The sequence below is a fragment of the Anabrus simplex genome, chromosome 3 (genome assembly GCF_040414725.1).
Source record: "Anabrus simplex isolate iqAnaSimp1 chromosome 3, ASM4041472v1, whole genome shotgun sequence".
Classification (NCBI taxonomy): Eukaryota; Metazoa; Arthropoda; class Insecta; order Orthoptera; family Tettigoniidae; genus Anabrus; species Anabrus simplex.
The window spans coordinates 393,756,630-393,828,249 of record NC_090267.1 but is presented as its reverse complement, the minus strand read 5'-3'; the positions used below and the strand labels follow the sequence as shown (position 1 = coordinate 393,828,249).

The following is a 71,620-nucleotide window of genomic DNA, read 5'->3' as shown; positions in this document are numbered from 1 at the left end:
AAAATAGAGAAAATTACCGACACAATCAGAAAAAGACGGGCACGATTTTACGGTCATCTGAAAAGAATGGACGGAAGAAAGTTAACTAAAGAAATATTTCACTTTTTTGATTCAAACCCCAAAACCACAATTCCCTGGTTTAGAAATACCAAAGACCTTCAAATGCTACATATCTCAGCTGAAGACGCCCTTAACAGAGATCTCTTCCGCAAGAAAATATTGACGAACGGGCTAAACCGAGACGAGCAACCCAAGAGAAGACACGGTGTCCCTTGGACAGAGGAGCGTAAGCAGGCCCACTCACAAAGAATGAGGGAAATTTGGACTCTAAAGAAGGCCAAGTTCAGTGTCAAATGTAACAAGACTTAACGTGGTCCTTGATGGCCCCGGCGAATTATATATAATAATAATAATAATAATAATAATAATAATAATAATAATAATAATAATAATAATAATAATAATAATAATAATAATAATAATAATAATAATAATAATAATTGTACCGGTTGGTACACCCCGATCCCGCAAATTTAAATTGTGCGCCTAAAAAGTATCCCCTACTGGAGAAACTCTGAACTTTAAAATCTGTATTAAATCAAAGGTTTCTTGGAAGATGTCACTACTGTAAATTTTGAAGTGTTCTGAACTGTGTCTATTTCGATTTGTGTTTGTTTGCTCTGTAGCAAGAAGTGTGGATATTGTCTTCTAGATGTCACTACATAAAAACTATAACTGTGCACCATGGTGCGAAGTGAACGAACTGTTTTTGAAGAAATTTTGTATCCATAAGTTTGTTCTTTGTTAAATTTCTTTCTTTCATTTTTTGGGTTGGCAATATTGATCTCTGTTTCCGCCAGTTTTAAATTCAGCCAATCCTGAATTTTCTAAATTAATTTTCCACCAATCCTCGATTTCTTCTTCAGTTTTGACATGTAATCTTTAGCCGACCAATAAAAGGTAGTGGGCGGGACTCTTTTGTTCACGAAAGGTCTCGACTTTCCCCGAGCATATAAAACTGCTGAGGTTCATGGCTCGTCGCCACTCCATCGACAACTCGCTTAGTGTGTGATTATGTAGCAGGGGGCGGGAAGCGCCTTTTTCTTCGGGCAGCAGTTCATCAACAAGGTAATGGCCGTTTAAGAATTTTATTTCTTGCTAGCTCAGCAGTTTTAACCCGCGGGGGAAGGTTCGAATCCTTTTCAATGTAAACCTTACTATATTCATGTAAATTAACCGCAATTTGAGATAGAGAGTGCTTAACCCTCTCGAGCTCCCACTCATGTTGTTTTGAGGTGACTACGTTTTCAAAACCGATCTTCTTCTCTTCTTAATGTAATAAATTATTCTTCTACGAGTCACCTCCCTAGTATGGTATTAGAACCTGTATAACTGGCCGAGTGCCACCTAGGTTTTAAGAAGTGCCATGTAGGAGTGCAAGCTACGCCTCCAGTCAATTTGGTTTTGTGGGCCATTTAATTAACCCAAAGTTTTGTTTTCTTCATGTGAAGGCCCTGTAGGTTGGGTACAAGATACCCCTGTTTCACTGTATGTGTGCCTTGAGGGCAGTTAGGAGTGAAGTTTGTTGTGGCCTTTGATAAGCTTGTAAACTTAAGAGCGGGGCTGCTCTTTCCAAATTTGATCTCTGCGTGCTTCTAGGAGGCTTGACATTCTAATTAGGGGCAATTGCTCCTTGGTATGAAGGGGTTTTCTGCCCTTTGGTTGTGAGCTGTGGGCTCAAGGAATGTAAAACGGGGCTCGAAGCCCCGAAACTTGTAACGACTGTAATCTATAATTTCTTAATTTGTTGATTTGCTACTTGTTACTTGTTACACTTTTGTTATTTGTTGTCATTTGTTGATTTTGAAAAGAAAATATAACCTTTGTTAAAGTTTTAAATTAACTTTAATTTGGTAGTTGAGACCTATTCCAGCCTGCACTTTCGTTCACCTCTGCTGTTCCACAGATACCTCGGAACAGTAATAATATTCAGCTCGGTTGTTCATCCGTTAACTACTTTTACGGTTTCTGGTGTCCCGCAGGAATTCGTTACTGTATTGTCACTTCTGCCAATATGAGGCTGGTGTACTAGCGTTCCTTCGAGTACCATCAGATTAGCCAGGACTGAACAGCAAACTTTGGCTCTGGAAACCAGCTCTCTACCACGTTAGAACGTAGATGAAGCCAGGATAAGCAAAGGGCGTTGAGCTATAGGAATTTCATGCTATATCAGAAGTTAATTCAATGAGTGACTGCCTGTCTATTTAAAGATACACGGGATAAGATGAATATATCGTCGTTGCTTCTGCGAAAACTGTTATATGATAATATTTTTGGAGAAATATCGACCCACAGCACATACTTGTATATTATGAACAGCGAGAAGTCTTTAACACTTGTCGCAAATTATATTGACCTTTAGAGGGCAACGTCCGCCTCCGTTGTGTAGCGGTTAGTGTGATTACCTACCACCCTTGGAGGCCCGGGTTCAATTCACGGCTGTGCCACGAAATTTGAAAAGTGGTACGAGGGCTGGAACGAAATCAACTCAGCCTCGGGAGGTCAACTGAGTAGCGGGGGGATCGATTCTCACCTCAGCCTGGAAGTGGTTTTCTGTGGTTTTCCACTTCTCCTCCAGGCAAATGTCAGGATGGTACCTAACTTAAGGCCACGGCCGCTTCCTTCCCTCTTCCTTGTCTATCCCTTCCAATCTTCTCATCCCCCACCAAGGCCCCTGTTCAGCATAGCAGGTGAGGCCGCCTGGGCGAGGTACTGGTCATCCTCCCCAATTGTATCCCCGACCCAATGTCAAAGAATATATTTTGGTCGAACAATGAGGGATTTTGTGCCATTAGAATCATAGCAGAAGTGTTTCAAACTTCAGAAAACTGGGGTTTATTTACTGAAAAAGTATTAGAGTACTTACTGCGAATTACTTTTTTGAACTTCCTCAGTCAATGGCACTGTAATAAATAACAATGCCCGCCTCTGTGGTGTAGTGGTTAGTGTGATTAGCTGCTACCCCCCCACCGCCACCCCCCCACCGCCACCCCCCGGAGGCCCGGGTTCGATTCCCGGCTCTGCCACGAAATTTGAAAACTGGTACGAGGACTGGAACAGGGTCCACTCAGCCTCGGGAGGCCCACTGAGTACTATAGAGTGGGTTTCCATCCCCGCCTCAGCTATCCTGGAAATTATTTTCCGCGCTTTATCATTTATCCTCCAGGCAAATGCTGGGATGGTACCTAATTAAATGCCACGGCCGCTTCCTTCCCTCTTCCTTGTCTATACCTCCCTATCTTGTCTATACCTTCCAATCTTTCTATCCCCCGCCCTCCTGCCTAGTTGTATCTCCGGACCCAAAGTCTCACGCTTAGTCCGAGGGAACAACTAATCCAACGGTTAACGGATTAAGAAAGAAAGAAAGAAAGATGACAGAACCTCACCGGCCAAAGTTCTAAACTACGATATCTTGTTTGTACGGGAGTGGTAGAGATTTTTAAACGTAAGAACTTTCTAAACCACATCATCAAGTACATGGAACCCAGGTGGATAATGAAATGCAGTGTTTATTTGTTAAACACACAGTATTTAGAGGTTTTAAACCTATTAAAATAATAGCAAATCAGGTTTCTCTCACGTAGTTTACGTTGTGTATAACTGAAGTTAAATAACTAATCTAACAAGAACAGCACACGTTGTTTTCTAAACTGGTTTTAAATTGAAAAAGTGGGAGGCAGAAATCGAGTATGACATAATCTTCGAAGGAATATTGAGACACGCGCTCGTCATTTTCGACGAAATGTGTAGCGTATTCGCTTAGGCAAGTATCACATGCTGGAGGAATCGGATCTCGACGCATAAAAACCCGTTGTGCTATTTTAAAGGTTAGTGCTTTAATCTCGTTTTGAAAATATGAAATTTCCAGTTAGTAAATATATTACTGAATCGTACAAAATAATATGTTTTGTTAATGTCTATGACAAGAAAGGTGTCCGTTTATCAGTAATAAGCATGATATTCGAATCTGATTTATCGTCAACTCATCAACAGGTTTGCTGCCACTTTTTTCCTACGTTTAGCAGATTGTTATTATTTATTTATTTTTATTTTGCTAGTGGCTTTACGTCGCACCGACACAGATAGGTCTTATGGCGACGATGGGAGAGGAAAGGGCTAGGAGTGGGAAGGAAGCGGCCGTGGCTTAATTAAGGTACAGACTCAGAATTTGCCTGGTGTGAAAATGGGAAACAACGGAAAACCATCTTCAAGACTGCCGACAGTGGGGTTCGAACCAACTATCTCCCGAATACTGGATACTGGCCGCAGTTAAGCGACTGCAGCTATCGAGCTCAGTTTTATCAAATTCTTTTCAGTTTTGTGTTCACGTGTTCTTCCTAGTTCTCTCTTTAAATTATAACATAAATAGTTGAATACGTAAACTGATGTGTGCTTTCTAACATAAATAACACTGTCCTGAAACACAAACATGAACTTATAGCAACGAATTGTGAATACCGAAACAGAATCGCATGTAACATCGAACGTATGCGAAAAATAGACCGACGAGGATGGGATTCGAACCCACGCGTGCAGAGCACATTGGATTAGCAGTCCAACGCCTTAACCACTCGGCCACCTCGTCACATTACACAGTGAAATACTTCTATGTATCTTAATGATTATGGTTTTAAAAGTTGCTCTGCAGACATTTATCTTTGCAAGTCAGCTGCGTACAAATTCTTCATCACTGTTCTTTTCCGGTTACATAATATGATGAAGGCCAACCATTTCTACTTGTCATGATGAGCAGCGGATGTGTAAATAAATGTACTGTTCATCTTAAGAAATTGCCGTCATTCATTGTTTCCTTGTTATCGGATCTACCTGTTCGCTAACCTTGAGTACTGTATTTTATTTGTAGTAATTAACACCGCAAGAACTGAATTTGTTACGGCCGTCCTCTGTACGACCTCACGGCTACCTGGTTATCATGCTTGGTCAGAGGGGTCCCAGGTTTAATTCCCGGTTTGCTGAGAGATTTTAACCCACATTGGCTAATTCCTCTGGCTCGAGACTGGATGCTCGTGCCATACTCAGCATTACAATTTCTATCTTCACAAACTCGCAGGTCACCCATTGGTATCAACTGGAAAGACCTGCACCAGGCCTCCCCGGAGACCATGCGCCTTTATTATTATTATTATTATTATTATTATTATTATTATTATTATTATTATTATTATTATTATTATTGTATGCCTCTGTAGTGTAATGGTTAGTGTGATTAGCTGCCACCCCTGGAGGCCCGGGTTCGATTCCCGGCTCGGCCACAAAACTTGAAACGTGGTACGGGAAACGGGCCACTCAGCCTGGGGAGGCCAACTGAGTAGAGGGAGATCGATTCCCAACTCAGCAATCCTAGAAGTGGTTTTCCGTCGATTTCCGTGGTTTCCCACTTCTCCTACAGGTAAATGCCAGGATAGGATCTAACTTAAGGTCATGGCAGTTTCCTTCCCTCTTCCCTGTCTATCCCTTCCAAGCAGGCGAGGCCGCCTGGATATGTACTGGCTCTCCTTCCCAGTTGTATCCTCCGACCTAAAGTTTCACACTCCAGGACACTGTCCTTGAGGGGGGTAGAGGTGGGATCCCTCGCTGAGTCCGAGGGAAAAAACCAACCCTGGAGGGTAAACAGATTAAGAAAGAAAGAATAAATTATTATTCTCTCCCCAGTTCTGGCGATCCGGAACTAGGGGATGGTAGTATTCTATTCTATTTTATTCTATTCTAAGTAACATTTTATACTGAATGTAGACTTACTAATTGCGACCTTTATATTTGTACCGGGGGGTACACCTCAACGCCGCGCATTCAAAATCAGCGCCTAAATGTATTCCTCTATTGGTCAAACAGTGAAACTGAAACTACACCAACTTGGAAATTGAATCTGAAGATGTCACCACTGGGAAAATTAAGTAATCGTTTTGTTGTGAAGTTTCCAAAACTGACTGAATTTCTCCTTGTTTTGTTTGCTCTACATCAACTTTGAATATTTTTCTACAGATGGCACTACTAAAAGCTATGATCGTGCACTCTGGTGCAAGGTGAAAGAATTCATAATTTAAAGAAGTCTGGTACTTCTAGGTTTTCCATAACTGATCTATGTTCTTTTACTTTTGGGTTGTCAATACTTCCTTTTCTTTCCGCCAGTTTTGAATCCAGCCAATCACGAATTTTTGTAATGAATTTTCAACCAATCCCGAATTTCTTGTTCACTTTGAATCTGCCAATAAAAATTAAGAGGGTGTGTCCTGATTCGTCTTGAATGATCTCGAACCTTCCCTGAGGATTTATAAACTGCGGCTTTTCAAGTTTTCTGGCCAATTGATCGTCATCTTTCTGAGTGTGTGTGTTTAGCAGGAGGCGGGCGGCCTCTTTCGTCGGCAGCTAGAACATCTATAACGTAATGGCCACATAACTTAATTCTTTCTTGCTACCTCCGCAGTTTAATTCGAGGGGAAGGTCCGAGTCTTTAATTATGTAACTGTACTTTTCTAAAATGTAACTTTCCTTTTGGCTAATGCAAAATCTTCGGAAAGTCTTTAACTGTAAATCGGGGATAGAGAGTGAGTTACCGTCTCGAGCTCCCTTTCATCTTGGTTTGAGGTGACTACGTTTTCGTAACCTTTCGTTTCTGCAATGTATTAAAATTATTCCATGCGTGCTATCTTAGTAGTTTGGGAATAGCCCCTGTTTCATCGGCCGAGAGCCCTATAGGTTTTAATATTTTGGAGCACAGTCTTCCCCTCCATTCAAATTGTAGTCGGATCGTTTATTTAACCTGTTCTTTTTTACTAAGGCTCTGTAGGTTGGGTACTAGAAACCCCTGTGTAAAATTATTCTCTATTTTTAAATTGTGAGCACAGAGATTGTAAATTTTGATTTTATGTTGCCTTGAGTGGGCCGTAAGAAATTGATAGCCTGTTAGCTATTTTTTAAAGTTTTGTAACTGTAATGTGTGCCTCTGGGAGGCTAGATATTGTGATTTTGTGACCAAATGCTCTTAAATAAAGGGATTTCTGCCCTTAACTAAATAATACCACTTCCATTTGTAAAATCGTAAAACTAGGGGCTTGAAGCCCAGAATCTGTAAAAATCACTAATCTTGTACCTTCTTAGTCTTGTTTCAAGATTACTTTGTTCCTGCCATGTTGTTATTTGTTGAGTTGTTGTTTTTAAAGAAATATAACCTTCAGTTCAAATTTATTTGAACTTTGATATTGTAGACAGACCCATTCACCCCGGCACCTTCTTTAACTTCTTTCTGCTCCACGGGTAACCCCGAACAATATCATTTAAAATGTTTTCTTCAAGATAGGTCACTGAGCTTTGACGAATTCCTGTTTCTTATGATGAATACAGAATGAAATAGTCCATTCCCTTGGTTGAATGGTAAGTGTTGAGGCCTTTTCTTCAGAGGGTCCCGGGTTCGATTCCCGGCTGGGTTGGGGATTTAATGATTAGGAATTCTGGCTCGGGGAATGGGTATTTGTGTTTGTCCGAACACTTTCTTCTTCACATTCAGACAACACCGCAGAAACACGCAATAGTGATTACATCCCTCCAAACAAGGTTGGTGTCAGGAAGGGCATCCGATCGTAAAACACAGCTAAATCCACATGTGCGACACAGTTCGCAGCCACGGGCCCGCAGATGTGGGAGAAGTGGTAGAAGAGAATTAATTAGTTTCTTCCTTCTTCTTAGTCTGTTTACCCTCCAGGTTTGGTTTTTCCCTCCGACTCAGCGAGGGATCCCACCTCTATCGCCTCAAGGGCAGTGTCCTGGAGCTTCAGACCCTGGGACGGTCGAGACAACTGGGGAGGATGACCAGTACCTCGCCCAGGCGGCCTCCCCTGCTATGCTGAACAGGGGCCTTGTGGGGGAGATGCGAAGTTTGGAAGGGATAGACAAGGAAGAGGGAAGGAAGCAGCCGTTAGGTACCACCCCGGCATTTTCCTGGAAGAGAAGTGGAAAATCACGGAAGACCACTTCCAGGATGGCTGAGGAGGGAATCGAACCCTCCTCTACTCAGTTGACCTCCCGAAGCTGAGAGGACCCCGTTTCAGCCCTCGTACCACTTTTTCAAATTTCGTGTCAGAGCCGGGAAGCGAACCCGGGCCTCCGGGCGTGGCAGCTAATCACACTAACCACTACACCACAGAGGCGGACCAGTGGTATTTAAGGATGTTTAAATTGCGACAACTCCATGTCTTTGGCTTCTAGCAAGTTACCAGAAAACACGACACCCTCCCCATATTAAAACATGTTGTGACCTCAGTAATACAGAATTATTACAGTACTTCTTTGTTGTTTTTCCTACTGGTAACTTACTTTGCAAAATTCCGCTAACGCTCATGTGAGATACGGCTACTGTTAACGACCTCAAAGCGTCCGTTTTGCCCGCGCAGTTCTAAGACGACAGGTAAAGACAGCCCGTTTGTATTGGAATTTTCGAGCCTGTACCGTCTTAGACTTGTTTCGAAGAAAATATCAGCGGCTGATTTTTCCACGCTTTTACGAGCATCTTGGCGAGCGATTTGGGGCGTGTATGGGGTCTTCAGTTTTACCATCAGTTTTAATCATTTGTTCTAAATGTGTACTTCGTGAGTAGGATATAATGTCGGACTTAAACAACATACTTCGATCGTTTGTATTGGAATTAATCCAGCTATAGAGCCATTTTGTTACTTTAATTGATCTGTCTCTGTCTTATCCTTGGCTTTGACAATATGAAAGTGACTGAGGTATGAGCGATGTTAGTAATGCCATTCCTTCTGTAGACCGTTCCTGCTATGAATGATGTGAAAATGTTACTCATAGGGAAGGTTGGTGCATGCATTTCAGTGGGCATGGCAGACTGATATGTAATAACAACTCTGGTTCGGTGAGGAAAGCAACGGGAAATTACCTCACTCCTCATTTCACTACTACGCCCCTTCAGTGATGCCTAAGCCATTTATGACAGCTGATGGCGGAGTTGTTGAGGATCCAACCAGCCTTTGGGCCGAGGACTAAACAACATATCGTGTTGATCCATGTTCGTGAAAGATAAAATGCAAAGGGTTGACTGGTCATTTCCATAGGTCTGGAACTTACTCAGAACTATATTAGGCTATATGTAAAAAAGCCTTCTATTCACAGGTTGTAAAAATGAATTGGTTCGTCATAATCAAGATTGGATCGGTAAGACATATACTGTAGAAAACGTATGATCAACTTGCATTAGAAAAAGAAAGGAACTCCTTGGCTATTTTAAACAGACCGATGAAGGCCTTCCTTTAAACAGAAAACTTAGATACCTCGTACTCATAAAGAGCGCACGTTGTAGACTTCATGTTGAGCAGTGCAACAATTATAATTCGTTCGGCTGTTGCTAGCCTGGTGCAGGCGTTATCGGGCAGATTCTCCGAAGAGAGTGGACGGCATCAATCGTATATTGGAAAGTGCGTGTTGGTGTGTTGGAGGATAGTGATGTGTGTGGTGTATGTTGCAGGGACGTTGGTGATATCACAAACACACAGTCCCCAAACTAAAAAATAATAATAATTTAAAGATTAAAATCGGTCCGCCTCTGTGGTGTAGTGGTTAGTGTGATTAGCTGCCACGCCAGGAGGCCCGGGTTCGATTCTCTGCTCTGCCACGAAATTTGAAAAGAGGTACGAGGGCTGGAACGGGGTCCACTCAGCCCCGGGAGGACAACTGAGTAGAGGTGGGTTCGATTCCCACCTCAGCCATCTTGGAAGTGGTTTCCCGTGGTTTCCAACTTCTCCTCCAGACAAATACCGGGATGGTACCTAACTTAAGGCCACGGCCGCTTCCCTCCCTCTTCCTTGTCCATCCCCTCCAATCTTCCCAACCCCCACAAGCCCCTGTTCAGCATAGGAATTAAGGCCATCTGGGCGAGGAACTGGTCATTCTCCCCAGTTGTATCCTCCGACCCAGACTCTTAAGCTCCAGGACACTGCCCTTGAGGCCGTAGATGTGGGATCCCTCGCTGAGTCCGAGGGAAAAACCACCCCTGGAGGGTAAACAAATTAAGAAAGAAAGAAGAAAGATTAAAATCCCTCGATATGGTCGGGAATGAAACACGGGTCTTCAAAGACGGGCAGTGCAGTAGCCTAAATGTACTTATTGTTCTCAAGCCTTCACCTATACCTCCACTTACATCATCAATAAGGTCTACCGTATGCACCGGGCCGGCTTCTACTAGTGAAAATTTTTCAAATTTCTCTTCAAAAAGTAGGAAAACCGCCTGTGTGGTGTAGAGGTTAGTGTCATTAGCTGCCACCCCCGGAGACCCGGGTTCGATTCTCTGCTCTGCCACGAAATTTGAAAAGCGGTACGAGGGCTGGAACGGGGTCCACTCAGCCCCGGGAGGTCAACTGAGTAGAAAGGATGAGGGGGGGATTGCACCTCAGCCATCCACAATGTGGTTTTTCCGTGGTTTTCCAATTCTCGTGGCAAATGCCGGGATGGAATATAACTAAGGCCACGGCCGCTTCCTTCTCTTTTCCTTGTTTATCCCTTCCAATCTTCCCATCTCTCCGCAACAAGGCCCCAAGCATAGCAGGCGAGGTACAGGTCCTCCATCCCCGTTGTATCCCCAATCCAAAGTCTCACGCTCCAGGACACTGCCCATGAGGCGGTACAGGTGGGATCCTTCGTTGAGTCCGAGGGAAAAACCAACCCCAGAGGCTAAACGGATTAATAAATAAATAAATAAATAAATAAATAAATAAATATTTATGTTGCTTTGTCAAAAACAATGTTCTTTTAAGATTTTCATTTTGCACTAAACGACGCTTGCGCACACAAGAGACGAGATTCGAGATACGAGATGGCGGGTGTTGGTTCATTTTAAGCAACACATTGGACATTTTGAATTACGTAGGCTCCACAAAATGATCTGGAGGCTTCGTATAGCCCCGACGAAATAACAAGACAACATATTTTGGAAAAAATGTCAGATAAGACGTCTCTTAAGCGGCGATGATATGTTTAATGTGGAACAGAACAGTGAAAAACGTAATTGCTGAGCTTGGCTTTCTTGGAAAGATAAGGAGTTCATAGCGCAGGCAAAGTTTAAGACCGTAGTCATTTAAATACTACTATTAAACCAATAAACACCAAGACGAGGTGGCCGAGTGGTTAAGGCGTTGGACTGCTAATCCAATGTGCTCTGCACGCGTGGGTTCGAGTCCCATCCTCGTCGGTAATTTTGCGGAAGAGATTTAACAAAGTCTGGATTACCATGATTCTTTCTTAATCCGCTTTCTCTCCAGGATTGGATTTTCCCTCCGACTCAACGAGGAATCACACCTCTACCGCCTCAAGGGCAGTGTCCTGGAGCGTGAAACTTTGGATCGGGGGATAAAACTGGGTAGGAGGACCCGTACCTCTCCCAGGCGGCCTTACCTGCTGTGCTGAACAGGGGTCTTGTGGGGCGATGGGACGATCGAAAGGAATAGAGGAGGAATAGAGAAGGAAGAGGCCATGGCCTCAAGTTAGGTACCTTAGGGGCCGATGACCTTAGATGTTAAGCCATTTTAAACAACAAGCATCATCAAGTCAAGTACCACAGCGGCATTTGCCTGGAAGAGAACTGGGAAACCACGGAAAACAACTTCGAGAATGGCTGAGGAGGGAATCGAAGCCCCCTCTACTCAGTTGACCTCCCGAGGCTGAGTGGGCCCGTTCCAGCCCTCGTACCACTTTTCAAATTTTGTAACAGAGCCGGGAATTAAACCCGTGGCTCTGGGTGGGGGTGGGGGTTAGCAGCTAATCACACCCACCACTACACCACAGAGGTGGGCATTGCTATTTCTTACAATGCCATTGACTGAGGAAGTTCAACAAAGTAATTTGCAGTAGGTACTCTGTTTGAAACACTTCTGCTAAGATTCTAATGACACAAAATCACTCACTGTTCGACCAAAATTATTATTTCTTTGATCACTTTCGATTAGCATGTTTCTGCACCTCTGATTACTTCTGATCACTCCCAAGTAGTCCGGCTCCATAGCTAAATGGTTAGCGTGCTGGCCTTTGGTCACAGGTGTCCCGGGTTCGATTCCCGGCAGGGTCGGGAATTCTAACCATCATTGGTTAATTTCACTGGCACTGGGGCTGGGTGTATGTGTCGTCTTCATCATCATTTCATCCTCATCACGACGCGGAGGTCACCTACGGGTGTCAAATCGAAAGATCTGCACCTGGCGAGCCGAACATGTCCTCGGACACTCCCGGCACTAAAAGCCATACGCCATTTCATCTACTCCCAAGTAAAAGAAAATGGCCGTACCCACGCCATACTTTTTCTAAACGGATTGTAATGCAGTCAATATAATTATTGCATATCCCTAGATAGGTATACTACGGTACCCTGCAGGAGTTTTCGGTGCTTTCGCTGATTTGCGAGTGTAAAACGGGATAGGGGCCTGTGATAACCACCATGTGGGTCCAACCGGAGGGTTCAACACTCTCTTTAGTAGCTCTTCGTACGTGGCTTGAGTCCGTAACACCGTGTCTGTTTCGTAAGACGTTGCTGGGTTCATAAAAGCAGGCACTTTTTCCCGTTTCATGGCCTTTTTACTAATTATATGAAGTCAGCACTAATATGGATTAAACCCAGTTCTGCCGTCGGTTGCTCTTCCTGACGTCAACACTATGTACTCACTATTGTGTGTTTTGTGGTGGTTTGTAGTATGATGTTTTGCATACAAACATCATCATCATCATCATCTGTTTACCCTCCAGGTTCGGTTTTTCCCTCGGACTCAGCGAGGGATCCCACCTCTACCGCCTCAAGGGCAGTGTCCTGGAGCTTCAGACTCTTGGTCGGGGGATACAACTGGGGAGTATGACCAGTACCTCGCCCAGGCGGCCTCACCTGCTATGCTGAACAGGGGCCTTGTGGGGGGGATGGGAAGATTGGAAGGGATAGGCAAGGAACAGGGAAGGAAGCGGCCGTGGCCTTAAGTTAGGTACCATCCCGGCATTCGCCTGGAGGAGAAGTGGGAAACCACGGAAAACCACTTCCATGATGGCTGAGGTGGGAATCGAACCCACCTCTACTCAGTTGACCTCCCGAGGCTGAGTGAACCCCGTTCCAGCCCTCGTACAACTTTTCAAATTTCGTGGCAGAGCCGGGAATCGAACCCGGACCTCCGGGGGTGGCAGCTAATCACGCGAACCACTACACCACAGAGGCGGACGCATGCAAACATGAAGGTGTGTAATGAGATGATCACAAACACCCGGCTACGAAGCTAGGAATCAACCAAACACAGCTAAGGTCTCCAGCTCGGCCAAGAATCGAACAATGTGCCTTTTGAACAGAATACCATATATAAGCTTGGGCTACTGTATATCTTACCAATTTGTTTAATTTCCCTTTAACGCACACTTAGTTTCATTCTCTGCTATACAAAGGACCACAACTAGCCTGACCGAGCTCGATAGCTGCAGTCGCTTAAGTGCGGCCAGTATCCAGTATTCGGGAGATAGTAGGTTCGAACCCCACTGTCGGCAGCCCTGAAAATGGTTTTCCGTGGTTTCCCATTTTCACACCAGGCAAATGCTGGAGCTCTACCTTAATTAAGGCCACGGCCACTTCGTTTCCACTCCTAGCCCTTCTCTGTCCCATCGTCGCCATAAAAAAAAAAAAAAAATCTTTACCGGGCGAGTTGGCCGTGCGTGTAGAGGGCCGCGGCTGTGAGCTTGCATCCGGGAGATAGTAGGTTCGAATCCCACTATCGGCAGCCCTGAAGATGGTTTTCCGTGGTTTCGCATTTTCACACCAGGCAAATGCTGGGGCTGTACCTTAATTAAGGCCACGGCCGCTTCCTTCCAACTCCTAGGCCTTTCCTATCCCATCGTCGCCATAAGACCTATCTGTGTCGGTGCGACGTAAAGCCCCTAGCAAAAAAAAAAAAAAAAAAAAAATTCTAGGCTGAGATTAGAGGCGCGCGCTGTGAGACCCACAGACGACAGAGGTCATGTTAGTGAAGATGAGTTCTTACATAAAGCAGTATTTTGCACAATCTGCGCGCTCTAAGGACTTCTAGCCCAGAGTATTCGCTGGTCGGGGATAAAACTTGGCTGGGGAAGAGGACCACTAACTCGCCCAGGTGGCCTCACATGCTATGCTGAACACGGGCCTTGTGGAGGGATGGAAAGATTGAAAATCATGGGGAAGGAAGAGGGAAGGAAGCGGCCGTGGCTTTATTTTAGGTACCATCCCGGCATTTGCCTGGAGGAGAAGTGGGAAACCACGGAAAATCACTTCCAGGATGGCTGAGGTGGGAATCGAACCCACCTCTACTCAGTTGACCTTCCGAGGCTGAGTGGACCCCGTTCCAGCCCTCGTACTACTTTTCAAAATTTCGTGGCAGAGCCGGGAATCGAACCCGGGCCTCCGGGGGTGGGAGCTAATCACACTAAAAACTACACCACAGAGGCGGACATTTCTTTCTTTCTTTCTTTCTTTCTTTCTTTCATTTTTAGTCCGTTTATCCTCCAGGGTTGCTATTTCCCTCCGACTCAGCGAGGGATCTCACTTCTACCGCCTAAACGGAAGTGTCCTGTAGCGTGAGACTTTGCGTCGGGGGATTCAGCTGACTAGGAAAGATGCTACTGTGCATCAGTGGTAGAGTGTTGGCCTCCGGATCCCAAGATAGCGGGTTCAAAACCGGCAGAGGTAGTCGAATATTTGAATGGCGGAAAAAAGTCCATTCGACACTCCATGTCGTACGATGACAACATGTAAAAAAATCTTTGGTGACACATTTGGTGTTTGCCCGACAATATTAATTAAATCTCAGCCATAGTAGACGCCCAAGAGAGTTTCGGTTTACTCGATCTGCCATCTAGTGGGCCTAGAGAAAAGCGGAACGTCGAAATTGACGAGCAGACATCCAGATGGCGTCAAATTGAAATGTCTGCACACGGTAGCAGAGGCGACTATACAATTATTATTATTATTATTATTATTATTATTATTATTATTATTATTATTATTATTATTATTATTATTATTATTATTGTTACCGTGTTTTTGTGGTAGGTAGAGGTGAAAGAAGGTGCGGGTGTGAACGGGTCTCAAACTACGAAATTGAAGTTAATGTAAAATTTAACAAGGTTATATTTTCTTAGCAAAAAACAAGAAATAACAATAATGGTAGGAACAGAGTAGCAAAACCACTAATCGAGAATGTACAATTACAGGATTTGGGCTCCGAGAGCCAGACACACAATTCTGAGCAATTAGCCCAACTTTACGATATACAGAATTCAACAAAGGGGCAGAAGACCCCAATCAAGCCCAGGAGCACTTGCTCCAAATTACACAGTATAGCCTCCTCGAGGCATACAACACTCAGTTTTCAAAAAAGAGCCACTCGCTCTCAACTTTAAGCCTATCAAAGGCCACACCAAACTCAACCTTCAAGTTGTCCTCTAAGGACATATACACAGGGGTAACATACCCAACCTACTGAGGTCTATTAAGTGAGAAAAGGTTAATTACTTGACCTCTAAAATAACAATTGAGAGGAGGCGATCTGCACTCCTAATACACTTGTTTAAAACCCTAATCTGGCACTAGGCCGCTAATGCAAGGGCTAATCCCATACTAAAGAGGTGACTTAAGAAAGAAACAATTTACATTACTGTTACGGAAGAATCGGTTGAGAAAAATAAGTTCACCTCAGAACAATATGAGTGGGAGATCGAGAGGGTTAAGCACTCTCTATCCCAATATGTAGTTTTGAAAGAGAATAGAGGCTAAGAGTCTTTACATTTTAGGGAAAGTTACATGGTAGAGACGCTTCGGACCCGCCCCGAGAGTTAAACTGCTGAGCTAGCAAGAAAAGAAGTTATTAAAAGGCCATTACCTTGGTGTTGAACTGCTCCCCGAAGAAAGAGGCGCTTCCCGCCCCCTGCTATGTACTTTACACACTGAAAGATGGTACTGAAGTGGCCTCGAGACCCGAAAATCAGCAGTTTATATACTCTCGCGGAAAGTTCGAGGCGTTTTTGGAATGAGAACACCCTCCCACAAGGATTTTATTGGTTCACCAAGAAACCCCCTACACAATACGAAGAAGAAACATATTATTGGTTGAAAATTAATTCGAGAAATTCGGGATTGGCTAAATTCAAAACAAGGGGAAAGAAAGGGCTAATATTGCCAACTTAAACAATGACTGAAAGAAATTTAGCAAAGAACAAACTTTTGAAATTAAATTTTCTCAACAAAAACAGTTCTTTCACTCCGCACTAGGGTGCACCGTTGTAGTTCTTTAGTAGTGTCTTCTAGAAGAGAATGTTCACACTTCTTACTACAAGCAAAACAAAAATACATCGAAAACAACACAGTTCAGAAACTTCAAAATTTCCAAGTAGTGGCATCTTCAGGGTAACTTGAAAATTAACACATAAGACAAAGTTCAGACTTCTCCCAGTAGGGGAGTTTCAACTGGCGCAAGGTTTAAATAAGCGGCGTGGAGGTGTACCGCCCGGTACAATTATTATTATTATTATTATTATTATTATTATTATTATTATTATTATTATTATTATTATTATTATTAATATCATCACTGAGTAGAAAAACCAGTGCCTCCGTGGCTCAGACGGCAGCGCGTCGGCCTCTCACCGCTGGATACCGTGGTTCAAATCCCGGTCACAGCAGGTGAGATTTGTGCTGGACAAAGCGGAGGCGGGACAGGTTTTTCTCCGGATACTCCGGTTTTCCCCGTCATCTTTTTTCCAGCAGCACTCTCCATTATCATTTCATAGCATTTATCACTCATTAATAAATCACCGTGGGAGTGGCGACCCCAAAGTAATAACAGCCTATATATGTTTCATTCATTTCTTCCCTGACCCGGTCTATGACTGGAAAACAGGTTGTAGGTTTTCATTTTCATTTTCATTTTCATTTTCAGGAAGACCAGTATCTCGCCCAGTCGGCCTCATCTGCTGTGCTGAACAGGAGCCCTGTGGGGGGATGGGAAGATCGGAAGGGATAGACAAGAAAAAGGGAAGGAAACGGCCTTGGCCTTAAGTTAGGTACCATCCCCGCATTTGCCTCGAGGAGAAGTGGGAAACGACGGAAAACCCCTACGAGGATGGCTGAGGTGCAGATCGAACACCCTCTACTCAGTTGACTTTCGGAGGCTGAGTGGACCCCATTCCAGCCCTCGTACCACTTTTCTCATTCCTTGACAGAACTGGGGGTGGCAGCTAATCTCATTAGTGTAGATCTAACATCCTAAAGGGGTTAAGAGCCAAATATTAAGATATAATTTTATTGGGCCTGTTGACATATGTGCATATGCGGGCTCCGTCGTAGGTCAATTGTAAACAACACATTCATATGCCAACAGATGATATTTGAGATACCTCCACAATGTTTCATTGAGTTAATTTAATCGATAATGACCCGAATAGTACACACACAGAACTGTCCTTGGCAATGAATAGCAACACTTCACTAATTCGTTCTTCCGTAATCTTGACTGATAGGTATCAGATTTCACATCGCTTCGCATGCACAAGTCACTTCACACAGCAGCCTCATGCAGCCAGGTTCGAACGCATGTCAGTTGGTTAATACAACACACGACTGCTGTACTCTTGGCTCGATTCCGGAGCGCTACAGGCGGAGAAGTACTTCCTGAAGGCACATTGATTCATTTAATGTCCTACAAGATATGGTAAGACAATACGTAACACTTGGGACGAGGTGGCCGAGTGGTTAAGGCGTTGGACTGCTAATCCAATGTGCAGTGCACGCGTGGGTTCGAATCCCATCCTCGTCGACTGTTTTAATTTCGAATCTGGACTACACCACACTAATACCGGATGGGCAAAATAAAACTGCCCCGGGAAATGTTTACGATAGGACTGACGCGGGAGTGACTCTTGTACATGAAGACGGCAGAAGATGCTGGAAATAGCTTCATGAGGATCAAAAAGTCCTGACTCCACTGCACTCATAAGCCACCGTCGGGACTCTACACTTGAATGCATGGTTTCTTCATCTTCTTCTTTTTCTTCTTCCTCTTCTCCTACTTAATCTGCTTACCCCACAGGGTTGACTTTTCCCTCGGACTCAGCGAGGAATCCCACCTCTACCGCCTCAAGGGCGTGAGACTTGCGATCGGGGATACAACGGGGGAGGATGAACAGTACCCAGACAGCCTCATCTGCTATGCTGAACAGAGGGGTTGGGAAGTTTGGAAGGGGCAGATAAGGAAGCGGGAAGGAAGCTGCCGTGGTCGTAAGTTAGGTACAATCTCGGCATTTGCCTAGAGGAGAACTGGGAAACCACGGAAAACCACTTCCAGGATGGCTGAGGTGGGAATCTACTCAGTTCAACTCACGAGGGTGAGTGGACCTCCTTCCAGCCCTCATACCACTTTTCAAATTTTCGTGGCAGAGCCGGGAATCGAACCCGGGACTCGGGGGTGGGAGTGGGGTGGCAGCTAATCACGCTAACCACTACACCACAGAGGCGGACTTTAATGCATGCACAACAGTAAATGTTTAAGGATACAGATGCAGGTACTTTTTGACAATGTTTCGATACGACAATTTCTTAATTCCCACTTGACGGCGAAATGACGTTGAGATTTCGTCGGACTTCGTTCAAGGCTTTCCTTCACTCGAGCAATGTTTTCTGGTGTTCGAATTATTTTCAGATAGTCTTCTTCTTCTCATTCTTAATCCGTTTACCCTCCAGGCTTGGTTTTTCCCTCAGACTCAACAAGGGATCCCACCTCTATCGCCTCAAGACGGTGTCCTGGAGTGTGAGACATTTGGTCGGGGATACCACTGGTTAGGAGGACCGATACCTTGTCCAGGTAACCTCACCTGCTTTGCTGATCGGGGGCCTTGTTGGGGGGTGGGGAGATTGTAAGGAATATGCAATAAAGAGGGAAGGAGGAGAAGTGGGAAACCACGGAAAACCACTTGAAGGATATCTGAGGAGGGAATCGAACCCCTCTACCCAGTTGAACTCCCGAGGCAGAGTAGACCCCGTTCCAGTCCTCGTAAGTCTTTTCAAATTTCGTGGCAGAGCCAGGATTCGAACCCGGATCTCTAGAGGTGGCATTCAATTATTACACCTCAGAAGCAGACGTTAGGTGTCGTCGACGATGAAAAAAGAGACACTTCATCGTCCTTAATGATCTTTAACCCGACGGTTATCTACGAACAGATTGTTTATAGCAATAATTACATTTGGCACGGTTATTCTTGTTGAGATCATTATCAGATCCTTTTTCTAGAAGCAAATGAAATCTTGCTAAATGTACTGTTCTTTATATTCAAGTCTGATAAGAAGAGGAGTTCAGTCGTCAGTCGAGGTGGTCGAGTGGTTAAGGCGTTGGACTGCTGATCCAATGTGTTCTGGACGCGTGGGTTCGAATCCCTTCCTCGTCGATCATTTTATTCATCATCGGTTTTTTTTTTTTTTTGCTAGGGGCTTTACGTCGCACCGACACAGATAGGTCTTATGGCGACGATGGGATAGGAAAGGACTAGGAGTTGGAAGGAAGCGGCCGTGGCCTTAATTAAGGTACAGCCCCAGCATTTGCCTGGTGTGAAAATGGGAAACCACGGAAAACCATTTTCAGGGCTGCCGATAGTAGGATTCGAACCTACTATCTCCCGGATGCAAGCTCACAGCCGCGCGCCTCTACGCGCACGGCCAACTCGCCCGGTCATCATCGGTTTATGTCTCTCCTTCTTCTTATTCTGTTTACACTCCACGGTCGGTTTTTCCCTCGGACTCAGCGAGGGATCCCACCTCTACCGCCTCAAGGACAGTGTCCTGGAGTTTCAGACTTTTGGGTCGGGGATACAACTGGGGAGAATGACCAGTACCTAGCCCAGGCGGCCTCACCTGCTATGCTGAACGGGGGCCTTGTGGAGGGATGGGAGGATTGGATGAGATAGGCAAGGAAGAGGGACGGACGCGGCCGTGGCCTTAAGTAAGGCATTTGCCTGGAGGAGAAGTGGGAAACCATGGAAAACCACTTCCAGGATGGCTGAGGTGAGAATCGAACCCACCTCTTCTCAGTTGACCTCCCGAGGCTGAGTGGACCCCGTTGCAGCCCTCATATGTCTCTCCTAATAGACCTAAATAGGAAAAAGGCACCTGGAATTGATTACATTCCCTCTGAATGACTGACTGCCTTAGGAGAAACCAGCATGGCAAGGTTTATTCCATTTAGTGTGTAAGATGTATGAGACAGGAGAAGTCCCATCCGATTTTCGGCAGAATGTTGTTATACCTATTTCCAAGAAAGCCGGTGCTGCCAGGTGTGAAAACTACCGCACCATTAGTTTAGTACCTCATGCCTGCAAAATTTTAACACGTATTATTTATAGAAGAATGGAAAAACAAGTTGAAGCTGAGTTGGGGGAAGATCAATTTGGCTTCAGAAGAAATGTGGGAACACGTGAAGCAATGCTGACTTTACGTCTGATCTTAGTGGATGGAATCAAGAAGGACAAGCCCACGTACATGGCATTGGTAGATCTAGAAAAGGCATTCGATAATGTTGCCTGGACCAAGCTATTTAAGATTCTGTAGATGATAGGGATCAGATACTGAGAACGAAGAATTATCTACAATCTGTATAAAAATCAGTCTTCAGTGATACGAACCGAGGGCTTTGGAAAAGAAGCAGCAATCCAGAAAGGAGTGAGGCAAGGCTGCAGTTTGTCCCCCCCTTCTTTTCGATATTTACATAGAACAGGCAGTAAAGGAAATCAAAGAGGAATTTGGAAAGGGAATCACAGTCCAAGGAGAGGAAATCAAAACCTTGAGATTTGCCGATGATATTGTTATTTTATCCAAGACTGCAGAAGATCTCGAGAAGTTGCTGAATGGTATTGACGAAGTCTTGGGTAAGGAGTACAAGATGAAAATAAATAGGTCCAAAACAAACATAATGGAGTGCAGTCGAACGAAGGCAGGTGATGCAGGAAATATTTGATTAGGAAATGAAGTCTTATACGAAGTAGATGAATATTGTTACTTGGGTAGTAAAATAACTAACGATGGCAGAAGTTAGGAGGACATAAAATGCAGACAAGCACAAGCAAGGATGAGCATTCCTAAGAAAAGAAATTTGCTCACTTCAAACATTGATATAGGAATTAGAAAGATGTTTTTGAAGACTTTCGTGTGGAGCGTGGCATTATATGCAAGTGAAACATGGACGATAACTAGCTCAGAAATAAGGAGAATAGAAGCTTTTGAAATGTGGTGTTACAGAAGAATGCTGAAGGTGACATGGATAGATCGAATCACGAATGAAGAGATACTGAATCGAATTGGCGAGAGGAGATCGATTTGGCTAAATTTCATTAGAAGAAGTGATAGATTGATACGTCACATCTTAAGACACCCAGGACTTGTTCAGTTGGTTTTTGAAGGAAGATTAGGTGGTAAGAACGGTAGAGGTAGACCAAAGTATGACAATGACAAGCAGATTAGAGTAGATGTAGGATGCAACAGTTACGTAGAAATAAAAAGGTTAGCACAGGGTAGGGTGGCATGGAGAGCTGCATCAAATCAGTCTATGGACTGATGACTCAAACAACAACAACAACAACATAATAGTAGGGTCCGTTATGTGACTCCATTGCCTCTATTACATTCGGTCGTGGACTGTACTGGGATGTAGAGATACCCTTTTCGTGCTTTTCTGCAATATACCAGCGCATTCATTACTGTTTGGCTTCAAGATCTGGTAATATATTCCTAAGATGCCACGTAGAAGACTACAGACATCGCAATATAACGCCAATTACATTACCCCCGCCACCCCCCCCCCACCATCTACCATAAGAGATGACTAAAACACGACGCGCGTATCCCCCGTTTTCTTTAGTCGGTGGGGCCCCGGAGCATGCAACACCCGCGTGGCGCTCAGCTACAAATCTACATCGCCTCGAACATGCTGATAATTCTAAGAAGAAAGAAACAGCAGGAAGGATTGGCAATAAATGATACAGAAGGAAGTGTCTGCCTGTCCGTATGTTCAGCATGCTACCAGGCCAGATGAGGTGATGAGGTATTACACCCTTCCGGGCTTCGAATGGATGACCCACGCATAAGAATGCCTCCACGTAACGGGGTAAACACCCACGGATGAGATTGGATTGAAGAGCGGGTCGAATTGCTTAACGAGCTTCGAACCGCTCCCCTTCCTACTTTCTGTGCCGGCCCGGCAGCCTGAGCACTTGGGGGAGTGGTACGTTCGAAAGAAAGACAAAAAAAAGACAAATACTTAAGATGGAGCCTTATGTCTATAATATGAAAGTAGGATCTCTGGGTTCAAATGCCTAGTGGATACTGCTGAGCACTGCTACAAATGACAAGAATCATAAAATAGGGGTTACGAATACGAATTTATTCAAGTATGACATATTAAAGAAATTGACACAGCTTTATACAATGAAATCTCCACATATGGGAGGAAAATAAAATAATGATCACTTTAAAATATGAATCGCCCATGGGCGTCGTCCGCATAACGGTATGATTGAGGTTTTTGCGATTTGCTATCGTTCATCTTTCCTCATTAGTTCAGACCGTTCATGAAATTTTTATTTTATTCTGTCGATCACACCGTGAGATGATCTGATGGCCCTATTCACAAATTACTTGTTGTTCTTAGCACGAACATAACCGGGGCCTACGCTACATAATTTTCATATTAAAAGAAACATTTACATGATACACAAACAAACACACATACCATTTAGCTAAACCCCGGACTCCTCATCTATCACCAAGACCACACAACGTGCACATAGGTTCTGTTTGAACTCAAAAATATATGCACATAATTACGAAACATACACTGATATATGGATATATACACTTCATGCACAAAGGAGAGCCATTCCTAGAAAGAAACAGCATGGTTATCAATGTCTCCGGCCCAAGGCGCACGCATGGAGCAGCTCGCTCAAGGGCGCCATCATAATCCGGAGTCGAACTGGCCGACTCCCGACCGAGAGGTACTGTGGGTTTCTGTAGATCCCTAGAATAGCTATAGTCTCATATCACCGGATATCTGGGGGAGATCCCTACTCATTTATTAAATACCTTTAAAAATCACCGTGATATTATCATTGTACAAGTATTCTTAGCTAAGCCATTTAAATCAAACAGAAGAGCACGAGGTTGACCCAGGGCTCCAAGTCTTAACACAATGGTATAAAGGGATTCCTCTGTCACGAGGGCGAGAGCCAGACATTCACAAAAAAAAGGAAGGGCGGCCATTCACTTCGCACGGCCATTTCTCATTCATTGGCCACGCCAGATTCTTCTCTCCCTCACACGTCTACCCTCTCATCTCGGGGACACATATCCATGGCCCACTTCATTTGTTTATTCATATTATCGTGGAATTCCCCTGAAATACACTTTTATTCTCTCCCTTCTCATTATCATCGCTGAGCGCCGACTGTGGGCACGATCACTTCTAACTCATCTCATCGTAAATTCCTCGGGCATTCGGCCCTCTCACTACGTCTCATATCGCGTATCTTCTTCCCTTGGGCATATGGCTCTCATGACTCCTCGTTCCTGCCACAGGAACTATACATATATTTAAAACTTCTGACCAAAGATTAGGGACTCCTGCCTCTGGGCCTCACCCCGGCTATAGATTAGAAAAAAAACACTCCAAACCATTCCGGCCAATTAATCAAAAATCACGGGAGACTTGCACATGGTTCCTCACACCTACCTAAATAACACAACCTGTACCTCTCCCGGTCGGGATTTCTTCTTTCTTGCTGTACATGCACTGATTATATGTGTAGGCTAGGCATGCATTGACTGACTGACCCATGAGTTTCCCCGGCATATACGACAGCCACGTGGGACAGTAACTACCAACATTTTGACATGGTTTTCCCTGCTCGCCAGCACTATTGTTCCAACCACCCCTAAGGGAAACTCAAATATTCTCCTAACCTTGTTCCCATATTTGCTAGGACATTCTACATATTACTAGAAATATAACCCTCACGATAAGCTAATCATTAAGAAAAAAAATGAGTCGTCCGGGAATTTAGCTCCCCTGAATTTACTTCAACTATCTAAAGATCAATAAAATTTCCATATAGGACATGCATTATCTTAGAACATTTTGATATTTACAAAGAAAGCTAATCCTATCCCCCGGTTATGTGACATGCTTAGAAATTAGATTTGGACATCACTCATCTGTTTGGTGGCCGTTGTTTCTCCTTCCACGGGAGACCCATGGTGGAGCTTTAGTGCCGCATGGCTCCGCGGTTGGCGGCGGGCGTGCAGTCCTTCATCCCTGGTCCATACAAGTCCGACATCCTGGGGAACTCGTTCACAGCTGAAATCTTACACTCGTCACACGGCCTCTATTCCAGAGTTTACACCACGAATAAGACGGTCTTTCAAATCACGGCGGGCGCGTTCACAGCAGGGATCGGGTGGCTCACGAAACTCGAGCCCCCTGATTCAGAGTAACACTTTGGGTGATACCAAATTATAAATTTCACTGACTCATTAAGGCCGGCACTGTCTCAGCCGTATTCTGCTACTTGTTTGTAAATTATGCTCGCGGATTAACTAGTTTGACACGTAGCACAGAGACAATTCACCTAGGCTCGTTTGGCCTCCCGTTCACTTCACAAAGGCTTTGTACTACACAGCGTCGCTGGACACAATAACCCTTAGTAGCGGTCAATGGGTTCGGACCGTAGAACTAGGGCACCGCGGGACACAATGTCCTTCTCAACGACCCGCAAAGAAACAAATGTCCTCTGTGATAGCCAGCCCGGCCTATATTATCTTGCCCGCCGGAAGCCTGGGGGCGTAAACGTTCACGGTTCATTAGGAACAAGAGCTCCTTTCATACCAAGAACTGAAGACATTTAAATAGTGCATCTTGTAGCCCTCAGTCTCCTCTTTCATTTGAGCAAGGCGTGCTGGACCTACGATCGGCAGTTTTTATGCAATTCGCTTCCCGCCTTTGATTAATTCATAGCGTCCTTTGGGGGGTGGAGTCATCTTTTGAGCGCGACTCTTAGCTTGGGTGACGCCGTTGTATTCACATGTGTTAGCGATATGCTACATCTGGACAGCTGGTGACCTCATTTCTTCCCCTGAATAAGTTATTACATATTTTTAGTCTGGGAAACGCAGAAAATTCCGCTCTATTCAATGGTGTGTCTCACATAATTTTCCTATGTCTGAATCAAAATATCATCCCATTTTTACGTGCATAAAAAACCGGAAGTTCCTTATGTTAGTTTGGAACTCTGGGAAGCTAAGCCACACCTCGGGGCGTATCTGACTACTCCAGCATCGCGCCCTCTTCTATCTCCCTCTGCAAGTTAAGAGGGTATTTCCGTGGGGGTTTGGCTCTTGCTCTGTCTTCCCTTTGTTTTGCAGGCGCTCTTTCGCGGGTTCCGTTCTGGCCGGACGCCGCTCGATCCCCATCGCCCATACTATCACCAATGACGCGACCTTTAGGAGTAATTTTAATGGAGTAGAAAAGCACATATCATTCCCATGAGCTGTACAGGACACTGTACGGTTTCAGTATCATAGCGGTGTAATTGTTTAGTAAGGGTCAGGACAAAATCAGATAGGGAGAAATTTATAAAATGTCTACATGTAAAACACAATACATAGTACATAGCACATGCAGGGATGTGGGACGAGAAATTTCTGGTAATATTGTAGTGGGAACAGGTATCATGCACAAGTAGCCCGCTCCACGCCAGTACAGTTATTCAGGGGATCAGTCCTTCGCCTTTGATGTAGTTTCCACTTATTTGCGTCAGATTCCTCACATTCAACTCTCCTTCACTACCTCTCTTGATCAACTATTGTTCTCTCCCGACCACGACCGTACTAAGTTTGTGTGGCATAATGTACCTTTAACCTTCACGCCCTTCGTAACCCAACCTGTCTCTTGGGGGATACTCTCATTTTTCTTCCATGTTTTCCGTCTGATGAGTGTTAAGAGACGATAGTCTTTCTTTATCTTCTTTCTTTCTTTCTTAAACTGTTTACCATCCAGGGTTGGTTTTTTCTACAAACTCAGCGAGGCATCCCACCTACACCGCCTCAAGGACAGTATCCTGACGCGTGAGATATTTGGTCGGGGATACAACTGGGAAAGAAGACCAGTACCTCGCCCAGGCGACCTCACCTGCCATGCTGAACAGGACCTTGTAGGAGATGGGAACTTTGGAAGGGAAAGTAAGCTGCCGTGGCTTTAGGTTAGGTACCATCCCTGAATTTGCCTGGAGGAGCAATTGGAGACCAAGGAAAACCACTTCCAGGATGGCTGAGGAGTGAATCGAACCCCCCTCTATTCAGTTGACCTCCCGAGGCTGAGTATACCCCGTTACAGCGCTTGTACCACTTTTCTCATTTCATGGCAGAACCGGGAATCGAACCCGAGCTTCCGGGGGTGGCAGCTAATCACACTGTAGACCTAACATCCTAAAAGGGTTAAGAGCCAAATGTTCAGATGTAATTTTATTGGGCCTGTTGGCATATGTGCATATGCGTGCATATGCCTGCATATGCGGGCTCCGTCGTAGGTCAACTGTAAAAAACACAATCATACGCCAACAGATGATATTTGAGAGACCTCCACACTGTTTCATTGAGTTAATTTAATCGATAATGACCCCTTTATACAAACAGAATGGCAACACTTCACTAACTCGTTCTTCCGTAATCTTGACTGATAGGTATCAGATTTGACATCGCTTCGCACGCACAAGTCACTTAACATAACAGCCTCATGCGGCCAGGTTTGAACGCATGTCAGTTGGTTAATACAACACACGACTGTTGTACTCTTGGCTCGAATCCGGACCGCTACAGGCGGAGAAGTACCTCGTGAAGGCACATTGGCTCATTAAATGTCGTACAAGGTATGGTAAGACACAAGGAACTTCGCGAGACGAGGTGGCCGAGTGGTTAAGGCGTTGGAGTGCTAATCCAATGTGCTCTGCACGCGTGGGTTCGAATCCCATCCTCGTCGACTGTTTTAACCCCGAGTGGTCAAGCACTCTGAGATCTGGACTTCACCACAGCAATACCGGATGGGTAAAATAAAACTGCCCCGGAAAGTGACCCTTGTTAATGAAGATCGCAGAAGATGCTGGAAATAGCCTCATGAGGATCAAAAAGTACTGAAGTCAAAAAATCATATGCCAACAGATGATATTTAAGGTACCTCCACACTGTTTCATTGAGTTAATTTAATCGATAATGACCCCTTTAGTACAAACAGAATGGCAACACTTCACTAATTCGTTCTTCCGTAATCTTGACTGATAGGTAACAGATTTCACATCGCTTCGCACGCACAAGTCACTTAACATAACAGCCTCATGCAGCCAGGTTTGAACGCATGTCAGTTGGTTAATACAACACACGACTGTTGTACTCTTGGCCCGAATCCGGACCGCTACAGGCGGAGAAGTACCTCGTGAAGGCACATAGGCTCATTAAATGTCGTACAAGGTATGGTAAGACAAAAAGAACTTCGCGAGACGAGGTGGCCGAGTGGTTAAGGCGTTGGACTGCTAATCCAATGTGCTCTGCACGCGTGGGTTCGAATCCCATCCTCGTCGACTGTTTTAACCCCGAGTGGTCAAGCACTCTGAGATCTGGACTTCACCACAGCAATACCGGATGGGTAAAATAAAACTGCTAAGGAAAGTGACCCTTATTAATGAAGATCGCAGAAGATGCTGGAAATAGCCTCATGAGGATCAAACAGTCCTGAAGTCAAAAAGTCATATGCCAACAGATGATATTTGAGGTATCTCCACACTGTTTCATTAAAATAAATAAATAAATAATCGTATGGCCTCAGCTACCGTGTGCAGACATTTCAATTTGACGCCATCTGGCTGTCTCCTCGTCAATTTCGACGTTCCGTTTTACTCTAGGCCACCACTAGATGGCAGACCGAGTAAACGGAAACTCTCTTGGGCGTCTATGGCTGAGATTTTTAATGAATTTCGTCGGGTAAACACCAAATGTGTCACCAGAGATCTTTTACATGCCGACATCGTACGACATGGAGTGTCGAATGGACTTTTTTCCGCCCTTCAAAAATTCGACTACCTCTGCCGGGTTTGAACCCGCTATCTTGGGATCCGGAGGCCGACACTCTACCGCTGATCCACAGAGGCATTGAGTTAACTTAATCGATAATGACCCCTTTAGTACAAACAGAATGGCAACACTTCACTAATTCGTTCTTCCGTAATCTTGACTGATAGGTATCAGATTTCACATCGCTTCGCACGCACAAGTCACTTAACAGCCTCATGCAGCCAGGTTTGAACGCATGTCAGTTGGTTAATACAACACACGACTGTTGTACTCTTGGCTCGAATCCGGACCGCTACAGGCGGAGAAGTACCTCGTGAAGGCACATTGGCTCATTAAATGTCGTACAAGGTATGGTAAGACACAAGGAACTTCGCGAGACGAGGTGGCCGAGTGGTTAAGGCGTTGGAGTGCTAATCGAATGTGCTCTGCACGCGTGGGTTCGAATCCCATCCTCGTCGACTGTTTTAACCCCGAGTGGTCAAGCACTCTGAGATCTGGACTTCACCACAGCAATACCGGATGGGTAAAATAAAACTGCCCCGGAAAGTGACCCTTGTTAATGAAGATCGCAGAAGATGCTGGAAATAGCCTCATGAGGATCAAAAAGTACTGAAGTCAAAAAATCATATGCCAACAGATGATATTTGAGGTACCTCCACACTGTTTCATTGAGTAATTTAATCGATAATGACCCCTTTAGTACAAACAGAATGGCAACACTTCACTAACTCGTTCTTCCGTAATCTTGACTGATAGGTATCAGATTTGACATCGCTTCGCACGCACAAGTCACTTAACATAACAGCCTCATGCGGCCAGGTTTGAACGCATGTCAGTTGGTTAATACAACACACGACTGTTGTACTCTTGGCTCGAATCCGGACCGCTACAGGCGGAGAAGTACCTCGTGAAGGCACATTGGCTCATTAAATGTCGTACAAGGTATGGTAAGACACAAGGAACTTCGCGAGACGAGGTGGCCGAGTGGTTAAGGCGTTGGACTGCTAATCCAATGTGCTCTGCACGCACAAGTCACTTAACATAACAGCCTCATGCAGCCAGGTTTGAACGCATGTCAGTTGGTTAATACAACACACGACTGTTGTACCCTTGGCTCGAATTCGGACCGCTACAGGCTGAGAAGTACCTCGTGAAGGCACATAGGCTCATTAAATGTCGTACAAGGTATGGTAAGACAAAAAACAACTTCGCGAGACGCGGTGGCCGAGTGGTTAAGGCGTTGGACTGCTAATCCAATGTGCTCTGCACGCGTGGGTTCGAATCCCATCCTCGTCGACTGTTTTAACCCCGAGTGGTCAAGCACTCTGAGATCTGGACTTCACCACAGCAATACCGGATGGGTAAAGTCCTGAATCCACTTCACTCAGAAGCCACCGTAACACGCGAAGGTTCGTCTGTACGCTTTAATGCATGGTGTTTCTTCTCCTTCTGCTTCTTCTTCTACTACTTCGTATTCTTCTTCTCCTTCCTTCATCTGTTTACCCTACAGGGTTGGTTTTCCCCTCGGACATAGTGAGGGATCCCACCTCTACCGCCTCAAGGGCAGTGTCCTGGAGAGTGAGACTTTCGGTCCCGGATACAACTGGGGAGGGGGACCAGTACCCTGGCAGCCTCACCTGCTATGCTGAACAGGGGGATGGTTATTTCTACAGACTCAGCGAGGCATCCCACCTCCACCGCCTCAAGGACAGTATCCTGACGCGTGAGATATTTAGTCGGGGATACAACTGGGAAAGAAGACCAGTACCTCGCCCAGGCGACCTCATCTGCTATGCTGAACAGGACCTTGTGGGAGATGGGAAGTTTGGAAGGGATAGACAAGGAAGAGGAAAGTAAGCTGCCGTGGCTTTAGGTTAGGTACCATCCCTGAATTTGCCTGGAGGAGAAGTTGGAGACGAAGGAAAACCACTTCCAGGATGGCTGAGGAGGGAATCGAACCCCCCCTCTATTCAGTTGACCTCCCGAGGGTGAGTATACCCCGTTACAGCGCGTGTACCACTTTTCTCATTTCATGGCAGAACCGGGAATCGAACCCGAGCTTGCGGGGGTGGCAGCTAATCACATTGTAGACCTAACGTCCTAAAAGTGTTAAGAGCCAAATGTTCAGATGTAATTTTATTGGGCCTGTTGGCATATGTGCATATGCGTGCATATGCGGGCTCCGTCGTAGGTCAACTGTAAAAAACACATTCATATGCCAACAGATGATATTTGAGGTACCTCCACACTGTTTCATTGAGTTAATTTAATCATAATGACCCGTTTAGTACAAACAGAATGGCAACATTTCACTAATTCGTTCTTCCGCAATCTTGACTGATAGGTATCAGATTTCACATCGCTTCGCACGCACAAGTCACTTAACATAACAGCCTCATGCAGCCAGGTTTGAACGCATGTCAGTTGGTTAATGCAACACACGACTGTTGTACTCTTGGCTCGAATCCGGACCGCTACAGGCGGAGAAGTACCTCGTGAAGGCACATTGGCTCATTAAATGTCGTACAAGGTATGGTAAGACAAAAGGAACTTCGTGAGACGAGGTGGCCGAGTGGTTAAGGCGTTGGACTGCTAATCCAATGTGCTCTGCACGCGTGGGTTCGAATCCCATCCTCGTCGACTGTTTTAACCCCGAGTGGTCAAGCACTCTGAGATCTGAACTTCACCACAGCAATACCGGATGGGTAAAATAAAACTGCCCCGGAAAGTGACAGATGATGCTGGAAATAGCCTCATGAGGATCAAAAAGTCACATTGTAGACCTAACATCCTAAAAGGGTTAAGAGCCAAATGTTCAGATATAATTTTATTGGGCCTGTTGGCATATGTGCATATGCGTGCATATGCGGGCTCCGTCGTAGGTCAACTGTAAAAAACACATTCATATGCCAACAGATGATATTTGAGGTACCTCCACACTGTTTCATTGAGTTAATTTAATCATAATGACCCCTTTAGTACAAAGAGAATGGCAACTCTTCACTAATTCGTTCTTCCGCAATCTTGACTGATAGGTATCAGATTTCACATCGCTTCGCACGCACAAGTCACTTAACATAACAGCCTCATGCAGCCAGGTTTGAACGCATGTCAGTTGGTTAATACAACACACGACTGTTGTACTCTTGGCTCGAATCCGGACCGCTACAGGCGGAGAAGTACCTCGTGAAGGCACATTGGCTCATTAAATGTCGTACAAGGTATGGTAAGACAAAAGGAACTTCGCGAGACGAGGTGGCCGAGTGGTTAAGGCGTTGGACTGCTAATCCAATGTGCTCTGCACGCGTGGGTTCGAATCCCATCCTCGTCGACTGTTTTAACCCCGAGTGGTCAAGCACTCTGAGATCTGGACTTCACCACAGCAATACCGGATGGGTAAAATAAAACTGCCCCGGAAAGTGACCCTTGTTAATGAAGATCGCAGAAAATGCTGGAAATAGCCTCATGAGGATCAAAAAGTCCTGAAGTCAAAAAATCATATGACAACAGATGATATTTAAGGTACCTCCACACTGTTTCATTGAGTTAATTTAATCGATAATGACCCCTTTAGTACAAACAGAATGGCAACACTTCACTAATTCGTTCTTCCGTAATCTTGACTGATAAGTATCAGATTTCACATCGCTTCGCACGCACAAGTCACTTAACATAACAGCCTCATGCAGCCAGGTTTGAACGCATGTCAGTTGGTTAACCCTCTACTGCATACTGTTGCCATTAGGCAACAAATAACTTTTCACCTGTATAAATGGATAAAGAATATAGACAGAGGTAGTTTTACGGCACACCTTCAACTGTACAGTCAATTAAACACATATTCCAGTGATGCCTTGTTTTTTTTACATAACATAAGACAAAACAGCCCTACAGCCAAAGGTACTCCTTCCACCCCGTCAACATCCACGCGAACCAACCACCGTTTATTTTACGTGGGCCCTCCCCATCATATTACCACAGGCTTCATGAGTACCTCTGGCTCAACCTCAAAGACATTACCGACCTACAGTCGTGCAAGTATACTTGCGCCCTGCAATACGTACCCATGGCCTGTAGGCAATAATGTTCGGTCTTTGAATGTTAAAAGCTTAGCGTAAAATCGTGTTTGTTGTTTCCAAGTTTTCATTCCCCACCCTGAAGTGGTGGGGCGGGCCACCTAGAGGGTGTCGCCCTCTCTCTGGCCAGGAGAGATGACGGGGTTGAGAAGATGTGAGAAAAGAGGGAGGTGGGTAATGTGGTGTGAAGAAGTTAAGGAGATGAGAATAACGGATGTGTAGGTTATTTATTGCTTCTCGGAGAGATGTACAAATACTTATATAGGAGAGAAGACAAGAAGGGAAGGTTTAACCAAGGTTGCAAGGGATAAGATGAGCTGCAAGGATGTGATAGAAGGAAGAGAAGTTAACAAGAGAAGTGAGTAGAAGGCTAAGGAGGTGACAGGTTGGCGATGGTGGCGAAAAGTAACGGGCTGGGGGTGGATTAGGTCGGAGATATGTACTAGGTGGGTGAGGAGAAGGGGCAGGCCGGGGACGGCGAAGATGTGTGGTATGTCGGGGCGAGGTTTGAGGAGGCGAGCGAGATGGTTCAACTCGATGGTGGCGGCCATAGAGGTTTATCCCGTTGTCGATGAGGCGTTGAGCGTCTTCGGAAGTTGGAAGATGGAGTCTGACTAAGAAGGTCGGGCCGTCGACGTTGTGGATGCGAAACGCTCTTCGCACGGGCAGTCCTGACTGGCGGAGTTCCTGGGCGATGACGTCAGTTGGTATACTTGGTTCCACACCGCGAACGACGCAGCTATACAGGATATTACGGTCCGAAGGTGGTGGCGTCGATGGTGGACGTAACATACTTCCAGGAGTATCAGGAGTAATAGTTCCCTCGGCAGGTAGCTGAAGAGATATGTTCTGGGGACATGATAGATCAGGGGTGGGAGGGGTGGGGAGAGAAGACATCATAAGGGGGAAAGGATGGGACATCGTTGTGGTGGTAATAGGAGTGTTGAGTGAGGTGTGCGCAGAGGTGGTAGTGGTGGTAGTAGTAATGGTAGTAACGGTGGTGGTGTAGCTAGAGGACACGTGTGCTGGTGGTGACGGGGATGGAGGGGTTGTGATGGGCGAAGCGGCTGGAGCAGGTGCGTTGTCCATGAGCTGCGCGAAGACGTTGGAAGGAGTAGATTCCACACGGTGAAGGCGATGTTGGATGAACACACCATTATCGTGAAGGTTGAAGTAGGCATCTGCAGAGTCGATATACAGAAGTACATCCGGTGATGGTGCGGGGCCGTCGTAGAGTCGTGCGGCGCTATGAACGCCGAGGATGCGCAGATCGGTCTGGATAGCTTCGTCGGAGATTGCAAGGTCAACATCACGGACTATACAGGTATAATACATGGCGGGAAGGCCGACTTCCAACTTGGTGTCTGGCCGATATGCTTTGTTGGGTCGGCTGGGTGCGATGTTAGAGTTGCTGCGTCACCCGGCCGAATCAAAAATAGTTTGGGATGAGGTAATGGAGAAGACAGTCCACTGTAGAGACAGACGACGAAGGCCCCCCCGGAGAATCGAGCTTGGAAGAGAATGGCGAAATAAACCAGAGCCTAAAATCGTGGAAAATCGTATATATATTCCAATATGGCAATCCACATCACATACGAGTGTTAAGCTATTAGGCCCAGTTAAGAATTGCCGGTATATCTAAACCACTGAGCGTATGTTGAACAGTAAAGCTTGAAATTTTCTTCACCAAACGGAAACGAAAAATAATTCATGCAGTAGAGGGTTAATACAACACACGACTGTTGTACTCTTGGCTCGAATCCGGACCGCTACAGGCGGAGAAGTACCTCGTGAAGGCACATTGGCTCATTAAATGTCGTACAAGGTATGGTAAGACAAAAGGAACTTCGTGGGACGAGGTGGCCGAGTGGTGAAGGCGTTGGACTGCTAATCCAATGTGCTCTGCACGCGTGGGTTCGAATCCCATCCTCGTCGACTGTCTTAACCCCGAGTAGTCAAGCACTCTGAGATCTGGACTTCACCACAGCAATACCGGATGGGTAAAATAAAACTGCCAATGTTAATGAAGATCGCAGAAGATGCTGGAAATAGCCTCATGAGGATCAAGAAGTCCTGACACCACTTCACTCAGAAGCCACCGTATCACGCGAAGGTTCGTCTGTACGCTTTAATGCATGGTGTTTCTTCTCCTTCTTCTTCTTCTACTACTACTTTGTATTCTTCTTCTCCTTCCTTCATCTGTTTACCCTTCATCTGTTTACCCTACAGGGTTGGTTTTCCCCTCGGACATAGTGAGGGATCCCACCTCTACCGCCTCAAGGGCAGTGTCCTGGAGCGTCAGACTTTCGGTCCCGGATACAACTGGGGAGGGGGACCAGTACCCTGGCAGCCTCACCTGCTACGCTGAACAGGGGGATGGGAAGATTGGAAGGGGCAGGCAAGGAAGAGGGACGGAGCTGCCGTGGCCGTAAGTTAGGTACAATCCCGGCATTTGCCTCGATTAGAAGTGGGGAAACCACGGAAAACCACTTGCAGGATGTCTGAGGTGGGAATCGAATCCGGGCCTCCGCGGGTGGCAGCTAATCACGCTTACCACTACACCACAGAGGCGGACTTGAATGCATGCACAACAGTAAATTTGTAAGGATACTGATGCCGGTCCTTTTTGACAATGTTTCGATGCGATGATCTCTTAATTCTCACTTGACGGAGAAACGAAGTTGAGATTTCGCCGGACTTTGTTCTAGGCTTTCCTTCACTCGAGCAATGTTTTCTGGTGTTCGAATTATTTTCAGATAGTCTTCTTCTTCTTCTCATTCTTAATCCATTTACCCTCCAGAGTTGGTTTTTCCCTCGCACTCAGCGATGGATCCCACCTCTACCCTCTCAAGACGGTGTCCTGGAGTGTGAGACATTTGGTTGGGGATACCAATGAGTAGGAGGACCGGTACCTCGTCCAGTTGGCCTCACCTGCTTTGCTGAACGGAGGACTTGTTGCGGGATGGGAAGATTGGAAGGCATAGGCAAGGAGGAGGGAAGGAGAAGTGGGAAATGAAAACCATTTGGAGGATGTCTGAGTCGAGAATCGAACACCCTCTACCCAGTTGAACACCCGAGACAGAAGTAGACCCCGTTCCACTCCCCTTAACCCTTTTCAAATTTCGTGGCAGAGCCAGGATTCGAACCAGGATATGTGGAGGTGGCAGTGAATTACTACACCACAGAGGTTGACGATGCAAAAAGAGACACATCATCGTTGACATTGATCTTTACCCCGACGGTTATCTACGAACAGGTTGGTTATAGCAATTACAGTTGGCACGGTTATTCTTGTTGAGATCATTATCTGATCCTTTCTCTAGAAGCAAATTAAATCTTGCTGAATGTACTCTAATGTACTCTTCTATATATTAAAACTTGGTAAAAAGAAATAATTTTTTGTCAGACGAGGTGGCCGAGTGGTTAAGGCGTTGGACTGCTAATCCAATGTGCTCTGCACGCGTGGGTTCGAATCCCATCCTCGTCGGAAATTTTATTCGTCATCAGCATTTGTCTCTCCTAATAGCAGGGTCCGTTACGTGACTACTTTGCCTCTATTTCATTCGGTCGTGGGCTGTACTTCGATGTAGAGTTACCATTTTCGTGCTGTTCTGCAGTAAACTAGCTCTTTGATCAGTCGTGGATTTTAACACCACCAAAAAGGCATATTCTTTCACTTAATTATTGTTTGGTTTCAAGGTCTCGTAATATATTCCTAACATGCCACGTACAATAATACAGGGTAAGGGCAATCACAGTATCCCCTCACCACCACCACCTACCATAAGAAATGGCTAAAACATGACACGCATATCGCCTGTTTTGTTTAATCGATGGGCCCCCGAACATGCACCACCCGCGTGGCGCTCAGCTCAAATCTACATCTTCTAGGATATGCTGTTAATTTTAAGGAGAAAGAAACAGCAGGAATGGTTGGCAGTAAATGATACCTCATCACCTCATCTGCCTGTCGGTATGCTCAACATGCTAACAGGCCAGATGAGGTGATGAGGTATCATAGCGGTGTAATCGGGTAGTAAGGGTCAGAACAGAACCAGATGGGCAGAAATTTAAAAATGCCTACATGTAAAACATGATATATCGTATATAGCACATGAAGGGATGTGGGCTGGGAGAGTTCAGGTAATATTGTAGTTGGGAACACGTATCACGCACAAGTCATTAGCCTGCTCCACGCCAGTACAGTTATTCAGGGGATCAGTCCCTTCCCTTTGACGTAGTTTCCACTTACTTGCGTCAGACTCCTCACATTAAACTCTCCTTCACTACCTCCCTTGATCAACTATTGTTCTCTCCCGACCACGACCGTACTAAGTTTATGTGGCCTAAGGTACCTTTAATCTTTACGCCCTTCGTAACCCAAAATGTCTCTTGGGGGATACTCTCATTTTTCTTCCCTGTTTTCTGTCTGATGGGTGTTAAGGGATTATAGTCTTTCTTTCTTAATCTGTTTACCCTCCAGGGTTGGTTTTTTCCACAGACTCAGCGAGGGATCCCACCACTACCGTCTCAAGGGCAATGTCCTGACGCGTGAGACATTTGGTCGGGGAAACAACTGGGAAAGAAGACCAGTACCTCGCCCAGGCGGCCTCAGCTGCTATGCTGAGCAGGAACCTTGTGGGGGATGGGAAAATTGGAAGGGATAGACAAGGAAGAGGGAAGTAAGCTACCGTGGCCTTAAGTTAGGTATCATCCCAGCATTTTCCTGGAGGAGAAGTTGAAAACCACGGAAAACTACTTCCAGGAATGCTGAGGAGGTAATCGAAATCCCCTCTACTCAGTTGACTTCCCGAGGCTGAGTGGACCCAGTTCCAGCACTCGTATCATTTCTCAAATTCCGTGGCAGAGCCGGGAAACGAACCCGGGTCTCCGGGAGTGGCAGCTAATCACACTAACCACTACACCACAGAGGCAGACAGAGAGGATAGTCAACCAGTTTTATTTTCCATTAAAGCAGTACTTATCACCACCGTGAGTTGAAATAAGGGATTATTGTAAAACCAGTTGGAGGACTATTGATGATAGAACTAGGCCTCCCTATCTCCTCTAATCCATAGGCCTACATAGGCTACATGACCATGAACATTTCGGAAGTTTAAAGACATTTCTTGCATTATTTATTTATTTATTTATTTATTTATTTATTTATTTATTTATTTATTTAATCCGTTTACCCTCCAGGGCCTGTTGTTCTCTCGGACTCAGCCAGGGATCCCACCCCTAATGCCTCAAGGCCAGTATCCATGAGCTTAAGGCATTTGATCGGGGTAATACAACTTAGGGCGTGGAGGAGCAGTACCTCACCCAGGCGGCCTCGTCTTCTGTGCTGAACAGGGGCCTTCTGGGGATGGGAATATTGGAAGGGATAGACAAGAAAAAGCAAAGGAAACGGCCTTGGCTGTAAGTTAGGTACCATCCCGGCATTTGCCTTGAGGAGAAATGGGAAACGACGGAAAACCACCTCGAGGATGGCTGAAGTTCGGATCGAACACCCTCTACTCAGTTGACCTCCTGAGGCTGAGTGGACCCCACTCCAACCCTCGTACCACTTTTCTCATTTCTTGGCAGAACCGAGAATCGAACCCGGGCATCCGGGGTTGGCAGCTAATCACAATATTGTAGACCTAACATCCTAAAGGGGATAAGAGCCAAATGTTCAGATGTAATTTTATTGGGCCTGTTGTCATATGTGCATATGCGGGCTCCGTCGTAGGTCAATTGTAAACAACACATTCATATGTCACAGATGATATTTGAGGTATCTCCGCACTGTTTCACTGAGTTAATTTAAACGATAATGACCCCTTTAGTACACACACAGAATTGTACATGGCAACACTCCACTAATTCGTTCTTCCGTAATCTTGACTGATAGGTATCAGATTTCACACCGCTTCGCACGCACAAGTCACTTCACACAGCAGCCTCATGCACCCAGGTTTGAACGCATGTCAATTGGTTAATACAACACACGACTGCTGTACTCTTGGCTCGATTCCGGACCGCTACAGGCGGAGAAGTACTTACTAAAGGCACATTGGCTCATTGAATGTCGTACAAGGTATGATAAGACAACAGCAAACTTGTCGGTCGGGATGGCCGAGTGGTTAAGGCATTGGACTGCTAATCATATGTGATCTGCACGCGGGGGTTCGAATCCCATCCTCGTCGAATGTTTGAACCCCGAGTGGTCAAAGACGCTGAGATCTGGGCTACACCGCAGTAAAACCGGATATGCAAATAAAACTGAGGCAGAAAATATTTTCAGTGGGACTGACGCGAGATTCACCTTTGTTAATGAACATCGCTACAGATGCTGGAAATAACGTCATCAAATGAACTGAAAAAATGAGAAGCTAAAGTCCTGACTCCACTTCACTAAGAAGCCACCGTCAGAACTCAACACCTGAAGGTTCGTCTGGACGCTTTAATGCATGCTTTCTTCCTTTCTTAATCTGTTTACTCTCGAGGGTTGGTTTTGCACTCGGACTCAGCGAAGGATCTCACCTCTACCGCCTCAAGGGCAGTGTCCTGGAGCGTGAGACATTCGGTCGGGGATACAACTGGGGAGGAGGAAGAGTACCCAGGCAGCCTCACCTGCTATGCTGAACAGGGGTCTTGTGAGGGGTTGGGAAGATTGAAAGGGAAACACAAGGAAGAGAGAAGGAAGCGGCCGTGGCCTTCAGTTAGGTACATTCTTCACATTCGCCCGGAGGGGAAGTGGAATACCACGGAAAACCACTTCCGGATGGCTGAGGTAGGAATCGAACCCGCCTCTACTCAGTTCACCTCCGGTGCTCCTTCCAGTAATCATACCGTTTTTCAGATTTTGTGGCAGAGCCGGGAATCGAACCCGAGCCTCCAGGGGTGGCAGCTAATCACGCTAACCACTACACCACAGAGGAGGACTTTAATTTATGCACAACAGTAAATTTGAAAGGATACAGATGCAGGTCCTTTTATAAAATGTTTCGATGCGACGATCTCTTAATTCCCACTTGACGGAGAAACGGCGTCGAGATTTCGTCAGACTTCGTCCCAGGTTTTCTTTCACTCGAGCAATGTTTTCTGGTGTTCGAGTTATTTTCAGATAGTCTTCTTCTTCTCATTCTTAATCCGTTTACCCTCCAGGGTTGGTTTTTAGTTCGGGCTCAGCGAGGGACCTCACCTCTACCGCCTCAAGACGGTGTCCTGGAGTTTGAGACATTTGGTCGGGGATACCACTGGGTAGGAGGACCAGTACCACGTCCAGGTGGCCTCACCTGCTTTGCTGAACGGCGGGCCTTGTTGGTGGGTGGGAAGTTTTGGAACGGATAGACAAGGAAGAGGGAAGGACGAGAAGTGGGAATCCACGGAAAATCATTTGAAGGATGCCTGAAGCGGGCATCGATACCCCTCTCTACCCATTGAACTCCCGAGGCAGAGTAGACCTGGTTCCAGTCCTCGTATGCCTTTTCAAATTTCGTGGCAGAGCCAGAATTCGAACCCGGATCTCTAGGGTGGCAGTAAATTACTACACCACAAAGGCGGACATTAGGTGTCGTCGACGATGCAAAAATTGACACATCATCGTTCATATTGATCTTTACTCCGACGGTTATCTACGAACAGACTGTTCATAGCAATTAGGCCTACAGTTGGCACGGTTATTCTTGTTGAGATCATTATCAGATCCTTTCTCCAGAAGCAAGCGAAATCTTGCCGAATGTACTGTTCTTTATATTCAAGCTTCCTAAGAAGAAGAGTTTAAACATCAGACGAGGTGGCCGAGTGGTTAAGGCGTTGGACTGCTAATCCAATGTGCTCTGCACGCATGGGTTCGAATCCCATCCTCGTCGATCGTTTTATTCGTCACCGGTATTTGTCTTTCCTAATAGCAGGGTCCGTTATGTGACTCCGTTGCTTCCATTTCATTCGGTCGTGGACCGTACTGGGATGTAGAGTTACCCTTTTCGTGCTGTTCTGCAGTATACCAGCTCATTGATCAGGCGTGGATTTTGACACCACCAAAAAGTCATATTCTTTCACAGTTACTGTTTGGCTTCAAGGTCTGGTAATATATTCCTAAGATGCCACATACAAGAGTACAGACATCTCAATACAAGTCCCTGAGGATAAGGGCAATCACAGCATCCCCCACCCCCTCATCCACCATAAGAGATGACTAAAACATAACACACGTATCGCCCGTTTTCTTTAATCGATGGGCCTCCGAAGTATGCAACACCCGCGTGGCGCTCAACTCAAATCTACATCGCCTCGGACATTCTGTTAATTCTAAGAAGAAAGAAACAGCAGGAAGGATTGGCAGTAAATGATACTGAAGGAAGTATCTGCCTGTCCGTATTCTCAGCATGCTACCAGGCCAGATGAAGTGATGAGGTAGCATAGCGGTGTATTCGGGTAGTAAGGGTCAGGACAAAACCAGATAGGCAGAAATTTTAAAAAATGCCAACATGCAAAAGATGATATTGTAGATAGCATATGCAGGGGTTTGGGCTGGGAGAGTTCAGGTAGTATTGTAGGAACAGGTATCATGCACTAGCCATTAGACCGCTCCACGCCAGTACAGTTATTCAGGGGATCAGTCCTTTCCCTTTGACGTACCTTCCACTTACTTGCGTCAGACTCCTCGCCTTTAACTCTCCTTCACTACCTTCCTTGATCAACTATTGTTCTCTTCCGACCCCGACCGTACTAAGTTTGTGTGGTCTAAGGTACCTTTAATCTTCTCGCCCTTCGTAACCCAACCAGTCTTTTGGGGGATACTCTCATTTTCCTTCCATGTTTTCCGTCTGATGAGTGTTAAGAGACGATAGTCGTTCTTTCTTAGTCTTAGCGTGAGCCATTGAGTTGGGAATACAACTGGGGAGAATGTCCAGTACCTCGCCCAGGCAGCTCACCTGCTATGCTGAACAGGGGCCTTGTGGGGGGATGGGAAGTTTGGAAGGGATAGACAAGGAAGAGTGAAGGAAGCGGCCCTGGCTTTAAGTTAGGTACCATTCCGGCATTAGGCTGGAGGAGACGTGGGAAACCACAGAAAACCACTTCTATGATGGTTGAGGTGGGAAGCGAACCCTTGTCCTTCCGAGGCTGAGTGGACCACGTTCCAGCCCTCGTACCACTTTTCAAATATCGTGGCAGAACCGGGAATCGAACCCGGGCCTCCGGGGGTGGCAGTTAATCACACTAACCACTGCGCCACAGAGGCGTACGCGGTGGGTAGTCGTTACCCCTTATTTACGATGGTTGAATAAGGGGCACGTAAATTTTCGTGCCGAAACCCGGGATCGAACCAGGGACCTTTAGATCTTTAGTCTAACGCTCTCCCATCTGAACTATTTCGGCTGATGCGATTTAAGAAAGAAGTATCTACGGGTATATACATAACAAAGGGGCGGATTTTAATGACCTAAACATCTTTATTATATGAGCGAAAAGGAAAAAAAATGACCTCACGTTTTAATTGAATAATTTAGGCCTATAAATGAACATTTGTCAGTTTTATTTGTTACATTCAATTTCTGTTAATCACAAAGTTCTTTTTGTCTTGAGATATGGTAGCGCACGTTTCCGAAAATTCAAGAAATAATTAGTAATGGATGATGATCTGATGAATTATTTAACCAGTTCTTAATCGGCAAATTCCTATAAAATGACGATACAAATATCCATACCTGGTCTTAATTTTCCTTTCCGGCAGTGAAATTGCATTGGATGATCATGTTCACTTTCAAATTATCGAACTCGAGCCCAATCGGTAGTCAGACTGAATGTTTCTGTACCTGGAGAAACTCCGCTCGACGTCACACGATGTTATGGGGGCAAATTTGAACAAGGTTATGTCCTCCGGAGAAAATTGCTGCTGAAAGTCCCCAAATGTTGTTGGTGTCCACAAAGAATGTCGATTATCTTACAAAGCATACAGTGCCGGGAACCGAACCCGGGCCTCCGGGGGTGGCAACTAATCACACTAACCAATACACCACATTTGAGAACAGTACTCTTTGCAGTTTTCAGTTTTTTTCAGCCACTTCACCCTTCTTTTTTTTTTAAATCACACTCAATATTTTTCACAGTATCCAACGTGTCACTTAGTAGAAGCCCCACAGTTTCAAGACGAGTGACTGCTCTTGGTATTACACCGAAATTCGATTATATGAACGCCAAATTTCTGACCAAGCTGGCAGAAGTAAACAAATTTTGCACAACCCTGACAGATGATAAATCGCAAGGATCAAATTCCTGAACAACCGTGGTGAAGGAATCATTATTACCGCAGTAACATTGAACAGCGTCGAATCAAGCTCCCCAACGAGTAAGGACAGGCTGAGTTGGAAGAGGCAGAGTAGGAGCCGTTTCTTTCAACTTTTGAACTCGAAGGGGAGCCTTCAAGAATATATTCTTGCCATTTGCAATTACCTTATCTACTTCAGGGTAGTTGATCCGAACATCTTCGACCACTCTATGCAAAGCATGGGCAAAGCACGTTGGGTGGACCATTTTCGGATAGATTTAGTCATTTGGCTGCCTTCTTCATGTACGGGGCGGCATCAGTTAAAAGAAGTAGTATGTTGTTTCTTTTTACCCCATCTGGACACAGTAACTTCATAGCATCATCAAACAGCACTGCAATGGAGAAATGATTATTTTCTCTAAAATCGCACACTCCAGGAGAAACACTTTACCGGGCTTGTCATCTTTCAGATTGCCAATATTACGTTAGCTACGTACCTCTCATTTACGTCAGTTGTTTCGTCCAATGAAATCGATATATTGTGATTGAGAACTTCAGACCTCATCTTCTTTAAAACATCTTCATAAAGGCTCGAGATATAACATTTTCTCAAAGTTACTTCATTGGGAATAGGTTGATTGATATGCTTCTCTAGGAAGGACCTGGAGCTGGTACTGTCAGTTTTTTCAAGGGAATATTTGAAGTAAACATCATCCTGCAGAGATCCTTACAGAATTCTGATCTGTTGTCTGACGGAGCAGTAGCTGCACATTAGGCCTTTTCAAAAAGCAAACGCTGCCTATTCTCTGCCGTGGAAGATTTTATTAAGCACTTCTGATGTTTAGCTGTAGTGGAGTGTTGTTGCACATTAGGAAGTTTCTGAGCACATACCTTCACTTAACACAGTTTACAATATAAAATAACACCATCACTACTAAATTTCTGCTCTCCAAATTCCTTAACAAACTGCCTTAATTTCACACTCTCTGAACACTTCGGTTTAGGTATGTTGAAACTACACTGAAGAAGTAGTCTCAAAACAACAAGCCAGACAGTCTTCTATTTTCCAGAAAACAGAAATGTCAGTTCATTACCTAACTTATGCACACCAGCATGCCTTTCTCCTGAGTATTGTCAATCACTTTGTGCTCCTCAATAGGAAATACCAAGGAGATCTCTTGTTCATAATTCATGCTACCTGCCCATTCTCGCATACAGAGTAATATTTAGTCCACAAATAGACTCCCTAACTATTACACCACTGGTCTAGAAAGCCGAGAATAACGGCCGAGGGGATTCGTCGTACTGACCACACGACACCTCGTAATCTGCGGGCCTTCGGGCTGGGCAGCGGTCGCTTGGTAGACCAAGGCCCTATTACACAAATGCAACGCTGAATAACTTGCCACAAAAATTCACTCAATATGACAGGAAATATGACTTCATTGCGCGTCAAGCAGAACTATGACTAATATCTTAAATTTGTTCAATATATGAATTTTCAATTTTTAAAAAATGTGACGTCATTAAAATCCACCCTTTATTCATAACATTCCAAAAGTCTGTTTTTGTACAGAAAAAACATATTTCTTTTCCTGAAATGTTGCCATGTCTATCCATTTCACAGCTTTTGGTTCAGTTAGACTGTTAGTTTGTTCGTTATGTATTGCTAAATAGCTATACAGATTCGAATTTTGGAAGAATACCGAGCTCGATAGCTGCAGTCGCTTAAGTGCGGCCAGTATCCAGTATTCGGGAGATAGTAGGTTCGAACCCCACTGTCGGCAGCCCTGAAAATGGTTTTCCGTGGCTTCCCATTTTCACACCAGGCAAATGCTGGGGCTCTACCTTAATTAAGGCTACGGCCGCTTCCTTCCCACTCCTAGCCCTTTCCTTTCCCATCGTCGCCGTAAGACCTATCTGTGTCGGTGCGACGTAATACAACTAGCAAAAAAAAAAAAATTAAAAAAAATGGAACATTAACGAGGAATCTACTCAACCCTCTACCCTTCCGGCCTTTGAAATGTGGCACCGGCATAAAGAATCCCAGGGTCGCTGAATGGGTACTACCCACAGATATATCTTCGAAACAATGTAACTAACCTTAAATTATTGAGCAGGAAGGATAAGAGAGAAGATAAATGAAATAAAAAGATCTGAATGAGAACCTTTTGGTAAAAACACAAATTTATTAAAATAAAAGAATAAACTTTGGTAAAGTATAAATCCTACAGTCCGCCTCTGTGGTGTAGTGGTTAGCGTGATTAGCTGCCATCCCCGGGTTCGATTCCCAGCTCTGCCACAAAATTTGAAAAGTGGTACGGGCTGGCAAGGGGTCCACTCAGCCTCGGGAGGTCAACTGGGTAGAGGTGGGTTCGATTCCCACCTCAGCCATCCTCGAAGTGGTTTTCCACTTCTCCTCCAGGCAAATGCCGAGATGGTACCTAACTCAAGGCCACGTCCGCTTCCTTCCCTCTTCCTTGCCTGTCCCATCCAATCTTCCCATCCCTCCACGAGGCCCCTGTTCAGCATAGCAGGTGAGGCCGCCTGGGCCAGTGGTTTCCCCGACCAAATGTCTCACGCGTCAGGACACTGCCCTACTCAGTTGGCTTTCCGAGGCTGAGTGAACCCAGTTCCAGCCCTCGTACCACTTTTCAAATTTCGTGACAGAACCGTGAATCGTACCTGGGCCTCCGGGGGTGGCAGCTGATCACACTAACTACCAAACCACTATCATATTCTCGAGAATCAAATGTCGGTAGATTTACCGCCACGTAAAACACGTCGGCGTGTAGTTAGTAATAATATTACAAAAGAAGCAAAACAAATTTCACTGAAGGTGCTAGTCTTCCAAGATGTTATGTAAGACCGATAAAAAGATGCTGTGAACATCTGACGAGGTGGCCGAGTGGTTAAGGCGTTGGACTGCTAATCCAATGTGCACTGCACGCGTGGGTTCGAATCCCATCCTCGTCGACCGTTTTAGTCATCATGCTCGTCAGTATCACAGTATCAGTGAGTATCTGGCTTAGTTATGGGATCCGTAATATGCCTCTGCTCTCTCCACTTCAGCCGGTCGTCGACCATGTCCGACGATGTGTAGTCTGTCAGCTCATCGTCCCGTGTTCGCAGGGAATCTGTCATTTTCACGCCTTCGTGGCCATCGTCCTTCTTTGGTTGATACATTCATCTTTTCATTCATTCATCATTCATTTTTTCCCACTGATTTTTGTTAATAGCGGATGGTTACCTAGCTTTTCTTCCTCTTAAAACAATAATAACTTCCACCACCACCACCACCACAGTCCAATATTTTAATTTTTTCTTCTTTCTTTCTTTTTAAAATCTGTTTACTCTTCAGGTTTGTTTTTTTCCCTCAGACTCAGCAAGGGATCCCACATCTACCGCCTCAAGGGCAGTGTCCTGGAGAATGACACTTTGGGTCTGGGGATACAACAGGAGACGATGACCAGTACCAGGACAGGCAAGGAAGAGAGAAGGAAGCGGCCGTGGCCTTAAGTTAGTTACCATCCCGGCATTTATATTAAGGTGAAACCACGGAAATATACTTCGAGGATGGCTGAGGTTGGAAGCGAAACCCACCCTAATCAGTTGACCTCCCGAGTGTAAGTGGACCCCTCGTATAACTTTTCAAATTTCGTGATAGAGCCGGGAATCGAACTTGGGCATCTGGGCGGGATAGCTAATCACAGTAACCTCTTCAGTACTACTATCTTCTCGAGAAGGTGAAAGAACTCCTTCGCGAAAAAATTCCGGAAACTTGGCATCTCCGAAAACCGTCAAAACCAGCTAGTGGGACGTATAAATAATAGTAAAAAAAACATAACAGATATTACTGGGCCGATGGCCTAGCTGTTTGAACCCTGTAAACAACAGTCATTATCATCATCAACGGATCTCACTGAAGGTGCTAGGCTTCATTGATGATATCTTCTTTTTTCGTTCGTTCGGAATCGGTTTACCTTCCAGGGTCGGTTTTTCCCTCGGACTCAGCGAGGGATCCCACATCTACCGCCTCAAGGGCAGTGTCTTGGAGCTTCAGACTCTGGGTCTGGGGATACAACTGGGGAGGATGACCAGTACCCCGCCCAGGCGGCGTCGCCTTCTATGCTGAACAGGGGCCTTGTGGGGGGATGGGCAGTATGGAAGGGATAGACAAGGAAGAGGGAAGGAAGCGGCCGTGGCCTTAAATTAGGTACCATCCTGGCATTTGCCTGCAGGAGAAGTGGGAAACCACGGAAAACCACTTCCAGGATGCCTGAGGAGGGAATCGAACCCCCCCCCCCTCTACTCAGTTGACCTCCCGAGACTGAGTGGACCCCGTTCCAGCCCTCGTACCACTTTTCACGCACTGTATGCCCGCCACTCAGGAACAAAGCATGCATTTCTCCAATCCAACTGTGAGGCAGCACTGGCTACTTTTCGCTGTCTCTCCCTGTAGCATGTTGATATAAGAAGTTGTTTAAACGCTAAACAGTCGATTCCCTAGTGCCTCGTTTCCGTACCCAACCCTAGCCCCCACCGCTCCGCATGCAAGTAAGTTCCTCGTTACCCAAGTTCCAAAATGCGAATCATGAAAAGTATTTAGCAATGCATAAAGAAGGAACCAACAGTCAGACTAACACAAAAGCTCTGAAATGGATAGACACGGAAACATTTCAGAAAAAGAAATATGTTTTTCTTCAGGAAAATACTTTTGGAGTGCTATGTATTGTACCGGGAACGCCCCTACGAGAGAAGTCCGAAGTATGTTTATCGAACTTCGCGCGAGGTGGAAGGTATGCAGCCCGCCGAACTCAATGACGTACGCAGCGAGTGACGTGACCTCCTTGAGCACGCTATACGTGACCATATATGGTATTGTCCTAGCTTACCCGCAAAAGTCTATTTTGCGCTAAACTATCGCTATTTCAACACTGCCACCATAAAAACCATTACTATGGACGCAATCTGTCAAGATTTCAGGGAAATCCACCGAATATGTTAGGAGATATAAGGGTAGATAATACCCAGTCTAGCTTAAGCCAGTGAGGAGGACGGAGTGGAGTGGATTAGGAGTGAGGAAGCGGTAAGGTCAAGCGGTCGGCAAGGAGATAGATACGATGAATTGGGTAGACGTAGAGGCTATGAGGAAAGTAGTAAGAGAAGTAATACAGGAGGTATGTCCGTTTGAACAATTAAAGAAGATGCTTCAAGAACAAGTCCAAGAGCAAGAAAAGACGAGACAGTGGATCCAGGATTATATGAAAAATACGAAGGCGATGATAGAAGGCAGCTAGAAAGAACTGGTGTCACTAAGAGAGAAAATAAAAAATATGGAAGAAGAGATGGTAAACCTGAAGAAAGAAATTGAAGTCTGCAGACAGGAGCGCAAGAAGAAATCCATATTTATTTATGGGGTGGAGGAAGAAAAGGCAGAATCTAAAGTGGACATTATTTACAAAGTGGTAGATGTTATACAAAAAAAAAAATGAAAATAAATTTCAGTGAGGTAGATATAGACAATGTGGAGAGAGTTGGTAAGGTGGGAGGGCGCAGGCCCATAAAAGTGTCGCTGCTATCTTCATTGATGGCGGATATAGTGATAAGGAACTCTGGTAATCTACAGTGTGAGAACATTAGAATTAAGAGAGATTTAGGAAGAGAAGAGAGTAGAAATTTTAAAATTCTTAAGAAACATTTCGTGAAAGCAAAAATTCAGGGATTGAAAGCGTATATTAGTGGTCAGATACTTGTGGTGAGCGACAGGAATTGGACCCGAAAGTGGACAACATCGAAACTTAAATTAATGGATGAGAGTTTGAGGCAAGAAGAAACTAGCAGGGCTGAGAGTTCGAGGCAAAAGAGTTTGAGGCAAGAAGAAATAAGCAGGGCTGAGAGATTGAGACATGAAGAAACTACCAGGAATGATGTGAGGCAAGAAGAAAAAAGCAGGGCTGACAGTTCGAGGCAAGAAGAAACTACCAGGGCCGATGAACATACTGTAAAGGAAGGAACACTGAGTAGATGGGGTTCCTGGGAAGAGATCATGAAAAGAGCTGAAGAAAAAGCAAATGCAAGGAGGATGGAAGTAGCCAGAAAATTAATGGACGAACTAGTGTCGGAGGTCTGCGCGAGGGAAGAAAAAGAATCACAGGGGAAGACAAGTGGACAGAATCGGAGCGAGAATAATGGTTTGAGGGAGGAAGCAGAAGTAAGAAGTGCCGTGATCAAAGGGAGAAGCTTGAGTTTGAAGGACCTATGGGGCAAAAAAGGAAAATAGGAAGGAATAATTACGAGAAGTAAAAAGTCAAGTAACAGTAGTAAGTAACATAGTTTGCTTATGGATGGAGGACAAGAGAGGAAGTGTAGTTTATGGTGGTGTCTGTATGTGTGTACTTATCCAAGTAATGGTGCCTGTATGTGTAGTATAATTGTAATTGAAGTGATGGTGTCTTTAGGCAAAAGATGGATGGATTAATTGTATGGTATTCATTCAAGTGATGATATGACGACTGGATTTGAAGTGTTAAGAATGGAAGGTGATGATGAGGGATGGATGATAAGAGAGGTAGCGAAGCTTAAATGGTATTGATGATAAGAAAGGTAGCGTAGTTTAGATGGTATTTATTCAAATGATGGTGCCTGTATATATGGATGAAAGATAAGAGAGGTAACGAGGTGATAAGGTGTTTAAGTGTATTGTAATTGTATGGTATTTATTCAAGTGTCTTTAGGTACAAAATGGATGAATTGTGGAGTTCGATAGATGGATGATAAGAGAGGTAGCGAAGTTTAGATGAGGGATGGAAATGAGGAGAGGTAAAGAAGTTTAGATGGTATTATTCAAGTGATGGTGTCAGTATGTGTATCTAATTGTTGAAGTAATTGTGGCCTGGAAAATGATGGATGGTTGTGGAGTTCGATAGATGGATGATATGTAGTATAATTGTTATTGAAGTGATGGTGTTTTTAGGTAAAAGATGGATGGATTAATTGTACGGTATTTATGCAAGTGATGATATGACGACTGGATTGGAAGTATCAAGAGGGATGATGATAAGAGAGGTAGCGAAGTTTAAATGGTATAGATGATAAGAGAGGTAGTGAAGTTTTGATGGTATTTATCCAAGTGATGGTGTCTGTATATATGGACGAAGGATAAGAGAGGTTACGAGGTGATAAGGTGTTTTTAAGTGTATTGTAATGGTATGGTATTTATTCAAGTGTTTTTAGGTATAAGATGGATGAATTGTAGAGTTCGATAGATGAATGATAAGAGAGGTAGTGAAGTTTAGATGATGGATGGAACGAAGTTTAGATGGTAATCATTCAAGTGATGGTGTCTGTATGTGTATGGTTTGAGGAGTTCGATAGATGGATGATAAGAAAGGTAGTGAAGTTTAGATTGAGGACTCTAATTGAAGTGTCAAATATGAAAGGTGATGATGGATGGATGATAAGAGAGACAGCACAGTTTAAATGGTATTGATAAGTGATGCATTAATTAATGGTAGATCGGTAAGCAAAGTTGGTTGTATGTGATTATTTAAATTAGATTAAGAATGGCTGTATAAGACGAGCAGGAGCAGATAAGTAGTGCAGTGATAAATTTGCAACGTGTGCAGAGTACGTTGTAGCAGAATGTGTGTGCAACGGAAGTAAGGAATCAGCAACTCAGAGGGAGTCAAGTAGAGGAAATGTAGGAGGAATGGAATGTGCAAAGGTTCGCGTGTTTACTCAGCAGGGGCACGAAGGTCTGTGACATACATAATTCAGCTTAAATTGCATATCCTGGGAAAACAATAGAAACATTGTTCTATTCATATTTGTTCATTCCGTACATTATTTTCTTTTCTTTTTCTGTACAGCACATAGAGTGTGATATGTATTTTTTTTTTACAGTTCATAGAGTGTGAATTTTGGCTTAGGTTGGACATTGTTATTTTCTCTTTGACGGATCAAATAGGTATTCTTACTGTAGATCTGAGAAAAAATAATAATAATAAAATAATAATAATACCCGCGTTCTAGACACTTCCACGCGAACGGGTATAAAAGGAGGACCACCCGACCTACGAATTCAGTATCTGTCGCTCCACCGTCTCTGCGACACGGGTGACGGGAGGAGCATTGTGTGTGCCGAACTTATAGTTGAAAAGTCTTCGAAATCCAAGTGTTGGAACTTCATTATTTTCTCAGGGTGCCGTGTTGGGACTTTGTCATATTCTTCGAGTGTCACATTGGACTTTGTTATTTTCTTAAAGTGACATAGGAACTTTGTCATATTCTTCGAGTGTCACATTGGACTTTGTTATTTTCTTAAAGTGCCACGTAGGGACTGTTATTTTCTTGAAGTGCCGCGTTGGGACTTGGTTATCCGACGATGATTGAAAGAACTTAGAATTTTCATGAGTGTTGTGTACCACGTTGGAACTTATGTTTCGAACTTATTCGAACTTGTATTTTCGTGAACATAGAAATTTTCCGAACGTGTAGGTTGAACTGTGTCCTAGCAACATAAACTTTCGCGTGAACGATATGACTTTTTTTTTCAAGTGCCCCTCGAATTTACGTTCTGTGAAGAATTTTGAAACTTAGGGACGTTCAAACGTTACGTTTAATTGTAGAAATATTCAATACTTTCCAAGTGCTGCATCGGGACTTGTATTTAGATTTTTATCCTCATTAAAGACTGTGATAACTCAGAATACGCATGTCAGGTTCACAGAAAGCATAGAACTTTCCGGCATTTTGAGTGAATCCATAATTTATGAAATTAGACTTTTTTTTTTACTCGCCTTGCCTACTGACGGAACAGTTTCAGAGTGTTATTTCATTTATTCCGTTCCTTGCCAATGTGCCAATGGGTTCTAAATCTTCGGAAACTATGCGTTAAGAACTGTGGTAACTGTAATCCTACAGAACATTCTGATTTACTGTAAGCTTTTCAAAATCACCCTGTTCTCCGAGTGATTATTGCAGGACGTTTTCGATTCAATGTTAAGAGTGTAGTAACAATCATTGAAAGGTTGTATCTGTTTCAGCAATGCCATGAATGTGTGGAGTGCCGTGCAGAAAACTCACATATGAATCACATCTCAAATCGAACTCTGAACATGTGCATCCAGAACTTTGGGACATTCCATCACTTCGAGACATTCCAGAACTTCAAGAAAGTCCAGAACTTCGAGAAATTCTAGAACTTCTCATCCAAGCAGGCATGGTCCCCGCCCAGGCCGTATCCGGCGCCATCTCAGGACTCGGAGTTGCTAACCAGCCACAACACTTCTATGCTGCTGTACGAAGGTGATAGTCCGCCTCTGTGGTATAGTGGTTAGCTTGATTAGCTGCCACCCCCGGAGGCCCGGGTTCGATTCCCAGCTCTGCCCCGAAATTCGAGTGGTACGAGGACTGGAACGGGGTCCACTCAGCCTCGGGAGGTCAACTGAGTAGAGGTGGGTTCGATTCCCACCTCAGCCATCCTGGAAGTGGTTTTCATGGTTTCCCACTTCTCCTCCAGGCAAATGCCGGGATGGTACCTAAAATAAGGCCACGGTCGCTTCCTTCCCTCTTCCTTGCCTGTCCCATCCAATCTTCCCATCCCTCCACTAGGCCCCTGTTCAGCATAGCAGGTGAGGCCGCCTGGGCGAGTTACTGGTCATTCTCCCCAGTTGTATCCCCGACCCAAAGTCTGAATCTCCAGGACACTGCCCTTGAGGCGGTAGAGGTGGGATCCCTCGCTGAGTCCGAGGGAAAAACCGACCCTGGAGGGTAAACAGATAACGAACGAAAGTGATATCAACTTGCTTTCAATAATCAATAAATTCAGATTATCAAAAAATATTTAAGATTGATAACTATACCCCTCTCTGTATCAACTCCAATGATAAAGCCACTCCCTAGATAGAATCCATATCAAGCGCCTCACAGTTATAAACACTTTTCCGGGTACGGTATATACTTGTAGAGAGTTCTTTTCAATACGTTATCACAGCCGAAATAGCTCAGTTGGGAGAGCGTTAGACTGAAGATCTAAAGGTCCCTGGTTCGATCCCGGGTTTCGCCAGAAAATTTTACATGCCTCTTATTCATCCATCGCACATGAAGGACGAGTACTCTTTGCGCAATTCAGTGGTAGTTGTATCTGAGACCGTAGGTAAGTTGTGGCATGGTGGTATATGCGGGAAAAGCATTAAAATAAGGGCGTTTTGATTTGTGGATTCATCTTCTTGGTTGGTATTTCCCTCGGACTCAGCCAGGGATCCCACCTCTAATGCCTCAAGGGCAGTGTTCTGGACTGTGAGACTTTGGTTCAGGGGGATATAACCAGTATCTCGCCCAGGCGGTCTCACCTGCTATGCTGAACAGGGTCCAAGGGATAGATACGGAAGAGGGAAGGAAGCGGCCATGGTCTGAAGTTATGTATTTGTCTGGAGGAGAATTGGGAAACCACTCCGAGGATGGCTGAGGTGGGAATCGAACCCTCCTCTACTCAGTTGGCCTTCCGAGGCTGGGTGGACCCTGTTCCAGCCCTCGTATCATTTTTTAAATGTCGAGGCAGAGCCGGGAATCGAACCCGGGCCTCCGTGGGTGGCAGCTAATCACACTAACCACTACACCACAGAGGCGGACACCTGTGTAACTATCAGACGAATTCCGTTTATCCAATATCTGCCAAAAGTAAGCTTACAGCTACTTGACGCATACCGCTCAGCTAATTCGCTCGATCGTACTGTATAAGATGCAAGCACATAGAAAGACCCAACTGAGATCACAGAATTATATGGGTGGAACAAAATTATGTTTTCAAGCCTCCGTGGCGCAATCGGCTAGCGCGTTCGGCTGTTAACCGAAAGGTTGGTGGTTCGAGCCCACCCGGGGGCGAAAGTTTTTAAAAGTTAAAGAAAAAATCTACAAACTTTCATCAAACAATATTAATCCCACACTGCTTGCCTGATTTAGAATAGTGAATGATATTTGTTTCTGGTAATCTCTACCAACTTTTGTTGCCACCTCCGGAGACATGGGTTCGATTATTGGCTCTGCTACAAAATTTAAAAAGTGGTACATGGCTGTAACGGGATTTACTCAGCCACTGGAGATCAACTGACTGGAGGGGCGTTCGATTCCTACCTCTATGATCCTGGAAATGGTTTTTCGCTGTTTTCCATGGTTTCCCTAGTTCTCTTGTATACAGATGTCAGGCTGGTACCTAAGTTAATACCACGGCCGTTTCCTACCCTCTTCTTTGCCCATCCTTTCCAATCTTCCCACCCCCACCAAGGCCCCTGTTTAGCATAGCAGGGGTGGGGCCATCTGGGCGAGATACTGTTCCTCTTCCCCAGTTGTATCTCCCCGACCCAGAGACTTACGCTCCAGGACAGTGTTCTTGAGGCGGTAGAGGAGAGATCCCTCCCGTAGTTCGAGGGAAAAGCCAACCCTGTACGGCAAATGGATTAAGAAGGAAAGAATAATAAAGACCATTTATTCCTGTATACTCACCAACGCGAGTAAAAATTTTAACTTAGTTTATAGCTACGCAAACCGCGATAAGAGTTAAGTTTGTATTCACCAACAACATTATTTCGGATAACGGGTATTAAATCGGTTTAAAATTTTACCCAGGATCGGTTGGCCGGTAAAACGGAAAATCTAGAATAATTGCCTTCCTAGATGGCAGCTCGTAGACGGCTGAAATATTTAATTGAAAGTGAAAATCACAGGGACGAGTTGTATGATCAAGATCATGCAATCAGTAAATTCATAGGTGGTTAAAGGAACGTGCGGCGTATTTCCAGGACTATTAGGACATTTATTTTCAGGCACATTTTAGGTTATCTAAAGCTTTGACACTGTCAGTGTTATCTATGATCCGAATATAACCTAGAATTCCCAACACATAGGTAGGCCTGAGATGAAATCTAGATTATATTTTATATCTGGTACGGTAAACGAATGGGTGACTCTTTAATGAATATTTAACGAACAGTGCCTTACTTCTTGAGTGAAATATACAATGTGTAGGCTATAAATTGTTTTCTTGTTCTCTACGTTGTTACTGCTTTAGTTATGTAGCGATTACCTGTCTACGAAATGTCACTGTAATATTTGTTCCAAATGCAATATAATAATTCCTTTTACACAAATGAAGTGAAAAATCTGCGGTAAATTAAGAAATACCGTCGTTACTAGAGAAATATGTGTACGTACTTACGGACTGTAGACAGGACTCCCTTATGTTATATTCCGCTGTTCGTGCTGTCTTTTGTTTCTTTCTTGAGGTCCAGGGCTAGCACCGACGAATGGGAGTGCTATGTCCGTAAATTCTCACTATCTTTGTCCATATGACTAGCGCGGGCAGTTCAAACACCAAAATAGCATGATCCCTGGACCAGTAAATATATTATTTAATGAATGAGTTAGGGCACAAAACGAATGAGCAACATGAAGAAAATGACACCTAATTAATTCAAACAACTTCAGTGAGCAAAGACATCACACACGATAGTGTTAGACAAACAAAACACATACGGAAGCGCTACGACGTAGCAGAAAAAAATTGTTGTAAGGTAGTAAATTATGTATCCATATCATTCTCTGCAAGTAAAATATTTCGTACTATTTTTTAATTTACCGCAGATTTTCGACTTTATTTGTGTGAAAGCAATTATTATGTTCAATTTGGGACAATTATTACAGTGAGATTTCGTAGATGGTTATGCGCTACATAACCAATGCTTTCTGCCACCAAACTCAATAACAATTCACTCTCTTGGAAAGTCATATGAGGCTTGTTTATTCGTTTCCGATCAATTGCGCACATAATTTATGCAAACCCCGAATGGAATCAAAAACTTGTTTACATTTCAATAGTGGCGGCAGCACGTAGTCAAGTGTTTTCCATGCGCCAATATGAAAAATTAGCGGTTCAAACTGGGATTGAATCGAAAAATTAATATTAGTAAACCGAGATAAGTCCGCCTCTGTGGTGTAGTGGTTAGCGTGATTAGCTGCCACCCCCGGAGGCCCGGGTTCGATTCCCGGCTCTGCCACGAAATTTGAAAAGTGGTACGAGGGCTGGAACGGAGTCCACTCAGCCTCGGGAGGTCAAATGAGTAGAGGTGGGTTCGATTCCCACCTCAGCCATCCTGGAAGTGGTTTTCCGTGGTTTCCCACTTCTCCTCCAGGCGAATGCCGGGATGGTACCTAACTTAAGGCCACGGCCGCTTCCTTCCCTCTTCCTTGCATATCCCTTCCAATCTTCCCATCCCTCCACAAGGCCCCTGTTCAGCATAGCAGGTGAGGCCGCCTGGGCGAGGTACTGGTCATGCTCCCCAGTTGCATCCCCCGACCAAGAGTCTGAAGCTCCAGGACACTGCCCTTGAGGCGGTAGAGGTGGGATCCCTCGCTAAGTCCGGGGGAAAAACCGAACCTGGAGGGTAAACAGATGATGATGATGATGATGAAACCGAGATAATAAATTCTGTGGTGAATACCGTAGTGAGCGTTATCCGAGATAATTAAATTATCCCAGTTTTGGAAATCTAAGGCAACAGCAAAAGTAACTGACGTTGGTGCAAACGGGCTTTAATACGCTGTGTTACATCCAGAGACTAAATGGAATGCACCCTCCAGTTTTGTATTCTTTGGTCTGAGAACAGATTCTTTGTAAAAAAAAAAAAAAAAACAGGACGATGTAAATCAAGTTTAAGATAGTGGGAAATAATAATAATAAAAGCCAACACCTGTGTAAGCAGTCATTTGAAATGGATAAGTTGACTAAATTGAGAAAACCAATACGTGCTAGGTTCACGAAAACATATGATGCGGTGATAGCGAAAACAGACCCCAACAAGGTAAGATTTCATTTTACTAAACTGGAAAGACTAGCAAATGAACTGAAAGATGCCGATGAGAAAATATTAGAAGTGCTTCTCGAAGACAGTGACGAAGAACTACACACAAATGAGTACGATAAAGTGAATGAAGATTGTGATAAAGTAGATGAAGCTCGTCAGAGAATGGAGTGTGTTGTATTAACACAACCTACAAATGAAGGCAATTAAATATTGAGTGATAGTTTCATAGGTTTCTCACAGAAAAAATTCAAACTGCCGAAAATCGAACTTCGAAAATTTTCCGGGGAGGTTAGGGACTGTTTAGGGTTTTGGAGCCAGTTCCGTCGAATTCATGATGACTCAGACATAGAAAAAAAAAAGACAAATTTCAATATTTGATCCAATGTACTGTTGATGGAAGTAGAGCTAGGGAGGAGGTAAATAGTTTCCCTCCAACAGCTAAAAATTATTATTGTGCACTTCAGTGTCTTTAGATTCGGAAGAGAAGAAATACTCGTAGAATTTTATGTTCGTGAACTATTTGGATTTGTGATTCAAAATGTTTCTTCAATACAAAGACTGACTTTCCTACAGCTCTACGATCGCTTAGAATCCCATCTTCGATCCCTTGAATCTCTGTGCATGTCTACTGACAAGTACGCAACATTCTTGTTTCTGTTAGTTGAGTCATATCTACCTGAAGACTTGCTGAGAATATAGCTTAGAAATTATGCCCATTACTCTGTTAGTGACTCGACCGAGGATTTATACGGTGAGAAACTCTCACGACTGACTTTATTCCTCAAGAATGAAGTGGAAGTAGAACAGAGGGTAGCACTTGCGCAAGGAGAATTTAATACAGCAAATCAGACGGCCTGCAAAGCAGAAACCTAGGCTAACCGAAGTGGAAAACATGGCCACTGCTAGTAGTCTGTTCAGAGGAGACATTAAAGATCCTGGAAATGTATGTGTATTCCGCAGAAAATCTCGTGAGAGCAAAGAGTGCTTCAAGGCACAGAAGATGACTCTAGTGGAAAGACTGATGAGAGCAGGGTATTGTTTTCAGTGCTTAAGACCTGATTATGTTGCCAATATCTGTAAAGGTAACGTACTGTGTCACTTCTCTGGGAAGAAACATGTTATTTTAATGTGCCCAACTTTACCTTCAAAGATTTCCAAGGAAAATGTGGAAGAAAAACAAGATGAAAAGGAAGGTGTCAGTGCTACCTTGGGTAACCAAAGCTGTAACCAGGATGTTCTTCTGCAGACCTTGCTGGTGAAGATCACAGGAAGGAAAGGGCATCGGGTAGTAAGAACACTCATAGATGGTGGATCACAGCGATCATATATATTAAAGAAACTGGTAGATACAATCGGACTGGAACCGTCATGATTTGAAAACATGATACATGTTCTGTTTGGAAGAACTGAATCAAAAGAGCATCTACATTTTTAATTATCAAATGCAGTTAGGCAGTCTAGATGACAGCTACACATGTAAGATCCCTGTACTGCATCAATCGATTATTTGTGGTACTGTCCCTAAAATCCAAAGTGGTCCCTGGCTGAAAAAATTAGAAAAATATATAATTTTTATCTCTGATTCTGGAGAAGGGATGCCTGAAATTGAACTTCTTTTAGGAGCGGACACCTACGGAATACCTCTCACTGGAAGAAAAAAAAACATTGGGTGTGGACCAGTGGCTGTTGAGACTCGACTTGGGTGGCTTGTTAAGGGGAGACTACCTCCGAAGAGTCTCTCCGGCTCGTCCAGCATGGTGGTAACTTCATTGTTGACTTTAAACACTGCAATCACTGATTGATGGAAGTTGGACACCCTGGGAATTAGGTATCCTGCTGAGAAGATATCAAAGAAAGAAATAGAAATGGCTACCTTGGATCATTTAAAGAAGATTGTCTTCAATCGACGAGGGTGGCCGTTACGAAGTCCATCTACCATGGAATGAGGTATCTCAGGAGCTCCACAACAATCTGGAAATTACTGAGAAGAGGTGCAGGACGACGACTAACAAACTGTTGAGTGGCAACAAGTATCAGGAATACAATGTTTCGTTTCAGGTCTGGCTTCAATAAAGGATGATTGAAGAGGTGCCCTTACAAGACATTGAAAATAAATATAACTATTTACCTCACAGAAGTGTGTTCAAAGAAAATTCAACCACACCGTTAAGACCCGTGTTTGATGCCTCTTGCCGGGGTAAAGAAAGTCCATCTCTGAATGAGTGCCTGGAGAAAGGACCAAATCTACTGAAACAAATTCCACTTACTCTGGAGAGGTTTCGCCGTCGTGAAATTGGAATAAAAGGGGCATAAAAAGGGTTTTTCTGCAAATTTATGTTGCTCCTTCACACAGAGATATCTTGAGATTCCTATGGTGGGAGGAGTCTTCCATGAAGAAATTCAAGATATTCTGACATCGACGAGTTGAATTTGGACTCAAGTACAGTCCATTCTTGTTGGGAGAAGTTCTTGATCTCCATTTAGAAAACAGTCCACCTGAAATGCAAGACACAGCACAGCCATTAAAGAGCTCACTCTATGTCGATAACTGCGTATCATCCCTGATTCAGATGAAGAAACGATCCAATTTGTTGAGAAATCTATGAAACTACTTTCAGGAGCCAGATTTGAACTACGTGGCTGGGAATGCACCTCAAGGGGAAAAGATAATACGATTGAGAAGATTTCTTCTATGCTTGGATTATTGTGGGACAAGGAAGAAGATGTATTGTACTGTGATGTGAAGCCTCAAAATGAGACTGGATGTGTTACACGAAGAAAAATCTTGTCACCTGCTCAGAGGATTTTTGGATTCCATTGAGTTTGCATGTCCTCTGACCCTATTCCCTAAACTTTTCATTGAGGATAGCTGGAATTTGAAGATGGGGTAGGATGAACCATTGCCAGAAGATAGAGTGGAAGATTCGCCAGTCTTCGAGGTCAGTGGGGTTGATCTTGCTGGGCCGTTGATTTTAAGGGGTGGAGAGAAAGCTTGTATTTTGTTGTTTACTTGTGCTCTGTATCTAGCTGTACGTATTGATCTGGAGATTTATTGCAAGGCGAGGACGATCCAGAGTTATATACGGCGACAATGGGACCAACTTCACAGGAGCTGTGAAGTCCTTTGACTCTTTGGACTGGCATAAGATAGAATAGGAAACATCAAAAAGGAGGATCCAGTGGAAATTCATTCCACCAACGGCTGCTTGTGGGGTGGATGGTGGGAGAGGATCATTTAAATGGACAAGAAGTTGTTGAAGAGAACATTGGAAAGAGCCTCTCTCACCTATGAAGAGGCTTTGACTGTCCTATGCGATGTGGAGTCTGTGGTAAATTCTAGGCCTTTGACATACCTGTCTGAGGATCCAAGCGACTTAGTGCCATTGAGACCAGCAATGTTCCTGCAAGATAACCGGTCCATTGGAGTCCCTGATCTTGATTGCCTTGGCAAAGCCGACCTCAGAAAACGGGCCAAGTACCTGCAGCGTGTACGGGAGGAATTGAGAAAAAGATTCCGTGATGATTACCTGAGACTTTTAGTACGGCCACAAGTAAAAGAAAAGTGTCGAAGGATGCTGAAGATTGGTGACATTGTGTTAGCAGGCTCTAATCAGAAGAAAAAGATTCGATTGGCCTTTGGGTAAAGTTGTGGCTTCCCCTCTCGGAGAACAATCATCGAACGAGAAATGCAACCATTCAAGCTAAGGGCGCCAATCTTTAAGTTGAGGACTTAAAGATAAAAATTTATAATCAAGCTTGGACGGACTCTTATCACAGGGGTGGGGTGATAGTGCACTAATCATTAAGCAGGAGAATTAGAAATCAAAAGGCTAATTAAGGCAGATTGATTAAAGTGAACTAGAAAAATACTATTTATTATATTTAATATAAATGACGACGGTTTAACGAGAACTGAATTTAAAATAGAAAATGAATTTAACAAAAAATTGAATGACTCTACTTCGCGAAAACTTGCAATATCTTTAACTCGCTTGCTCACCATGTTGTCTTGTTCTGCTGGTCCTTGGAAAGCTTCCATCCTTGTAGCGGGAACATCACCGGTCGTCTTTGAGATCTCTTCATCTGCAGCTAAGTACCATTCCTACCTTGCCAATTGCACCCACCACTAATTGGAAGATGACTTCAAAACTAACACTCCCTATTATGCTTTATCCCATATATTGGAGATAAGCCCTAAGTCATAGTTAGAAGAACCACCTTGGGTTATATGGAGAGGATACTCAATTAAGAATCCTTCCAACTTTACTGAAAATGTGCTCTGAAGTTTCATTTCTATCTGGTTTAATACTACCTATTGACTTAGACTGGTTCAAACCGGTCTCGTAGCCGAGCTGTACGTACTTCCTGATGAGAGTGGCTATACCCCTCATTCAGAATTTCTTAAGTATCGAGACGAAGAATCAAGTAGAGAATCAAGTAGAATAATGTAGAATAATATCGATCAGAATAATGTAGAGAGAATAAAGCCAAGAGCTCCAACACGCCCTTTTATAACCTTCTCTCGCGCTAATTACAGGTCGCTACACGTGGTCCAATCAGATGACACGTCTCTCCCCACTCCAGATATTAGAGTTGACGGGTCTAAACCCTGATATTAACTGTTCTTCTATTAGTCCTTTCACTCAGTATCCATGGCAACATGACGCTCCTTTGAAAATATAGGCGTTGATCAGTTTGAATAATTCTGGTCGAAATACGGTAGCATCGTTACAACGCTTGAACACGTGCTCGCTTTTCCCAGAACTTGGTGTCTAAATTTGTCCTTCCTTCTTCCTCGGTGATGTGGCAAGATAGAGGAAATCTACTGCAAGTTAATTTTAACCGACTGTCGCAAGAATCTAAGTGAATATTAGGATATTCAGCCCTCGTTTACAAGTCGTAGTTACAAAGTAATGAAATGATAGTGAGCAAATGATTAAACATGAATTATAATACAATTACATACCAAAATAAATATCATGACGTTAAATTCCTGAATTAATTACACATAATAAAATTAACATAATTACACTGTAACGTCTGGAACGTTACAAAGTTATTGAGATATTTCCTGGTAAAGATGGTGACATAAGAGTAGTTCGAATGCAGACTGCTGGGCAGGACATGATCAGGCCCATTCAACGTTTGTACCCCGTGGAGATGACTTTATTGCAGGATACCTTACCAGTGGAAAATGATGGAGATAATGAGCATGGAAGTGTTGTTACTGTTGTTAAAAACGAAGTGGAAACGAAAAGTGGACGTTTGGTGAAACACCCGTATTCTCCTACCCTGTATGCCGCTAAGTTATTTACATTGATATTTGAGGCCCACCTTATTTCAACCCAGTCAACGACCCTGTAGATGTATCGCCGGAGACTCTATGGGTAGCAGTACCTCGGCGGCCTCATCTGCTATGCTGAACTGGGGTCTTGTGTGGGGATGGGATGATTGGATAGGACAGGCAAGGAAGAGGGAAAGAAGCAGACGTGGCCTTAAGTTAGGTCCCATTCCAGCATTTGCCTGGAGAAGAAGTGGAAACCACGGAAAACCTTTTTTTTTCTTTGCTAGTGGCTTTACGTCGCACCGACGCAGATAGGTCTCATGGTGACGATGGGTTAGGAAAGGCCTAGAATTTGGAAGGAAGCGGCTGTGGCCTTAAATAAGGTACAGCCCCAGAATTTGCCTGGTGTGAAAATGGGAAACCACGGAATACCATCTTCAGGGATGCCGACAGTGGCATTTGAACCCACTATCTCCCGGATGCAAGCTCACAGCCACCAGCCACGCGCCCCTACCCGCACGGCCAACTTGCGCGGTGAAAACCACTTCAAGGGTGGCTGATGTGGGAATGGAACCCATTTCTACTCAGTTGACCTCTCGAGGCTGAGTGGACCCCGTTCCAGCCCTCCTACCACTTTTCAAATTTCGTGGCAGAGGCGAATCGAACCCGGGCTTCCGGGGGTGGAAGCTAATCATGCTAACTACTACACCACAGAGGCGGACTGATATTAAAACTTACTATTGTTATTAATTTGAAATGATCAACGACTTCCCAGATAATCTGGGCTTCCACACGGACAGACTTTAACACGAAACTATAAAATCTCAAACTTAAATTAAACACATAAAAATAACCATAAACCTACCAAAGACTTCGTAAAATATAAATCAACGTTAAAATAAAGGAATATACACAAAATCGCTTCAATCAGGTAATGAAAATCTAAACTTAAACACTCTAGAAAGTATCCAAGCAGAGCCTGGTTCTACAGTTAGTCCCGATACACTGAATGGCCAATATTAATGGGAAGACATTGAATGTGATGTTAATAACGAATTCCTCCTCCGCGAGCCCTGGAAACGGCAACAATACAGCGAGGCATCTGCTCTACAAGGTGTTGGAATCGTTCTGGAAGGATCTGGAACCATTCATCTTGCACTGCTACCCACAATTGGGAACATGCATCATTTTCAAAAATATTTTTTTTGAAAAGTACACCAATGAAATAGTACGTAAACGTATTACATTGTGGTATGTTGCCTTGTTTTCTACCATTAAAAAAATATTTAATAGTGCCTTTCCGCAAGGCGAGTGAAACGGCCTCTGACGTAAGCGGCGCGCTGTGACGTCACGATCCAGCACCGCATGGAGCTCTACCAGCCGTTGTGCATCAGCCGTTGCTAAAAGCCGATTGTTTATTATTCATGATCGCGAATAACTTCGAAATGACAGAAGAAACGTTCAAAACAGCACAGTCAGACAATCTACCATGTGTAGATGTCATCATTCTTGAAAAATGTGACTTTTGTGGCCGCAGAAATTCGCGGATAACAAGGAAGTTTGTAAGTGGCGTCTTTTATATACGTGCAATGTACTGTAACCCATAGTATTAGGATAACAACGAACCTGGATAGATATCACATCACTTTCAACATTTCCTTCTAGACTGATTCCCCTATTAAAGAATAACATTACATTTTCGGGCTTTCAGCATTAGTAAAGTAAGAAATCGGATTTCAGCACTAACATAAACTATATAGGTAGCATTATAGTACTAGTCCGCTTCTGTGGTGTAGTGGTTAATGTGTGTCACTCCCGGAGGCCCGGTTTCGATTCCCGGCTCTGCCACGAAAGTTGAAAACAAATAGTACGAGGGCTGGAACGGGCTCTACTCAGCCTCGGGAGGTCAACTGAGTAGAACGGTTTCGAATCCCACCTCAGCCATCCTCGAAGTGGTTTTCCGTATTTTCCTACTACTCCTCCAGGCACCTAAGGCCACGGCCGTTTCCTTCCCTCTTCCTTGTCTATCCCTTCCGATCCTCCCATCCTCCAACAAGGCCCCTGTTAAGCATAACAGGTGAGGCCGCCTGGGCGAGGTAATGGCCCTCCTCATCAGTTTCATCACCATACTCAAAGTCTCACGTTCCAGGACACTGTCCTTGAAGTGGTAGAGGTGAAATCCCTCGCTGAGTCCGAGAGAAAACCAACCCTGAAGGATAAACTGATTAAGAAAGAAAGAAAGAAAGAAAGAAAGATCCTAGTACTATAGGGCTATAATCTATCATTCCCCCCCCCCCCAAAAAAAATATTTATGGTTGGGACAACTGGCCTACCCACTTCCGGGGCCCATGAAAGAGAATTAAATAACTTTGTGGAGGGAAAAAATTAAACATGATAAAGATAAATATGACTTCATCTAGTTTTCACAAGTCGGGCTGAGTGGTTCAGACGGTTGAGGTGCTGGCCTTCTGACCCCAACTTGGCAGGTTCGATCCTGGTTCAGTCCGGTGGTAGTTGAAGGTGCTCAAATACGTCAGCCTCGTGTCGGTAGATTTACTGGCACGTAAAAGAACTCCTGCAGGACTAAATTCCTGCACATCGGCGTCTCCCAAAAATCGTAGAAGTAGTTAGCGAGGCGTGAAGACAATAACATTAATTACATTTGGCTTTTAACAAGCTGAGCATATCAGGAAAGAAAAGTGTCCTGGTGACATTTTAGTCGCTCAATACAGGAATGTCTTTGGGTGCTGTGACTTTTACTTTTTTTTTTTTTTTTTTTGCTGTTTGCTTTACGTCACACCGTCACATATAGGTCTTATGGCGACGATGGGACAGGAAAGGCCTAGGAATGGGAACAAAGCGGCCGTGGCCTTAGGTACAGCCTCAGCATTTGCCTGGTGTGAAAATGGGAAACCACGCAAAACCATCTTCAGGGCTGCCGGCAGTGGGGTTCAAAAGCCACTATCTCCCGGATGCGAGCTCACAGCTGCGCGCTCCTAACCGCACGGCCAACTCGCGCGGTATTTTTACCCTTCGGTTTATTGACTTGGCTTGTATAACCTAAAACTTTGGCTAAGTAGGATAATATTTTAAACACCTACATCACTATTTTCACTTGTGTGCAATTATGTTATTTATTTCATTAATATTATGATAATTATTATAATTGAGCATTGTTAACTTATAAGACCCCCAACAGACAAGCATTGGTTTTGTGTAGAGTTATACGTTTGTTAAATCCACGTTGTTTCCTTTCATGATGTACACGCCTATTCTTTGTTACATTATAGATTATTTAGATATAGCCTAAATTTCTTTACCAATTAAACTCTTCAATAAAGACATACATAACTGTCCCATGCCAAGCTGTCAAAATGGTCCATAACCCCTTTGATTTATTATCTTGACATGGATCACCCAAAACATAGGTTAGGTTTGGAGAATACTTTAATAATCAGCATTATTTAATGCACTGTTTATTACTTTCATATTCCAAGATGTAATTGAAGCATTTAAATAAAGCATAATACATTAAAATTTAAAGTTTTACCACTAGAACAGCTGACATGGAAAAGTGACTTGAAAATTCAAACAAATTCATCTTACGTTAAAATCTTCAAAAAAATAAACTGTAGACTTTTCCGATATATCACCAGCATTTCTCCGGCTCGCCAAAATCCATTTCTGCCTAGTTTTAGCGTCTTTGGAACATTTATAAACAATTTGTTTGGTATGGTATGGTATGCGATGTGCTATTGCACATCGGAACTCTACACCATTTATAAGTTTTCTGCCTCACTGTCTGCGCAGGATTCATTTTAAGTCTAAAATATACCACTCAGATTATTACCCAATGTATAGACCTCGAATTTAACCATACCAGACATTAACATAAAGTAGAAATACGCGAAGTGTATCCTGCTTCTCACAGCACACTATGTGTTATTTCGTCTGCTAATTCAGTCAACCTGTACGATGACGTCAGACCAATGAGATCGCGTACTTGCGTGACGTGACATTTTCGCAGATTTTTATCATGTTTGGAGTTATTATTTGTACATTCTGATCACATTTTTGAATTCTGCAGGAAATTTTGAATCAGATTAGCATATTTTTAATTAAAACCCCGGATCATGAATGTTCCCTATTCGTCTTGTGTATTTGGTGCGGGATTCATGGACCGTACACCAGCATCGACAGCATCCCATAAATGCTCGAGTGGATTAAGATCAGAGGATCTGGAGAGCCCTCCATGGTCGTAACTTCACTGCCGTGCTCCTCCAAACCCTGCATGTCACCACAGAGCGGTTACATGGCGCATTGTCCTGTTGAAGCAGGGCATCACCATCTGGGTACTCTAGGGCCAGAAAGGGATGCAGATCATCTGAAGGAATATCAAAATAACGTACACCTGTCAGCGCTCCCTGCAGCCAGACAATGGGGCCTATTTGTGACCATGAAAACGCCGCACAGACCAGAACATCGCCACCTTCCGCCTGGATACAACCTTGTTGACACGCAGGATCCACAGTTTCACGGGGCATACGCCATACTCTAAAGCGCCCATCAGCTAGCTACAGTTGGAACCGGGATTCATCGGACCATAACCGCACGCCACCACTGTTCCACCGTCCCTTGCTGATGTTCGTGGGCCCATGCACGTCGTTGAGCTCTGTGTCGAGGTGTCAGCAAAGGGACACGAGTTGGTGGTCGGTTGGTGAAGTCTATGTGGTGCAGTAGCCTACCTACAGTTCTGGAAGAAATGGGTTCTTAACTCCCACATTCTTCAGAGAGGTGATCTGACTCACAGTAGCCCGTCGAACGCACAGTATGGTTCTGCGGGGCGATTTGGTATCCGTTCGTTAAACACATGTGGTCTTCCCGTGCGGTGGTTTACGCGGGTGGTAAAATTCTCTCTGCGATATTAAAGATCCACCCTCGACACTGTTAACCTTGGAAACCCGAATTCGCGTGTAATCTCCGCAATGCTATGACCTATGTGCCGTGCGCCAATGATCATCCCACGTTCAAAGTCGGTTAATTCGCAACGTGTTGCCATCTTCACGACACTGGTGTCTGTGACAGACTGCTCAACTACGCCGCAGCTAGTCGCAACCCTCAGGGGTCATACACGGCACATTTTTCAATGGAAAACTCCTTCCCTTGACTTTTGGCCACTCGGTGTATATACAGGGTGAACTTTAATAAAACCGACAAGCTGCAGGGACTTATTCCTGACTGGAAATGGAGGAAACAATGTTCTATGAATATGTGTCCGGAAATGTATCGTTGCGACGGTAGATGGCACTGACGAATGAAATTTTCTCTGACTACTTGCAGTGTGTTTCTTCTGTTGCAGATAGTGTGAATGAAGCAGCGTACTCTCGGAAGCGGAATGGTCCGGTATTCATGTCGCGAACAAGCCGAGATGGTGTTTGTGTACGGCCTAGCCAATGGAAACGGTCGAGAGGCAGCACGGCTATACCAAAACAAGTACCCTCACAGACACCAACCACATCACACAGCGTTTCAAGCCATTTTTGAGGGTTTGTGTGATCATAGGTTCTTTCAGACAGACGAACGTGTAGGGAGGCGGCGAACTTTGCGTACACCAGATCTGGAGGAACAGGTTCTACAGGACATTGAGACGAAACCTAGTACAAGCTCCAGGCAAGTGGTCCGCCAACATGGTGTAAGCCAGACTACGATTATGTGTATCCTGCATGACAACCGCTATTATCCCTACCACCTGCAACGAGTGGAAGAATGATCAGCAGCGGATTTCCCTCTACGGGAAAGATTTTGTCGATGGTTTTTGCACCAGGCCACCACAGTTATCGGATTTCTGTCGTCAGTCCTCTTTATCGATGAAGCAACCTTTACCAGAAATGGCATCGTCAATCTGCATAATCTACATCTGTGGGCTACAGAAAACCCCCGGGGAATGGTTGAAGCGTCCTACAAGCATCGGTTCAGCATCAATGTTTGGGCAGGGATTCTTGGCGACAACATACTTGGACCGGTTATTATTCCACATCGCCTCTACGGAGGAATGTACCTGACTTCCTGCAGAATACTCTGCCTGGATTGCTTGAGAATGTGCCTTTGGCAATAAGACAAGTCATCTGGTTTCTGCATGATGGAGCAGCACTCCACTTCCGCATTACAGTTCACCAGCACCTCAGCAACATCTTCCCCAGGCACTGGATAGGACGCGGAGGTCCTGTTGCATGGCCTCCTAGATCTTCGGACTTAAACCCCCTGGATTTTTACCTCTGGGGACATCTGAAAAGCGTTGTGTATGCTGAACCAGTTCCTGATGTGCAGACCCTTCAACAGCGTGTTCACGACGCCTGTGACGCTATGACGCTATACGGCGAGAGGCCGGAAAGTGCGAAAGAGTGAGGCAATCCGTGATACGACGTCTGAACGCGTGCATTGCAACCGATGGAGGCCACTTTGAACATCTGCTGCGACGTGGATGCGATTCAGCTATGTACTTTGTTCCGGGACTATTTGTTGTCGTTGCACGCACACCGTCCATTTCCGGACACATGTTTGTAGGACATTTTGTCCTCCATTTCCAGTCAGAAATCAGTCCCTGCCGTTTGTCAGTTTTATTAAAATTCACCCTGTATTAAAGTGAAACTATGTTTGTTCGTTTGTTTGTCTCGAATGAACTCAAGAACTATTGTACCGATTTCCCTGAAAATTTCACAATTTGTTCTTATAACTCCTGAGAGTGTTTAGGAAGTGTTTGTATGAAATCTGATAGGTAGTGTTTTATGATGAGTAATTGTATGAAATAATTGAATTTCAAAGCCGCACCTAGATTGGATCGACCTTCATCGACAGATTATCGCTAGGCGACAGTGACGTACTCTGTATCATGTTAGTCCGGTAAGAAATGCTGCATATAGGAGGATGGGTACACGACGCCATGTTTTATGTAGGTAGTATCTTTCTTGCTAGGAGGCTCGTGTAACTAAGCAACCCATTGCATGTTATTGTAAACATGAATAAAAGTGTTCTGCTTAATAGGTTATGGGGTGCATGGTCTGAGTGCTGGAAGTCCCAATGACAGTTGGAATTGCGCACGTCTTATCTATAGCGCCAAACGTAAATAGATACAGTTATCACTTATTTTTACAGTGTACTTAAACCTTTATTTATTTATTTAATCCGTGTACATTCCAGGTTGGTTTTTCCCTCGGACTCAGCTAGGGATCCCACCTCTACCTCCTCAAGGGCAGTGTGCTGGAGCATGGGACTTTGGATCGGGGAGATACAACTGGGGAGTTGGCCCAGTACCTTGCCCAGGCGGCCTAACCTGCTATGTTCAACAGGGGCCTTGTGGTATGGAAGTGGGTATGGGGATGGGGGATAAAGGTAAGAACGGAAGAGATAGAGAAGTCAGTGGCCGTGGCCTTAAGTTAGGTACCATCCCGGCATTTGCCTGGAAGAGAAGTGAGAAACCACGGAATGTGTGAATAACATAAAATTGAAATGTCTGTACACGGAAGCTGAAGTCACACGATTATTATTATTATTATTATTATTATTATTATTATTATTATTATTATTATTATTATTATTATTATTATTATTATTATTATTATTATTATTATTATTATTATTATTATTATTGCTACGACACAGTGTATAGGATGAAAATTTAAATACACCCATGTCAGAAGTGTAAGTCTTTTGTATATTTGCTGTATATTGTAGCCAAAGTTTCTCAGCATGTCGAGGTCGTTGACACTTAAATTGGGAGAGTGGTTTGGTGACTACGGGGCTCTTAGCTGAGTTCGGGCACTGCTTCCACTTACTTGTGACAGGCTACTCTCTTTCATCTTTTCTATCCGACCTCCCTTAGTCAACTCTTGTTCTTTACTGACCCCGACGGTATTAGGTTTGCGAATCCTAGGGAGTCAATTATTTTCACGTCCTTCGTGGCCCTTGACTTTCTTTATCCGATGTCTTCATTTTTCGACGTGTCGGATCCCTTCCATTCCTTCCCTCTGATTAGTGTTATAAAGAGGACAGTTGCGTAGTTGTGTTTCCTCTTAAAACAATAATCACCACCACCACCTGAATGGTCAGCGTATTAGTCTTCGGTTCAGAGGGCACCGGGTTCGATTCCCGGCCGAGACGGGGATTTTTTACGTCGTATCATTCAGTTTAATTCCTTTGCTTCGGGAACAGGGTGTTATTGTTTATCTATAAATAACACATCACACTACAAACCATGACAGAAACACGCAATAGTGAATGCATCCCTCACGTAGCGTTGGCACGAGGAAGGGTATCCGGCTGTAAAACTGGGATGAATACAATTAAAGTGCCGACTGGGAAAAGGTCAGGAAGAAGATTGTATCTCAGCAGGTAATGAATACCGTTCCCTTGCTGGCAACCTCCTGCCAATACATCACTGTTCTAAATGTCCACTAAATATGGCATTAATCTCCTGGTAACAGGTCTCTTCTCCTACTTAGTTTGTTCAAGGACGACCTCTCAGACGTGGCAGTCGTGCCCTGTCTCACGTCTTCCAGCTCTCAAGTGAGCCACGAGTCACTTCACGGAAGAGCTCAACACGCTTTCTTTGCGGTAACAAACTCCTGCTAAAGCCAGCGTTTTCTTAATTGTGTTTACTTAAGGCAGGAGTTTGTGCGAAAAGTGACGCAGCTTTTTTTTTCTTCTGAAGCTGATCTGCACTGATAACCTCATTCCTCGTTCTTTTTATTCGTCACCAAATAATGTTAGCCACTGTTCGATGCTATCCCGTGGCGGATTGTTCGATTATATAGCATGTATGAATAATAATACCAATAATAATAATAATAATAATAATAATAATAATAATTGAAAGCGTACTGGAAGAAAAGGAAAGAACAAAGAAGAAGGAATTGAAATTGGCACGTGGTCCTCTGGTGGCCCATTCGAAAGAAGAAGAAGAATTGTTCCGAGGTTACCCGTGGCGCAGAAAGAGGTTAAAGAAGGTGCCGGGGTGAATGGGTCTATCTACAATATCAAAATCGATTGGAAACTTGAACTGAAGGTTATATTTTTTCAGAAAACAACAACTTAACAATATTCACTTGGTGAACATAAAACATGTCAGGTACAAGGTACTCTTGCAACAAGATTAGGACAATCCGAGATTCGTGAACCTTACAGATCCTGGGCTTCAAACCCCACGCTTTACAATGTCTGAGCTCCCAGCTCAAATTTACAAAAGAGCACAAATTTATTCAAGGGCAGAAATCCCCAAATTCATGGAGCACTTGGTCCCAAAATCACGCTATCTAGCCTCCCGGAGGCACACTTTACAGTTACAAAACTTGAGAAAGAACTAACAGGCTGTCAGGTTTCCAAGCCTATTCAAGGCAACATCCCCTTACAATTTCTGGCCTCTCAAGGCACAACTTGCAATTGGAAAATGATTTATACAGGGGTATTTAATACTCAACCTACTAGGCCTTCATGGAAAAGGAATAGGTTAGATAACTGGCCCGAACACAAAATGAATGGAGGGGCACACTGGGCTCCAGATAACGAAAGCTTAAAATCCTAAAGGGCTCTAGGCCGATGAAACTGTGGCTATTCCCAAACCACTGAGATGACTCGTATAGAAATTACTTTAACACATTATAGAAGGAAAAACAGTTACAAAACGTAGTCACCTCAAACAAAGATGAAGGGGAGCTCGAGAGGGTACATCACTCTCTAACTCTCTATCCCTGATTTACACTTAAATATTTTATGAAATTTTTACATTAGCCGGAAGAAAGTTACATATTAAAAACGTAGGTTACATAGTTAAAGATTCGGACCTTTCCCTCGGATTAAACTGCGGAGGTAGCAAGAAAAAATAAAGTTATATGGCCATTACCTCGTAGATGTTCTAGCTGC

At 44.3% G+C, this 71,620-nt stretch overlaps 17 non-coding genes across 17 annotated transcripts; 15 read left to right on the top strand and 2 right to left on the bottom strand.

Annotated features, from left to right (window-relative positions):
• Nucleotides 1–4,563: 4,563 nt before the first annotated feature.
• TRNAS-GCU (transfer RNA serine (anticodon GCU)) lies at nt 4,564–4,645 on the bottom strand. Its single transcript has one exon. It is a non-coding gene; the product is annotated as a tRNA-Ser (tRNA).
• A 6,545-nt stretch (nt 4,646–11,190) lies between these two features.
• On the top strand, nt 11,191–11,272 carry TRNAS-GCU (transfer RNA serine (anticodon GCU)). Its single transcript has one exon. It is a non-coding gene; the product is annotated as a tRNA-Ser (tRNA).
• A 6,531-nt stretch (nt 11,273–17,803) lies between these two features.
• TRNAS-GCU (transfer RNA serine (anticodon GCU)) lies at nt 17,804–17,885 on the top strand. The gene has a single exon. It is a non-coding gene; the product is annotated as a tRNA-Ser (tRNA).
• A 1,542-nt stretch (nt 17,886–19,427) lies between these two features.
• On the top strand, nt 19,428–19,509 carry TRNAS-GCU (transfer RNA serine (anticodon GCU)). The gene has a single exon. It is a non-coding gene; the product is annotated as a tRNA-Ser (tRNA).
• Nucleotides 19,510–27,058: 7,549 nt separating this feature from the next.
• On the top strand, nt 27,059–27,140 carry TRNAS-GCU (transfer RNA serine (anticodon GCU)). Its single transcript has one exon. It is a non-coding gene; the product is annotated as a tRNA-Ser (tRNA).
• A 513-nt stretch (nt 27,141–27,653) lies between these two features.
• TRNAS-GCU (transfer RNA serine (anticodon GCU)) lies at nt 27,654–27,735 on the top strand. Its single transcript has one exon. It is a non-coding gene; the product is annotated as a tRNA-Ser (tRNA).
• An 866-nt stretch (nt 27,736–28,601) lies between these two features.
• TRNAS-GCU (transfer RNA serine (anticodon GCU)) lies at nt 28,602–28,683 on the top strand. The gene has a single exon. It is a non-coding gene; the product is annotated as a tRNA-Ser (tRNA).
• Nucleotides 28,684–29,439: 756 nt separating this feature from the next.
• Nucleotides 29,440–29,521, top strand: TRNAS-GCU (transfer RNA serine (anticodon GCU)). The gene has a single exon. It is a non-coding gene; the product is annotated as a tRNA-Ser (tRNA).
• A 1,262-nt stretch (nt 29,522–30,783) lies between these two features.
• TRNAS-GCU (transfer RNA serine (anticodon GCU)) lies at nt 30,784–30,865 on the top strand. The gene has a single exon. It is a non-coding gene; the product is annotated as a tRNA-Ser (tRNA).
• A 609-nt stretch (nt 30,866–31,474) lies between these two features.
• TRNAS-GCU (transfer RNA serine (anticodon GCU)) lies at nt 31,475–31,556 on the top strand. The gene has a single exon. It is a non-coding gene; the product is annotated as a tRNA-Ser (tRNA).
• Nucleotides 31,557–34,154: 2,598 nt separating this feature from the next.
• Nucleotides 34,155–34,236, top strand: TRNAS-GCU (transfer RNA serine (anticodon GCU)). The gene has a single exon. It is a non-coding gene; the product is annotated as a tRNA-Ser (tRNA).
• Nucleotides 34,237–35,706: 1,470 nt separating this feature from the next.
• TRNAS-GCU (transfer RNA serine (anticodon GCU)) lies at nt 35,707–35,788 on the top strand. The gene has a single exon. It is a non-coding gene; the product is annotated as a tRNA-Ser (tRNA).
• Nucleotides 35,789–40,078: 4,290 nt separating this feature from the next.
• Nucleotides 40,079–40,160, top strand: TRNAS-GCU (transfer RNA serine (anticodon GCU)). Its single transcript has one exon. It is a non-coding gene; the product is annotated as a tRNA-Ser (tRNA).
• Nucleotides 40,161–41,597: 1,437 nt separating this feature from the next.
• TRNAF-AAA (transfer RNA phenylalanine (anticodon AAA)) lies at nt 41,598–41,670 on the bottom strand. The gene has a single exon. It is a non-coding gene; the product is annotated as a tRNA-Phe (tRNA).
• A 3,783-nt stretch (nt 41,671–45,453) lies between these two features.
• Nucleotides 45,454–45,535, top strand: TRNAS-GCU (transfer RNA serine (anticodon GCU)). The gene has a single exon. It is a non-coding gene; the product is annotated as a tRNA-Ser (tRNA).
• A 7,020-nt stretch (nt 45,536–52,555) lies between these two features.
• Nucleotides 52,556–52,628, top strand: TRNAF-GAA (transfer RNA phenylalanine (anticodon GAA)). Its single transcript has one exon. It is a non-coding gene; the product is annotated as a tRNA-Phe (tRNA).
• A 744-nt stretch (nt 52,629–53,372) lies between these two features.
• TRNAN-GUU (transfer RNA asparagine (anticodon GUU)) lies at nt 53,373–53,446 on the top strand. The gene has a single exon. It is a non-coding gene; the product is annotated as a tRNA-Asn (tRNA).
• The last annotated feature ends 18,174 nt before the right edge of the window (nt 53,447–71,620 follow it).